The following is a 72,089-nucleotide window of genomic DNA, read 5'->3' as shown; positions in this document are numbered from 1 at the left end:
TCCCCTTCTATAGCCCAGGTTAATATAACTCTACTGTATTGTTAGTTTTTAAATTGGATAATGTCTTGAACATTGTGTATTTTCACTTTTTTTTAAATTTCCTGTTTCTGGAAAATCTCAATGATGCTGATCAACTATTTAAACCATCAAATCAGTGAAAGCTTTGATTCTCAAAGAAATGATAGTTTTCCTTCCTAGACCAAGACGGGAAGTTATTCTGCTTATTCAAATTAATTTGCCCATCCTGTCTAAGAAGGTCCAGTAGAAAACCTAGCACGGAACAGCATGTTGAGTTTAAACTCATTAAGGAACAGTTTAAGATTGCCAGTGAAATAAAACTCAATCATGAATTCTACCTTTTATGTAACAGTCGGAACTCCATGTGAAATACTTATGCACGTGTCTGCCTACCCATATGTGTACACAGCATTGGTAACACAGGATCGTCTTTGATATAATTTGGGGTTAATCTTTAAAACTTTCAGAAAAAAATAGATTTAATAATTAAACAATTAAATAAGTGTAAAATAATGTCTAATTTCCATTGTTAAACTGTAAGTTAAATATTTCCTTAATACTGTATTCTACCAAAAGGAGGTCAAATCATACAGGAAGGCCAAGTAAAAGATCTGAGCAAATGAGTAAAGTCTCTGAACAGTCTGAGTAAAAGAGCAGACTCTGTGAAAATCAAACAGAGTGAATGTCTGGGAGGCTCCTGCAAGAAGCAAATCACAATTTACTTTTTTTTCTTTAGGAATCTCCTTGCCTATCTGGTTCCAGGGCTTATGCTAGGTTGGAAGAAAAATCACCCCCAAAACAGAATGTATAATTCTATTTTAAACACCTATAGAAATTATATTCCTTCAAGTTAAAACTATATTTGTATGAACAGTAACTGCTCTATATATTTATGGATTCTTACACCCTTATTCAATTCTTTCCTAAAGGCATCTATTCTCAGGATTGTAATGATACAATCTGTATAATATTCCTGAGGTTCCCACACATACAAAATACATTCATTCCTTCCTCAAAAGCCATTCAAAAACAGATTAAGTGAAAATACATTCTTGAAGTGCTTTCTCAGATTTGAGCATCAATTATATGGGATTGCATAGTAAGATAACTATGCTTTTTTGATAAAACTCTCCTGAAAAACCTGCTTCACATATTTAGGTTCCGACTATTTGTATTTTTCTCATTTTTGTTCATTAAGTCATATTTTCTTTCCCCTAATTTCCCCTTCCCTGTAGTTCGGCCCTCCTCTCCCAGGTGAGCTCTTACTTGCACAAGTCTTCTTGTCCTCCTTCAAGAGGAATCCATCATGACACTTGCAGTAATAGGACGTTGCAGTGGTCACACATATATGCTCACAGCCATGGTTTCCAAGGGTACATGGGTCCACACCTGTAACGAGCATTTTTAGAGCGTTTTCCCCCCCCCAACTGATGTGTTAATGAAAAGCATTTTGAAGCAAGCTAAATTAATTTCATATGCTTAACTTGATTTTTAAATGACTTAAGATGTTTCTCAGTCAATTAAGAATCTAATCCCATTTAGATACTGTATATCCATGTATTAAAATGATTGATCAATGAAACTCAGAGTCCTGTTACTGTTGCTCTTAGTTATTTGATTAGGGAATGTGCATAATAAATCTGGCCTTATATTTAATTTTTATGTTTGGAACAAAACCTATAAACCAACAAGGAAATAAATGCATCATGTTGGGGGGTATTTTGGCATTGAAATAGCTTCTACTATAGATATGTCAGTCAGCATCAGTTTTTTTTAAAGCACTCTCAATGAGAAAATTCAGAAAGCATGCATATTTAATGTCTCCGCTATGCCAGATTACCATAAAAAATAAAACCTCTGGGTAATTGTAATAATACACATAAATATTGTAATACACTATTCATGTTAATAAACAGTATTATAAATAAGATGTGAAATAATAAATAACATTTTCCACTGCTAATAAACTCATCATGCAGACATGTATACTGTATGTGTTGGTACTACAAAGTAACATTGGATTCTATGAAAGAAATCAGATGCATTGAAAATTACATTTAAAAACCCACATTTTTATGAATGTAAAAAAACCCACAACAGCATCGTATTGTATCAGACATGAGAAAGCTGCCTCCAAAACTTTCATTTAAATTCTTTGTATTGTACATCTGTTTAAGTTAAAATGACACAATATGTCCTCTAAAAACAAAAATATTTAATTACGACCAGTGTTATGCCCAGGATGGCCAATTAAGAATAGAAATAGAATACAGGTAGTATCTATTTGACAAGTTCCATCTTAAAGGTGTACTCATTTAAAACTTTTCAATAATAATAAATAATATCCCATCCATTTTCTAGCTGCTTTGTCCAATACGGTGTTGCAGGGGAGCCAGAGCCTATCCTGGCAAGCAATGGGTGCAAGGCAGGATACACCCTGGGCAAGATGCCAGTCCATCACAGGGCACACACAGACACTTTCACCTAGGGCTAACTTTCCCAGATGCCAATTAACCTACCAGTATGTGTTTGGACTGTGAGGGGAAACCCACACAAACGGGAGAAGAACATAAACTCCACAAAGATGGCACCCCAGGAGCTGGACCCAGGCCCCAGTACTGCAAGGTAGGAATGCTAACCATGCCGACCAGTAATAATTGTTCCTCTGGTAAGATCACAGTAAACTAATCAAGTAGTTCTGATAGAAGCAGTTGCAGTAGTCTTACCACACAGGGTCTCCCGGAATTTCGATGTGAGTTTTTCTATCACACCATATGTCTCCACGTAGAAAACATGGTCATCCAGGGGAGCGCTTGCCATCTGCTGGAGAGACTGCATGTCGGCCCTGTCCACCCCAACAGCATAGATCTCGATCCCGGCGCCCCTGGCCTGGGCCGACACCTCCTCCACCTTGTCCTGGGGTCGCCCATCCGTCACGATGATGGCGACCTTGGGGATGTTCTGGGAACGCATCCTAGCTCCCGCTGGCTCCGTGAACACCTGGGTCATGGCCATCTTGATAGCCAGGCCCGACATGGTGCCCGTGGACAGGGGCTCAATGCGCGACACCGCCTGCTTCATGTCCACCTTGTTGAAGTGGGTCTTGAGGAGGAACTCGATGTTCACAGTGCTGGCGTAGTTGACGACGGCCACTCTGGTGGCGTCCTGGCCAATGTCCAACGTGTCGACCATATCTGACAAAAATATCTTGACCTTCTCGAATTCCCCTGGGCGCACGCTACGGGAGCTGTCTATTATGAAGACCAGGTCCAAAGGCCGGCTTTTGCACTGTGTCCCTGGTGTTCACATAACACACAAAAGAGAACAGCTTATGTGCATTTACTGTACCTTTTATTTTTTCCCCCTGATTAATTTCCTAAAAACAAAACTGTGCAATTCTCTTTTGAGGTCTCTGCTTAATTTTTAATAATGGTGAGCAACTCTCACAGAGAAAGTCACACCTTGTGGTTCAGAAAGCTGCTCAGTGCGTCTTATCCCAGAGATGCAGCTTTTAAAGGGATCTTTTCAATTAGCAAATAGTTCCAAGAACTCACTAATTGCTCCAATTTTCCTTTTTGTTTTCATTTGCTGGCACTCAGACCTCAGGGTTTCATTTTACCTGACACTCCTGTGGACAGCCTGCTAAATCCAGTTTAATAGTGTTAAAATACACTGTGTTGCCTTGAAAAACATTGTTCCTGAAAGCAGAGGCTGGAAGAGTTTAGTAAAACCCCTTTTCCCCCTTAAATTTAAATTTAATTTGTTAATAACGATATGCACATAAGATGAAGATGGACACCTTCAAGAAGGTGGGAAGTATCTAGACAAAGATGATGGCATCAACTGTTTCAGAAAGTCTGGAATTTACTCTTTGGCTATTTGATTTGCTTACATTTCTACAACACTGAAAACTAGTTTATCATTTCATTCTTGTATTATAAACTAGGACATTTTTTACGTTTACTGAAGTATGTGCTAATATAACAATATGCATAACACAGGTTAATAATACTTTAAGAATACATAAGACTGCAGGTCCACCTCTACACCTGTCTCAATTCTGACAAATGATCATGTCTGAAATTTAAAGGGAAATGAGATGAAGAAAATGGCACTTGAAAGGCAACTATCAATCTGAGCAGGGCTTATACAGTACCACATTATACCAGCATCGCATGTCTTCGTGCCGTTTCACGTGCACCAGCTGTAACTCTTGTTTTACACAAGTAAATGAACTGAAACGTATTCATTTACTGGTCAGTAAATTGCTACTTAAGAAAAATGTACTGTGATGAGTTACTGATCAATAAAAAAGGGCATTTATTACATCTATATAATAGTCGACATGCTCTTTCTCCCTTTACACAGTCAGTTCAAAAGCTGTAACATTGCCCTTGTTTCAAACTCAAGATGCATCATGTATGTACTTTACAATACTTTGAAAATCAGTCAATAGGTAATGATACACGTGGGTTCTTAATCAACCCGTCGTTATAGTGCATTATTGTATTAGTAGATCAAGAAAAGAACACTTCTCACTTTAAGATATGCATTTCCCCATTCTAAGGATTTAAAAACGGGTGCAGATTTTCAGGCTTTTGACCAGCGCTACCACCGTGAACATCACCTTACGTGACAGCCTGGCCTCTTACTGTATGTTCCAGAGTCACAGTATTAAACAAATGGATGGCATTACAATTACATTGCCTATCCACTCTCGTGCCTTGTCGTTCCAAAGATTGTCAGAGGTGTAGTTCTGCTCTTGCTGGGATTTAACTTGGCAGTTCACAGACACTTCTAGCTTCAGGGCTTATACAGCACCACTTCCCAACAGTGAACTCCACTATATCAGGAGGCCAGATCTGTTGTCATGGGAGAATTCAATATTACTTCAATTTCCTCAGGTAAACAGCTGAACAATGTTACGGACTTGTTTAGAAGAATCATTTCAAGTTAGCTTTTATAGTGAACACCTGCTCATTTCCTGCGCATGGGCATTGAGCACCAGTTTTCACCTCCACATAGGCATAATGCTGAGCATACAGAGGTCTTTCAACTTAATGGCATCTTAAATCCTGTCTTGTTTCACAATGATCTGGTGAACACAGACTATATGGTCACCCTCTATGATGCCTAGCAGCTTTTCTGGCCACACCTTTGCTTTTTTCCTGGAGTCTTCAACAGTCTTGCTGATGATTATCAGTCCCTTTAACTTTAAGAATGGGCACCAATTGTTTGAAATCTCCGAATGCATCAGATATAGCAAACACCTGGGACTGGTACTCTTCACACACCATGAACTGTGGGCACGGGGGGAAAACGGAGAAGACACAGAGGGACTGAAGGGAGAGGTTGTGGCTACATTAGAGACACAATGCAGTTTGCTTACAGAACACTGTAACACTTCAGGGCACACGAACGCACATGGTTTTTGACTCTCTCTCCATTTTGAAAGACGATAGAAGCTCCATTGAAAATATCTGGTTGCACCCACACGGTAAAGGATATGATGTACTTTCTCCACCTTGGGGAAAAAAAAAAAATCAGGTTTTCCCTCGGTGGCAAAATTTTAATTCTACCTGGGAGCCCTTTTTAAACCTTTTTAAAAGCTTGCAGCTTGACCCAGCCATATGAAAGACCTTGAAGACTGTGGCTTCCCTCTTCTGGCCTTTCACTACCTTCCCCCCTGCCTCTTTTCTTATCTCTTCCAAATCTCTGGTTTCCTTTTCTACTCATCTATTCCTGTTTGTATATTATTTGTGGACTTACACAGTTTGTTTAGGTACCAGGTCTTTCATGCCAGGATGAATGTCCACACTTGTACTGTACATGACTGCTTCTCACATTTCCTTGTACCATGTTGATATCGTGACTGAACTTTTTTATTTTAGAAACACTTATTAATTGGGTTTCATTTGTGTTCAGCTTGAATTTAAAAACAAGTTAAATTGCAGTATAATTTTGCAAACCTGTAGTGTTAAACAGTTCAAAATTTGGTATATCAATCAAGAAAATAAAGATTGAGGCAAGGCAGAAAAAAAAGGTTTATAACAAGATTTTTTACTTTGATTTAACTTATGCGGAAGGATTGTCATTTCACACATTCAAAGTGAGGAAGGATGTATCACAATATTCTTAAAATCATAACACTGTAAACATGACTTTCAGTAATAAATTGTTAAAAAATGGCAGACAAATGCCAAGTTAGGAAAAGGAAAATTAAAAAGTGAGGAAGGGAAAGTCTTCATTCAGTAGAAGAAAAAAAAAAGCATTCCAGACTTTATTTAGTAGTTTAGTCCTTTCCACAGATGCCTGGGATTAGTATGAACCCTATTCTGCTTTTTTCACTTGTACAGAAAACAAAGCAGCAGTGAAAAGAGGCTGTGAAAACACAGGGGGTAGACCGAGGCTCCGGCCACCAGCGGCTCATGCAAACAAAGCCCATGCGGCTCATAAAGCGCTTCGTTTGGGAGTGTTCTACCTGTGTCAGCACGGACGGAGCTGTGGCCATTGTGGGTACTGACCGGCTGCTCTGGTCGGGCGGTGGGCCTGGGGTAAGTGACCGGTGGCGCTATCCTCGGTGGCAGGTGATAGTAATAGCCATGAAACCTGTAATTACTGCCATGTACTTGGGTCACCAAGGGGAGAAGCAGTAGAGTATTGGTTAGTAGGCTGGTACCTGAATGGGAATAATCATTTGAGAAATTGTTCCCTTATTAGTAGAAGCATAAATGAGCTTTGCTGGATTAACACGGGTAATGTTTAAGCATTTTAAACCTGAAGCCCTTTTCTCCCTATACACAGCATGGGACTGATTTATCCTGTGGTCACATACACTTAACTTTGTGAAAACCGTGATACATTTGTGCTAAGCATCATTTTTTTTTATGTTGTACGTCCTGTTTTGTATATCAGTTTATCACTAGTCAAGTGCAGCTTTAGTACTACAGTATCTATATACACCTTTAATTGTATTAGATGCTTTAACCCAGGGTGAAAATGTTGAATGTTTTATTTTCCTGTCAAATTACTTAGCTAAACAAGTTTCTAAACATTTACCTCCTTGCATCCCTTTTGAATTCAATACAGTACATTTAGAAGACAATGAATCAAGGCTGGGTGTTGCATTCTCTGGAAATTGACCCTGTCCTAGCTTGTTTACCTCAGAATACAAGAAATGTTTATGTACGAACAAGAGTGCAAAGCAATATAAAAATATTTACTTTGTTTAAATATAGCAAGTAAAAATTAGAAGAACACCTGCACCTTTGTCAATCTCTAGATTAGCAACAACTTTGAAGCCCACCATATTTGTAATCAAGATTTGAGGTCAAACTGGAAGTAAATATTTATGTGCAACAAGAAGAGCCAAGTAAACAGCAAGTAACACCTAAATTTAATCACAATGAGTAATTGGGAACCCCTTATTTCCCCATTTCATTTCTATAAATTCTCATGTGACCACATTTTTAGATATTCATATTCAACACTTGCTTTATTTGGTAATGCAACCTTTTCTTTCAGGAATTGTTCACCCTTCCCATGAACACGAAACAAATGAAAATATGGTTGACTATTGAAAGACTCTGGTGAAGTTAATGTTCTAATCTGAGAATGTTCCATAGTTGGGAAAAATTTGTTAAATTGATGGGCAAGGCCAAATATCAGATTGTAGAGTGTACAGGAATTTTTGAACTCACAACATGTAAAAAAAAAAAAGAAGCTCACTGCACACAGCAGGTACAGTAGATAGACATTTGGCTACCATAATGCACTAGCAGCAGATCAAATAGACAAGTGAGAAATTGCTTTATCAGCTCAAGGAAGTGAGTTTCCAGATTGCCAGATTGCACAAAGGGCAGATTGCACAAACTTAGGTCTTAATTTTGCAAGGACTCAAAAATTAAAACACCTATTCTTACAAACAGCCATGGGATCCTTAATGACCAAATAGTCAGGATCTCAATTTACCGTTACTCTGAAGGACACCATCCCCTACAGCACAATGTGCAGGACCACTTTAACAGGAGCATTGCATAGGAAATCCTGGCTGAGGGGAAACAGCGCCACCTGCTGGTCCACAAACACCAATTCTCCTTAAATTTCCCAACCCATGACTCACCAGGCCACGTCCTGTGGTAATGTTTTTATGACAGTGATGCAATGCTTCCAAAGTGTCATGAAGCAGCTGCCATCCCATGCTCCTGGTGAAATTTGTTTGGGGGTACACCTAGGTATATTTAAACTAGTGGAGGTGCTTCAGACCAAGCAACTCTGCAAGCGCTGCAATACGAGTTATCACACTCCCACAGTGAGTGCGCTCCGTGAGACCATGAGCGCTTTTCTTGACAGGGAAACGTGGACGGCTGCAAAAAGACAAGTGTACTTCTCAAAGGTGAATTGTGTAAGCGTGTCATAGAAAATCAGTTTGCTTTATTGGACAGCGTCTTTGGCTGCAATGCAGGGCGGCACTTTCCGATCACGATTTAAACTTCAAATAGGCCAATAATTTAGTAGTTCAAGTAGGTACAGTAGCTGCGTCAGCGTGCGTAGGCTGCAAACGAACAGGTAACGGGTTTGTTCCATGCTGAAAAGAAAAAAAACAGCGTTTCGGCTGTGAAGCCTTCTTCAGGTAAGTGTTTAGTTTGGTTTAAAATGATCCAGATGGAAGCTTAAAGGAGATTAAGCATCTCCTACAAAAATAACTAGATTTTTAGAACAAAGCCGAATTTCATAGAAGCCTTTAGGTCATCCTATAAAGGGCTCAAAATTATTGGTAAAACAAACCGCAAACCCACACCTGGGAGCATACATTTTTACACGGTATAACTAAATAGAGCCAAGTAAATCAGGGGTGTATCAGATTTGCGCTGAACGCGTTTAGATTTAACCCAGCATTTTCTAAGTAATCGGAATAAAAGTGAAATTGTGAATTGATGGATTTCAAAAAGAGACAGCCAACGGGTGGTCTTATAAAAAATTAAATCCTTTGGCGTTTTACTTCGAATTCAAACAAATGGGACACTGGTATCGAAATGAATACAATAGTTTAATCCTTGTTTTGCTTTATTTTGGACAAATAAATGTATTTATTTGAACATTCGGTTTATGTTAGTTATACTGGCCATCTGTGCTTCTATATGTATAGAAAAATGTCTACAGATGAGTGTCTTATCATCATTTACTGAATGATTGAAAATAGAAGTATCCTGATTAAGTTTCACTCTTAAACTTGGAAGTAGTGGGTGAGAATAACTACTGTATTTTATGAAACAGCGGCTGCAGCGGACACATTTTTATAGCGCATTTGACAGCAAAGTGTTTCCTGAAATCTACCATAGAAGATTCTTACTCAGAATATGGGCCAACTAAAGGCTGTTAAAGAACTCTACAAGTCGCCGCGAAACGCAGATCATCAACCTACCTGCAATATTTACTGTATTCTGAGCTCCCTGGATGTTGTGGGGAAAAGGTTTTCTAACAACAGGTCTGTCCGCAAACCTCAAGGGGGAAATCCTCTGCGGTTCGTACCCGTAAAACCCGTAATTGGTCCCGTGCACCTGAAACGCCAGCACCGAGATGCAGCAGACAAGCCCGCTGAAGAAAGGTTTCATTGTTCGGGCTCCCCTCTTCTCGCTCCTCTTACAACTTCTTGCGCCTTCTTCACAACTGTCTGAAAGATTTCTGATGAGTGGGAACCAGAGGACACATTTAAAGACCACGGACCCGAACACGTGTAAGGTGTCCAGCCAATCCAAGTGAGAAGGAATTAAAAATCAAGTATCAACTCTACGCGTAGTAGGGAAACGATGCTTACATTTTAGTGTTTTTTTTTTAATTTATAAGAATTAAGCCTTTTAAAAAAATCATCATTTGCGTTTACACTGCATCTCTAATGTGTTTTCTAGGAAAAGCAAGGGTTATAGGATTTTATATATAAACTTGCAGGGATTCTGATTTTAATGTTAATGATGTCACGCTTCAGAAGGTTGTTTAAATTGAGCGTTTTCATACATTTTCTGTTAATCATTGAGGAGCTCAAAAGTGGTTCTACAGACTGAATCTTCTATCGGCTGAATTATTATTTTGCATTGAAGAAAATATTGAAGTAAAGAAACGGTTCCTGTAGGTCTTCTGGGTGCCTGGTGAATTTACTGTAGATAGGTCTGTAGATACTGTATGTTGACTCACAAGAATTTTAACTGTCATTTGTAACAATTAAAAAAATATCAAAATAGAACATTTTAAACCAATTAAGAATACATCAAATAAGTACAGTATTCCATTTTTGAAGAACCTGTCGGTATTATGGCCTTCCATGACTTTACATCCAAGTTTTATTGTACGACGTTTACGCAATGTTTTCCACCTTTGTACACTAGATGGCTCTCCAAACAACAATTTTTAAAACCTGATATTTCGCAATTACCTGAGCTTGTTCGAAAGTTGTTAAGTGTTCCATTGTCCAAATAGTTTCCCATAAGCAACAAAACCCTGGACGAATTGTCACGGGAAAAATTGTCTTTGGACACAATAAAAATAGTTTTGCATTTTTGGATTTCAGCTCAATTTAAAAAAGCATTGGAAATTACAATTAATTTAACAAGGGATCCCTCCGGCCCTTTTTCATAGTTTCTCTACAGATTTGTTCCCTGCCTTATTTTGGAATAAAGTGAGTGATTTGAACTGCAGAAGAAGTGAAAATTACAATTCGTTTTTTAAGGAACTTAGGTCTTTACAAGGCAGTAAAATAGTTTTTTTGGGGACAACATTTTCTTTGTGATACCAGTACCTAATAACAAAGCAACATTTTTGATTAATAAAGCTTAAGTTAGTTCAGATAAAGATAAAGAGTTTTAGACTCATGAGGCAATGTAAAAATTTTCCGCTTACAGCGAATAGTAAAAAAAAGTTTAAAGATAGGAAAAATCTTTTCCAGATTTGGGCAAATGACTGGAACAAATTAAATACCAAGCATGACCCTCTATGATAAAATAGTCTTAGAGCTTTGGTGGGAGTATTTGAAGATATCATGCAGGAATATATTGGGAAGTAAAATGAATTTTAATAACCCTAGTTTTGAGATTCTATTCCCTATACAGTGCCTTGCAATTAAAATTGGTTATATATACAACCTATTCCACACATTCAATTAGAAAAAATAAGTAGCCAATTAATATGAAAGAAAAATAAAAAAAATCATGATTGCATTAGTGTTGAAACCCTCCGAGTTATTATTTAGTTGAATGACCTCAGTCTGTGTGCAAATAATAGTGGTTCACATGATTTCAGAATAAATACACCTGGCTCTGTTAGGTCCCTCAGGCAGGCAGTGAATTTCAACCAAAGATTCAGCTATGAAGACTAAAAAGCTTTCAAAACAAATTAGGGGTGAAGTTGTATAAAGGCACCAATCTGGATAAAGGCATAGACATATTTCAGGAACCCTCAATTTCTCTTTGATCATAGTAAAGTCGAATATCAAGAACTGGAAGGCACCTAGACAACTGCATAGATCAGGATGGCCTCCTAACCAGCCAAAGACGTCACTGGTCAGGGATGGCACTGTGACGCCAACAGTGACTTTGAAAGAGCTACAGCGTTCAGTGGCTGAGATGGGAGAAAAAGTCCATGGGTCAAGAATATCCTGGTGACTCCACAAAGAGGATTGTATGGAACTGGGAAAAAAACAAAGCACCTAAGTAAAACTGCAAACATGTGGCAAAAGGTGTTGCGGTCAGACACCATAGAATTAGAACTTCATTAATTAGAATCAACCAGTCATCTCCATTCTTCTGTCAATCATGTTATTATGTTATAATTATGCTTCCCATCAATAGGAACATATTGTAGATGGAGCAAAGAACTAGCAAAGTTTAGAGGAAAATCAAAACTGTAAAAATAAACTGTTGCAGCTGTAAATGCTGCCAAAGGTACATCCATCAAATATTGAGTTCACAGCCTTAAATACTTATGCCAATTTGTTCCCTACATGTTTTGCTTATATTTACCTTAATTTACCTTAGGAGATCTTCAATTTGAGCATTCTGATTTTGACTAAAATATTTAAACTGAATAAAATGTATGTGCATCATTTATAATTTTACAAAATGGGACACCTTGGAAATTCACATATATACTTGCAATTAACTGTATAATACAGAAAAAGAAAAAAAGGTTTGATCATTATCTGCTTCAGAAGAGTTGCAATTTTCAGTTCAAGGAAATGTCTTCTGTTCCCCAGTTGTTTTCCACACAATTTTAAGATCATGCTTGGATGAAAGGCAATATAAGCATTGCCATCTGTATACCTCAAATAAACAGTTGGATTGCAAAAACAATTTGTTAGCTTTTGTCTTTCAAATAAACATTACCAAGCGCTGTGGCTTTAGATGCACAGTATGTTGATGGCAAAAAACAATTCAGAAATAGATGGATTTAGTTTGATTCATTCAATCGAAGCACCATTTACTGCGCTGTCCTTGACTGTGACACAGTGATTTCCCTGGTTGAACTTTCACAGCAAAATGATTTTCAAATGAGCAGTGAGGATTTGGGATTGATTTGCTGTGCTGTGTGTTCTGAGAGAGAGAGCAGATCCCATCCAAAAGCTCATGTGACAGGCAGTGGCTGCCTGCCTGCCTGAATGTGGGAGCTTTTACGGGAGCCAAGGATTATCCTGCCTCCCATCTGCCACTGGCTGTGGCACCCTGGCAACCCGGAATGGAAACAAGAGGGTGAAGGACCATGCCCGATTAATAGAAGTGCGAAACATTTCCCTGCAGTTTCCTCGACCCAAATCCCCTCCGCTCAGATTTCGGGCCGTTACGGACGTTTTCCTAAACAGGTCTCAGATTTCAGAACGATCACCAGTGCCAGACAGTAGACACAGAAAGAACCGCATGTACAGTACCATGTGCAGAACGTGACAGGGCAATGCCATTTGTGAGAGTGAGGAAAACAATGTTGAGTTTAAATTCAAATTTCAAATAACATTTTAAGGCTTTTAGTTTTTTATTTTTAAAAACAAGGATTTTGTGGAACACATTTAAACATACACACACCCATCGAATAATGTAATGCTGTCTCTTGGGGCAACGGTAACGGACAGCAGGACAGTGACTATGCGCCACCCAGAATGCTGGGGAGATGCAATTAGCATGTAAGGTAATGGAGGTGGGGTTCAGGGTACCAGCACCTGCGTGCATGAACTGTCAGTATCTATTATTTCAAAAATACTCTTCATGTCTGATCCTGTTCTTACTGTATGTGCATTACCTGTGTTTCACTGTATATCCTCACTTTTGTTTTGAGGGTTATCCCCTGTTCAGTATCTGTATCTTGCTTTGTCTGTGAATTGCCTTTAGATAGCACCAAGCAGATACAACTAACCTTCCAGAATACTTGAATCAAGTAACAAGCATTTAATGTATTGTGCAATACGCTTTACTAAAAAAAAATCATACGTTGAAATTGCTATGAAATTGATGTTATCAGATTGGGTGGTCTCCATTATAAAAAGGCCCAAGATCTCAAAACAGAGATGATATGCATTCACAGGGGGTAATGTACAGTAACTGGTCGTCTAAACTAAGGATAGAATACATCATGCAATGATACTGAAAATTAGTGGCAGTGATTAATTCCAATAAGAAATAGCTTAGATCTTCCAAAATACAGGGATATACAAATATACACCAGTAACACACATATTGCTAAAAGATGCAATAGTACTTATAAGAAAAGGGGATTTTTTATTTGGCAGATTTCATGTGCTGAAAAGTAAATTTTAATGCCACTAATCAGAATATATTTCTGAAAACTTTGAAAAGTTTTACTACTATACCAAACAGGCTAGATGGGCCGATTGGCCTCCTCTCATTTGTAACCTTTCTTATGTACTTCTGAAAAAGGTGAACAGCACAAGGTTACAACTCTCAGAAATCTTTTGCAATTGGCTTGAATTCAAATACCGGTGCAGTCTTGCTGTATGGAAAAAGAATACACCCTGTGAAAAGGTTTCAGTAGGAAAATGAAAGATGAAAGAAGAAAATTAGTATAAATTCTATCTGTACATCCTTTCTTTGTCAAATAAAGTTAAAAAAGAAAGGGTTTCAGTAACTGTGGAGGGAGGAGTCCGCTTGTGATATTTAGTGAACATGGCTTGCAAAATATTAAATGGCACCAAGGTAGCGGAGAGCAACAACTGTGTATATTTAGGTCAACTGACTTGATCACCCGCCCACCATCCTTTTTCAGAAAGGCTCTAATTCCCGGTGAGAGTCCTGGCAAAACAGAGCCAATCCCGAAAGCACAGGACACAAGGCAGGACTGCACCCTGGGCAGGACACTTGTCCACCACTGGACACACATTCAAGAACACAGGGATAACTTAGATATACTGTATAGGTTAAGCTGGACAGCATGTCTCTGGGAAGTACGAGGAAACCAGAGGACACAGAAAGGGCATCCCACTCTGGAATCGAACGCGAGAACCAGAACCCAGAGGCACAACCCCAACATTGCCGTTTCACACTGACTTGCTCATGTGAAAAACAAATACCCATAGTAGACAGAGATCTTCAGGACGTATGGAATATTAAGTATGCTACTGAAAGGCTAAAACCCCAGACAAAACATGTTGCTCAAAGTAACAGAAGGATGTGAAGCCTAGAACCTGAAGACAAAAAATATGTAAAAACTACAGATGCCCATAGAAAACGAGATTTCCCCTCTTCCAAACAAAAACAAAACTTTCCTTTTCAAAATATTGTACAGGAAGGGCTGCAAATCTCTTCGAAGCTGCCAAAGCTCTTTCTTCATCCTAACCAACTCCTATTATAAAAACAAGGCATTTTCCCTTATAGTATTAAAAACTGCCCGCAGTAAACAAAAACAATTGGAGAATTAACTATACCATGGAGATATAATAATGATTTACTAATCAAAGGAGCTCAAGAGAACACAAACACTCACTTGACAGAAAACTATTCAAACAATAAACCGCTTATGATTGGATAGTCATTGCTGGACCATTCCAAGACTGCCAGGTTCTGCTGCCTCTGGTCATTATCGAAGTCAGCAGGTCCTGTAAGTGTTTGCCAGAACCCCAGCTGACCAGTTATGTGAACCGACTCGCAATTCAAATGACAAAGATCAGGCTACGAATAGCAAACTATTTCAATTTGCTATTTATGGGATGTAAAGGACACCGTCCAACAATATAAAAAATAGGATGTGATCTACATTCAGAAATGGAGTTTACAGTATACTATACAAAACCAGCAATATAAATTTAAAGCTATACCAATATGTATAAAAGATGTATTCAATGGTTGACAAAAATAGAACGTTTAGGATGGGGAAACGTATATAAGAAGCAGACAATTCTTTCTCAGGCAATAAAAGAAATAAAACGAATTAAGAGGATGCGAGTATGAATATTTCACAAGCCTCAAGAGAGGTGATTCTGAAACTATATAATGCTCTGGTTTAGTTTTTTTCCCCAATTCTGGTCCTGTGGAGCCAGCAAGATCAATTTTCTAAAGTTCTGAAACAGTTTCAATTATTAAAGCAGGTGGTTTGTTCCATGAAGAAAATATACTGTAGTTATCTGAACACCCTTTCACTCTCAAGGACCAAAGGTTCTTTGGTTAAAATACCTGTTTTATTGACTAATAAGTGATAGGTGTTCCTATCCATTTTCTAACCACAACTTCCAATCTGGGGTCACGGGGTAGCTGGAGTTCATCCCAGAAAGCAATGGGATCACTTTCAAGCAACTCCAGATGGGATGCCAGTCCATCACAGGGCAGACACACAGAAACAAACACAACTAAATGTACCAGTATGTTTTTGGACTGTGGGAGGAAACTGGAGCCCTTAAGTAGGCAATTTAGTGTACCCTATAAGACTGACTGATTTGGATAAATAGGACCAGGGCTAGTTTGTGTCACTTGGTGTAGTTCTGAATACTGTACCACCATTACGACATAGAAGCTGCAAAATATATACCACTTTGGGATCCTCTGGGATAAAAAGTACTTTACAAATGAAAAAAGGTGCTATTGTTATTAAAAACAAGAGAAGTGGCTTGTACATATTAACTCAAAATATACCCACCATCTTCAATGCTAGAGTGAGAACAATAGTCAAGTCTAAAATAATTAAGGAGCTGGTGTTAGTTACAGTGCCTTGCGAAAGTATTCGGCCCCCTTGAACTTTTCAACCTTTTGCCACATTTCAGGCTTCAAACATAAAGATATAAATTTTTTATTTTATGTGAAGAATCACCAACAAGTGGGACACAATTGTGAAGTGGAACGAAATCTATTGGATTTTTGAAACTTTTTTAACTAATAAAAAAATGAAAAGTGGGGCGTGCAAAATTATTCGGCCCCCTTGCGTTAATACTTTCTAGAGCCACCTTTTGCTGCGATTACAGCTGCAAGTCGCTTGGGGTGTGTCTCTATCAGTTTTGCACATCGAGAGACTGAAATTCTTGCCCATTCTTCCTTGCAAAACAGCTCGAGCGTTTGTGAACAGCAGTTTTCAGCTCTTTCCACAGATTCTCGATTGGATTCAGGTCTGGACTTTGACTTGGCCATTCAAACACCTGGATACGTTTATTTGTGAACCATTCCTTTGTAGATTTTGCTGTATGTTTGGGATCATTGTCTTGTTGGAAGATAAATCTCCGTCCCAGTTTCAGGTCTTTTGCAGACTCCAACAGGTTTTCATCCAGAATGGTCCTGTATTTGGCTGCATCCATCTTCCCCTCAATTTTAACCATCTTCCCTGTCCCTGCTGAAGAAAAGCAGGCCCAAACCATGATGCTGCCACCACCATGTTTGACAGTGGGGATGGTGTGTTGAGGGTGATGAGCTGTGTTGCTTTTACGCCAAACATATCGTTTTGCATTGTGGCCAAAAAGTTCGATTTTGGTTTCATCTGACCAGAGCACCTTCTTCCACATGTTTGGGGTGTCTCCCAGCTGGCTTGTGGCAAACTTTAGACGAGACTTTCTATGGATATCTTTGAGAAATGGCTTTCTTCTTGCCACTCTTCCATAAAGGCCAGATTTGTGCAGTGTAAGACTGATTGTTGTCCTATGGACAGACTCTCCCACCTCAGCTGTAGTTCTCTGCAGTTCATCCAGAGTGATCATGGGCCTCTTGGCTGCATCTCTGATCAGTCTTCTCCTTGTTTGAGCTGAAAGTTTAGAGGGACAGCCAGGTCTTGGTAGATTTGCAGTGGTCTGATACTCCTTCCATTTCAAGATGATCGCTTGCACAGTGCTCCTTGGGATGTTTGAAGCTTGGGAAATCTTTTTGTATCCAAATCCGGCTTTAAACTTCTCCACAACAGTATTACGGACCTGCCTGGTGTGTTCCTTGGTCTTCATGATGCTCTCTGCGCTTTCAACAGAACCTTGAGACTATCACAGAGCAGGTGCATTTATACAGAGACTTGATTACACACAGGTGGATTCTATTTATCACCATCAGTCATTTAGGACAACATTGGATCATTCAGAGATCCTCGCTGAACTTCTGGAGTGAGTTTGCTGCACTGAAAGTAAAGGGGCCGAATAATTTTGCACGCCCCACTTTTCATTTTTTTATTAGTTAAAAAAGTTTCAAAAATCCAATAGATTTCGTTCCACTTCACAATTATGTCCCACTTGTTGGTGATTCTTCACATAAAATAAAAAAATTATATCTTTATGTTTGAAGCCTGAAATGTGGCAAAAGGTTGAAAAGTTCAAGGGGGCCGAATACTTTCGCAAGGCACTGTAACTGGGAAGGGTACCAATTAAAGTATTCTAAGTATGAGCGAACTAAATTATTACTGTGTAACTATTTGAAGACATTTGATTAAAAATACCTGGCATATTTTCACACAGAAACAAAGACTGAACAGATGAATTGGGGATGATTAAAAACTTTTCTAATCATTTATTGAAGCCATTTTTTCCCCACAAGGAGCAAAACATGTACAAAGGAAAAAGCATGCATCCATCATCTCTCCTCCAATTTTGCCAAAAGTTTTTCCCCGCTTTGCGTCAACACCTCCTTACCCCTTTCTGCTTTGAAACGTACAACAGAAAACAACAAAAGGCATCAAAAAATCCACATGGCACATTAACACACACAAAGGCTGAATACACATGGAGAAAGTGCAAAATAATAAAAGATCCTTTACCATACAACAATCTTAAATAAAGCCAGTCTTGTATCGATCCACAAAATGAAAATATGGCGTTACTAAAATGCTGAAAAGATTGTCTAATGAGATTTTCAAAACCTATAAATATTTAAGGAAGGATTTTTAAAAATATACTTCATGATCAAAATTCAGGCAATATTAGTGTTCGGTTAGCTTTACACTAAGACATCAAGAACAAATAGGAAAAGAAGATAAAAAGTTCCTAAACGTTATCGCAGCTTCCCTTCCCTGTCACACTGCTTTAATATATCAAACTCCTCCTCCCTCAGTTCCTACACTGCTGGAGTTTAAAGATTAGAGGATATCCCTGGATGTCCCTAGTCTCTAAAAAGGTATTGCAAGGTTAGAACAAGCTGGTTCAGACTGTGTACGCTCCGCTGCTGGCATTTCAGGCTGGCATGTAGGGAGGTGGGGGCTCCTTCTCGGGCATCTTCACTGCCATTTCATATGTGGGCAGAACGTACTGCAAAGACAGCCAGAAGCAGAACCATCCGTCACACAATGTTGAAACATAATACAGAAGCATTGTGTTAAAACCAGTCATATTGTGTTGCTCATTTGTAGTTTTGCTCTACTTTTCTAATTTCCACTGGTCATTATATCACTCTGCTCACAGGAGTAAGCAGGATTTTGTTTAGTTTCAGGCACCCATCTGCCTTCCTTTGCTGTGAAAACCTCAGTTATTTAGTTGAGAACTCACAAGAAATAAATATGTAAATGCATAAAGTGCAAGCATACTGGAAAAAGCTTACAGATTAGTTATGGGCTAGCAAGATGTAATACTAATCTCCATTAAAGTGCTTTGATTACTATGAATATTCATGAACTGCAGAGAATTTGGTTTCTCCAATACATTAACTTAATCAATTGTAGATCACTGTCCTTTTCAGCTTTCTAAGATAGTTAAGGCTAAATGTTAATTTTTAAAACAAATCTGTCAAATAGGACCTGCATTTATTCTGTATGGCAATCTGCTGATATACTACACCCTACATAGTTTAAATGTATTTTGGAAAACATAGCCTTAGGTGCCAGTTGAAAAAATGTTTTGAAAGCAGGAGGTTGGGTGGCAGCAACTGGTTTCACTGTACCTGAGGGGGAGCTTCAAATGCAGGGTAAACCGCAATCTCTGGCAAGTTCCTGTTGTTGATGTACTTGTAGCAGTTCCACACGCAGTTAATCAGGTATGCCTGGAAGACAAGAGCATTACACAGTGAACTAGAACTATATCAGTCTAGCAGTGTCGAACAGTGAACTACATGTGGGAATTCTAAAGATGTTTCTCAAATGTAGGCCAAGAACACTGTTTTGCTATAAATGCCTAAAATCTAGATACTCACTGAGCCTAATAGCTCATAAAGATGGAAAAGCTGGGAAAAAAATTGTAGACCTATGTCATACTGTTGTCACAGCATTATTTTTTCAGTCTATTGTGGACCTAATGCACAGCTTGTACTATAGATGAAAATGACAAAACAGTCTCTGAAATTCTGCAGAACTGCTCAGGAACAGCTCAACTTACACTCAGTTGTGGATGAAAATGTAGCAGCATTATTCAGGATATCAGCTGTTTTAACCTCCTATGGGAGTCACATTTTTAGAATGGAAGCATCTTTTAATCTGATGCTAGTATGTATAACCTAGCCTAATCTAACTTTTTGTTGAAAATAAATGTATTCTACCAATGCTTTCCTCTGGGGAAAGGAAAACCTACTGCTGCTATTACTAGAGGTACTGGACAAACCACTGTTTTGTCAAATAAGATGGCAGAAGTTAAGTCAGTACTTAAGGGGGTAAGGGGGTGCTATAGCCTAACATAACAGCTGAAGGTGCCTTTTTGGTATTCTAAGAGCAGCATACAGTTCTACCAATTTCATACTCAAGAGCGTAAAAATATCTACAACAGAATACTCCTTACAACACTTAAAGAACGAAAAAAAAATATTTATAAAGACACTGAAGTCAGGAGTGGCAGTAAATGCACAAAGATAAAAGAAAAAAAAAGCATTATGATATCAAGACTAGGACATCACTAGGCACACCCACAGAGTTTAAAGTCTTGGTACATGCATATTGCTAGTGTACCACAGACACAAACGACAACTCAACTAGAAGCCTCCAATTACTATAACATCAGTGAAACTGATTTTGAATGCCAACCAAACTAAAGAGACAGTCACCCATCATTTACCTTTAAGATGATGAGAAAGGCAAAGAAGATCAGGACGATGAGCAGAAGGCAGCTGGAGTCCAGGGACAGCAGGTTGTCTTTGTAGGGGAAGTCAGGCTGAATGAAAGACAGCAAGAATAAGCAGTTTATTTCAAAGGGACATTTGTGACATTTCAGTTGCAGACCAATGTCCACATAGTCTACAACACTGGGAGCATTGGGTCAACACAGACATACAGGTATTTATCACAATTCGGTTGGAAACCACAAATAATGGCACAAGTATAACACGGAATGATGGAGTTTACAGAACGATTGAGGCCCTTTTTGGACCTACACTTCAACAACTAAGGCAAAAACCTACCAGCTGGTCCAGGTAGTCTTTGATCCGGGGAAGGTATGTAAGGGAACTGATGGCCACAAGACAGCTCAGGGCAAAGTCAAACAACTGGTAGCAGAAGAAAGGAATTAACCATCCATCCCGATGCTGTGCAAAAGAAAAAAAATGCATGTTAAAGACTAGGGATAGCACCGCTTTTTAATTTGGATTTCAAAGATTATCCTAACTGTTGTACCCCATCAACCCAAAGGCATTTATCACATGGGAACAAAGCCAGGTCTGGAATACAGTGGGGTCTAATCGCATACAGCTGCAAGAAATAAAAAGCCTTCACAGTTCAATCAAAAATCCTTCCATCAGTAGGCCGAATCTTTAAAAGGCAGCTAAGATATGCAAAGTTGCGTACAGCAACACAAACTGCCTTAAGAGCCTTCACCAGCAGGAGCCTGTTTCTCTTCATCCAAACTGAGCTGGCTTTTAAGAAATTGAACAGTAGGACAGTTCTTCAGTCGGCACACAGTAAGTGTAATGTTAAATTAAAACCCAGGCATGTAGAGTGTTCACACTACCCCCATATATGCCCAGGAACATAAATGCAACACTGAGACCCAAAGCACAGGGTATTACACAACCCCTTTGACACATTCAGGGCCACAGACTTAGGCCACTGCACAGCTGACAATACCAATCAGCACCTTAGTAGCGATTTACACATTAGGAATTAATATTGTGATATTTTAGCATATGTGCAATATTACGCCCAATCTCCACAGACACACAGAGCTCATTAGTATATTTTTAGGACACGTAAAAAAAACTTAACCTTACAGTATCTCAATCAAGAAAAATAAACTCTTTAAATGATGACATAGGAGATAACAGCACACCATGTGGTTATGTGGTCAAACGCTTCCTCAGTGTACAGAAGCTGTAGATAACCGCAGCTGCATTTAAAGTCTATAATAACTAGCACTGTTAAAAACATGACAGGAGTTTGACCCCCCAAAAATGTTTGAGTGATGGCACAATGACATGTTAGTAAAGCAGAAGTACAAAATAGTAGTTAGGGTTTGGGAACAGGTATTCTGGAGTAAGGTACTTTGCTCTGATTACTCCAAACCCAGCTGTGCCAGATGTGCAAAATGGATTTTGTATTGAATATATTTAGCTTTTGATAAATGCATCACTTAAATTAATAACGATAATTAAGCAGCAATGGCAATAACCACACTTACTGTAAGTAAGTCATAAGATATCAAGTAAGGAAAGATAATTATCAGGCCAGCAAAGCATTTGCCTTATGTTTGTATGATTTATATATGCACAAGTTCTTTTTCAAGTACGGTGTCCAAACCAATGTGACGCATTTGGTGTAGTCTAGAACAGGTAGGGTCAATCACACTGCTTATCATGGACACAAAGGGGCAGTCTGAATTTAATCAGGCCTAGGCAGTATCATTTGCAGTGCAGAGAAGCAAGAAGGCAGTCAGACAGCATTACAGCAATGAGGTGATCTGGTCAACGTGTTGGGCTTTAATCTGAAAATCTTCTGTCCCCTGAAAATGAAATACTAATATACTATTTGTCATCAGTGGTTGCAGAATTCATTACACTACCATGTGTTTAAGAGCAAACTATTGATGCATGTTTAAAACATCTGATAATATGACTAATTATATCACAATATGATCCATTACACATAGTATATAGTTTTTAATTATGCTTTCAAAATAATTAAGGGCTTCCTTTTTGCCCTGTTGGTTGCCGAATATAAGGTTCATTTCAAATGCATGTCGATATCCAAGTCACTAATATACAGCTATTAACAGGCACAACAAAATATTTGTTTATGCAAAACTGAGAACCATGCAAAAAGAAATAGAGTTGGAGATTTATACACTACAATGAATCGACCTGAAATCAAAACAAACATAAAATCTGTGTTGAAAGGCAAGCTGCAGACACAGGAACTGAGGATATGACAATTTTCAGGTTAGACGGAAAGCGGCTTGCAGACAGATGTCTGTATCGGGACGCTTGGTACTTACAGTAACGGCCCCGTAGACCATCATGGCACTGATCGTGAACATCAGCAGGGAAATGGCAAACCCCACACAGGCATTCTCTAAACACACAGAGGGGAAATATTACATCCTGAAACTGGGAGAGGGGAAGATGCAGAACACTAGACGCAGTTATCCACTCTCAAAAAAAGCCCCTAACTTTTTACTAGCCGACTTCACGTATGGTAAATTTAAAGCTAAAAGCCTTATGCAGATAGCAAATTTAGCTTTCTTCTCAAATAACAGCTAGTTATTGCTCATGACAATACAGAACTTCTTTGTTCGCACAAAACTCTCCACACAACTGCTAAAAAACAATCAATGCAATTTTGACTGTCAATATTGACCGAATAACAGATATCCAAACACTGGCTCAACATGAATGTCCTAATGAAAATTAGGACAATGGATAATGAAAATAGGTCAAACTGATTGACAGCAAACCAACCTACAAACTCATGGTGCAAAATGCTTATGCATTTTTTAATTATAAGGATCTCTAAACACAGATATGGATTTGAGCACTTCAGTGGCTTTTTACTAAATGTTTACCATTGTTGCCGTCTCCTACGTTGACCCTAAGTCAGGCAACACTGCTTTGGAAATTGAACTTCCTTGCCTCCCTTTTTTGTGCTTAAGGCAGTGTTTCCTAATCCTGGTCCAGGATGACTCCTGTTTCTCCTGGTTTTCATTACAGCTGAACTTTGTTAGTTCAGCTCATCAAACCCTGAAAACACTTCAAGTCCTAAACCATAGCGGGTTTCAGCTCTCCTCTCACTTACTGTAGGTTTATTGTTTCCATGAAAGGCTGAATTGAAGCAATGGGCCTGCAGCACACAGAAAGTCTATTATGTGAGTGTTTAACAGGGTCATTCTAACCACTGTCTCTGTTATTGTTAATGGATAAATAAGAAGGAGAATTGTGAGAAAGTACTTTAAGTGGGGAACAACAACAATCTTAAAATATGTTGAAAGGGGAGCTACGTCAATGTGATTTAGCTGTAAAAATACATGTACAGGTTAATTCCACATGGAACACAGAAAAGATAAACAATGTTTCAGCTGTTGAACCTTTTTCAAGTGTGTGAAGAGCTCCATTTCAACATTTTAAAACACACTAAAACAGCGTTTAGCTCACAATATGTCTAGGAAATAACAGATAAAGCCGACGGCTTATGATAAGTCTCCAATTACAAAAAAAAGCTAAAAATCAATCGGTTGGTTCGATTAAAGGTTCATTAAGTTGAACTGATTAAGAGCTCAGTAGGAAAAACGCAAACCAGCTTAATCCCCAATTTAATCTGCATTTTGTATAAATAATTTATATACCGTATATTTTTGTGACGCACAGTTACCATAGGCACTAAAGGCTACATAATGTAGTTAAAGGTTACTACTTGCAAATGAAGATTATTTGACATGGAATCGCATGTAATCCCCATTTTCTCCATTACTCCGTTTTCAACTTTGTAGGTGCAGGACTTTGATCTTCTTAACATGTAAGCTAGGAATTGGGCAAAATACCTTTCCTGTGACTTTTAGTTCATGCTGTATCAGCCTTTCTACACCACCTCTAGCCATTTCGAATGATCTTTACAAGTTTAACACTCAGGGGACCTTGTAGTTTCCTGCTAAAGCAGTAAACATCAGAAAGGAAAAGGCAGATGCATAAAACCTTATTTAAATCTGTATCCAACATTGATTTGTATTTTCAAAAATTGTGTTCTGTTGGCCCCATCATGCCCAGTTTGACAGGGTCTTTGTCTAATTAAATTGCAAATGGAAAGAATTCTACAATAATTAGATTAGAAACCCTAGAAATACCTCTGAGAGGCACTGCTCACATCAGAAAGACGCATCTAAATCCAAAATCACTACTGCATTATTGAGGACTGCAGAAAAGCACTCTGGATGGAAAGTCGTTGTTAGTTAGCATTTGCCAGGCGTGTCTAGCCCGAGACAACTGCGGTTCAGACCTTAATGGCCCAATTAAGTCCATAATGAGCCAACTTGGATCACTAGCAACTTCCACATCTACAGGTGTTGGGGCTTTAAAGCATAAGTGCACAACTCCAGTGCTGCAGGCTTTCTAGCTCTCTTAAAAATGCTCAAAAACTTTGAAAATAATTAAACCAGTCCAGTATGAACCATTAAACCACTGCTAGTTTAATTGGACTGGTTTAATGCTTTTGAGCATTTTTAAAGATATGATCAATTTGATAAATTAAATCCTTAAGTGTAGAAGTGGAAAGAAAATCCACAGAGGTCCAGGACTGGAATCACTATTTTTAAAGCAAAAAAACACAGAAACAGTTCTGCTCCTGCTTATTTTCTCCCCAAAATTAGGTAATAGGTTTAAAGTTCTTTTTCCCCCCATTACAAATAAAAAGAAAAACCTGAATGAAAGGAAAAAAAAGAGATGTCTACTGCAAAATTATCAAGGGCTTTACTACTGGCTTCTAATAAAGTCTAGGCATTCGTCCACTTTCACAGTCCACCATGATCCTCATGTGTCAGGGCAGTGAGCACTTTTAGGCTTTGTCCATTCTGACCTTCATCCCCCTGGATTATATGACAAGAACAGACCATATGAATCTCTCGGGGTGTCTGCCTGTCTGTCTCGCTACTATGCTTATACTGTACATGGAACAACACAAAGTCAAAAAGGTTTTGTGTAGAACCCAAATCTTATGTCATGACAATAACAACCTCCACTGACGCCATGTTGTTAATCCTGTCTCCTGTTAATTCCAATCTTCTTCACCCACTAGATCACGAGCTTCCTGGCAGTGCACAGTACCTGGAAGCACTGTCAAATGGTAGTTTGCAAGCTAAGGATTTTAAGAATTTCATTCAGATTGCATCAAGTGTGTCAGTCCCTGGTAAGGCAAATGCACAGAAGCTGCAGCAATCTATCAGACATCTGTGCAGTGCACTACACTATAACTGCAAGTATTACAAGACTGAGGACTGGAACTCGTCTTTCACAATTTCTTTCAAGTAAAAGTTGAATGAGAGAACTGATCTCTAACAACTACTAACTACCAAACAGGTAACAAACAAAGTGAAGGCTAAATAGGCCAAAAACATTTCTTATGTCCTGGGTGAAGAGAAAATCGAGACTTGTCATGTACCGTATAAAACCAAATGCAGGGATCTTCCATACCTACACCTTGGTAAAAACTGAATCAATCAGTCCAATTGGACGGTTGGAGTAATCATTGAACAACCAAAACTTAAACAGAGCATTCTGCCTTTTAACAAATGTATTTTGCCACACTGCTTACTCACTTAACTGTCAAATCATATCAATGGAAAATAGCTTTAACTGCCTACATTTTTAGGCATTTTTTTGGACTATTCTATTTCACTTGTAAACTGGATCACAATTATGCACCTAAACCTAATAACAAGTACACTAGCATGAAATTAAAAAACACGATCCCCAACTGCTTTCAGACTCCTTCTAGTTGGTTTATTTGCATCTCTGGATTAGCAGAAACTCTCAAGGAGCCAGATTTAACTGGAAAATACCAGCAAAGAAAGACTTTTGTTTCCTAATACTCAGATGAATGTTGCCTCAATCCTTACTGGTAAACAGCAGTGCAATGTTTCTGTTATTTATAAATAAGGATATTGAAGCAAAATCAGCAAACATGGGCCTAGGAAATATATGAGAGATATTCAAGGTGAAATGCAAACCAAGTCAAACACGGAGAAAGCTTTTCTTAAGTGGTCACACATGTAGCATTAGTTATTCTAGCATCATTCAGATTATACAACAAAATGGTTCCAAAAATGCCCCTTTTTATTAGTAAGCCAATCTCTTGAGAACTTTGGATCTGGCCACACATACAGTAATTCATATTTTGACATTTCAGTGGAAACATACGGCGTTCTGTATTTTCTATTTCAATGACAAATTTGTTAGGGCTCATGATAAAATACTGAGCAGTTGGTTACCGTGTCTGTAATGGATCAGGTCAAATGGAGAGCAGATTAGTCTGACAGATTTCTCAGAGAGTGCTGGTGTAATGTTGAAGTGTTACTTTATTAACTGAAGATAAACAGCAATGTTAAAACATTACTTTAAATGATAATCAACAGATAACACCTCTGTGACCACTACCATGATTTATCGCAAAAGATCATGGGAATATGGAACACGACACCCAGCCATGTTCTTAAAACTGATATCCTGGCCTCTTTCAAGAAACAGCTGGATGAGCTTTTCCAATCCGGACAGTTTTATTCAAAACATTTTTTATTGCGAGTATGGAACAAGCTGCCCAACTGTGTTGTTGAAACTGGCTTAATTCAACAAATAGCTGGATGGGTTTGTTATATCAAACAGCTACAAACTACAAAACAAGCATCTGATCATCTGTGGCATTTCTTATGTTCTATGATTTTTGTGGAAACAGGTAAAAAGTCATGTGTTTAGTACTGTATGGCACAATATGCTTTAACATACTGTACAACTGTACAATGGCATTAACTTAACGCTATGAAGTACAGTTTGTTCCTGGAGCACTACAAAAATCCAAGGTATGCCAAAGCCTAGAGTACCAATGTACTTAATGGAGGACTTGGTTAACATCAGACAGCAGTCTGAAGTCAACAGAAATTGCCTCCACTGCCAAATGCAGTTTAACCACAAAATGTTAAGTCATCAAACTAAGCCCCCCACCCCCCACCTCGTTACCTTAATTACTTCTAGATATCATTCTGTTGCTACTGATCATACCAAAACAAGGGTTAAAAATATCTCAGAAAGAATACTGTGTGACTGCCACCAAAAAAAACTAAACATTCTACACGTCTATTCTTTTAGCATTCTCCATGCAGTAGTATCATGTCTCATTAGTCAACTGGGAAATCAAAACAAAAAAGGTTCTACTAACCAAAGAGAGATTTGCTTAAACTGCAGCTCTTTTCAGTAAGATTTCTTCAATGAAAATTCTAAGCCAATACCGCAGCTGTGTGCTTTGCAGTTCTGCAATTTTAAATCTCGTACTTTACCTGCCATCCTATCTGAGGCAAAGTAATGCTCAATGACTTCATACTGCAGGTCTACAGTGGGAACGTTGTCAGGATGAGTCACAGCAACCGTCAGTAAAATTCCCATCAACAGGTTTACCACCTGAAAAGAAACAGAAATTCATGAAGAGCGTGAAACATACAGTAGACACATACACAGCATAATGAGATGCTGAAACAACTCAGTCCTGACTGAATACTTCTTGTGTCATCAGAGAAATATTGCTCTGACTGGCTCTCGAATTTCACTGGACAAGGCTGAGTGCTAAATTCTCCTGTGCGTATAGAAAATACTGTAAAGGGGCTAGAATGGTTTTAAAACAAACATCTAATTCCATAATTCAAATACACAGGCTTGTGTCAAATACTAAAAAAAAAAACTAACCTTAGCTACAAAAATCTTTAATATGCATCCTAGATAAGGCTAAAAAATACATTTCAGTCTGATACTGAAACAAGATTAGTCCAAAAAACTCCAACCAGCTACCTAATGCATCTCTCTTATGGAAACAGTAAAACTATATACAAACTACTGTGTGTATTAAACAGTACTAACAACTCATCGTTTTTGGCAGTGGGTTAGGCATAAGATATGAATTTAGTCATTTTTAATGAATTAAGACTCTTCATTCAGAATGAAGTTGAAATTAATTGAAATTTCTTTTCAAGGAATCCATACAGTTTGCAATCTATTTATTGACTGGTTGTATGGGTCAAGGCAAAAACTACACAGGAAGTAGCATGTGTGAAATTTCATTATGCAATGCAGTCTGACTTAACTGAACATAAAAAAGCATAGGTGGAAAAGTAAGAAAATATAGTTGGAGGAGGGCCTACACACTATTATCAGCCAAGTGAAAATCACCACAAATAAATTTTAGACAGCATTATTAATAGAAGACTGAAAGATGGACCTCTCTATTGTCTTTTTTGCAAGATCTCTGGAGCCTTTTCACTGTCACTACTGCTCAAGTGTGATTTCAAGAGTGTCAGTTCTTTTGCAACTGAAGTTAAAATTCAGCTTCCTGAGGCATGAAACTTGGACTGCTCATTCACAGTGCAAGAAATCCAACTATCTGCTGTAGCATTATCATCATTTCTGGTTCAAACCACTCAGGAAAATACTGAGTCAGCAAATATGGAGCACAGCTGTATCTGCATCAGCTCTAGTTCACAATCTAACTTCACATATACTGTGCTGACTTGGCAACTTAGTCTAGAGTTGTATTCAGTACAAATTAGTATTGCACAAGCTTTTTAAAGTTCCTTTCACACATTTCACAGCATCCACTGAATGAGTACACCAGTTTGAAGTTACCGAATGAAGTACCCATGATTGTGACAAATGTTTAAATGCTTCATATAAGCTTTACATGAATGATATCATCAAGACTGAATGACGAGCTTGTTAGATGGTAATTCCAATACAAAATCAATGAGAACTCATGAGTCATAATTCCCGATTCCATAAATGCATCTGTAACAAAAACATTTTTAATGATGCTTGCTTTGGTGTCTAGTGCTGTACAGATCGATATGATCGGTTCATTTCCACTCATTCCCACAGTAACCAGACCATTCTTTTCCCTAGAAGAACATTCAGTGACTCTCCGCCTCTGCCTTTATCTCCCACGACTGTAAATGAGAGTTTGTTCTCTACAGATTGGTAAAATTAAGGAATTTTACTATCCTAACATTCTGGTTTTCTTAATGCATACCTTATCAAACAATTACAATTTCCTTGCTCATAATAACATCTGAATTAGTTTTTGGTCGAGAACAAATTCTCACTTACAATGAAGACCTGTAGATGCATTTATACAGCTGTGTATTATACTGGAGCACACCGAATGAAGTACCTTGATCAAGGTACAACAGCACTGTCTCACTTGCAATTAGATTTGGACTCCCCAGTCTGTAGACCATGATCACTTCTCCACATTGAGATCTATATCTTTAGCTACATTCCGAATTAAGAAAAGACAAGGCCAAACTTTGTGTCAAAGAAACAGGCAAAGTGTGAGTCAGAGAGGTAGTACATTCAGTGGTATACGTCAAAACATTGATTATACAAGAGGATGCAGCCTGAAAAACCACTGTAGCTGCAGTAAACAAAGATCTGTTTCCAAGCTGACAAAAAGCATGGAACTGTTGCATAACTGGGCTCATAACAGTATGCAAACGACCTTGACAGTAAAATAGCACAACTTTAGAGTAGGACATGCTAGAAGTGACAAGACCAGACTCCTGGCAAAGCAACTCCAGCCCAAAAAATACAGACGTACAGTACAAGGGCAATTCTAAAATATATATATATATTTCCCCAATGTCATGCTACATTTTTGTCTCATGTACTGATAAAATAAAACTTTGCAATAGTCTTTAATAAGAATTAATGTTGATTTACACTTAAAACACTACTGTTTGCAACTGATGATCACATCTGTAAATGCAGAAGTGTGTTTTTATAAGGTCTCCATTACATATTAATAAGAAATTAAGAAAAAGTTCATTTCAAATGTAACTCCAACAAACCAACAGTACACTGTTCTAAAACTTAAAGTTTCTGTTCATAATATTTTAGGTAAAACCATATTGATTAAAGGACAGGGGCTGCAACAGTCTTTTCAAACATAAAAGAAATGGGGAATGAATCAGTATTTTGATAATGTAGTCATACAAAATGTAGTAATACCTATGATATTGACATATCAAAATATCAAAGTAACAATGACATCACACATGAAGTATTTTAAAATGTTTGTATTGGAAGAATACAATTAAATTCTGCCGTGACTCAAATATTATGCTCTTGCGGAAAAAAAAAACTCAAACAACCCTTGTATTCTACTACTGTATTGGACTGCAAATCACACTGGTTATCCTATCAGAGATCCGGAGAGGCCCAACATTTCTAATGCTGCAGTAGCACTGTATCCTTTAAGAGTGTAGTGTACAGGCAGGTCTGCTTTACACTCCTTGTACTTTGAGAGCAGTTCGGACGGTTTTCAACGCTAAATTCAACCCGGGTTCTTAACTCTGATCCTGCAAATTCACCATTTAAATTGCCAATACTCCCTCAAGATACATTTGCTTGATTCATCGGTAGGTTTTAAATCTTAAAAAACTCTCCAGGACCAGAGTTTGAGACCCCCTAAACTTAAGAAGTTCTGATTCTCTTTGGTCTAATATACTGTATTGACAAAAAAAAAAGGTTATTCGTGGAAATAGCGGACCTGAATTCGAATCGCAGGTTGAATTTTAAGTAATTTTCAAGAACAGAGAGTTTCCATTACGGAAATTAAAATAACTTTGAAGTCGAGTGTTAAAGGCGTCTGAGTCGCCAAGATACGGAAGAGGCAGTTTCACTAGATCCGTTAATATTAGCAACGCCACGCAAAACCTCACTGATCTCTGACTCTCCCAACATATACACAGCTGAATCTAAGATAATGGTAAAATCGGGTTAATCGTCATGTAAATCGTCAACAGAAATCTCGGCATCTTCTCAAAATATTTTGTGGGTGGTTAATTCACGCCATCTTAGCGTCTTTAAAATAAATGTAAGCCATTTAAAAAAATCGCATTTCGATTTTTTAAGTGAACCAACATTTACTTTTACAATGTATGGGCGCAGTAATGTCACGGAGCCGAAGAGCAGACCATGTTTTGGGTTAAAAAAAATGCAGATTAGGGTAAAACGACAACATCCCCACCACCGATATATGAATTCACCGTCGTTTACTAAAACTGAACGTAGCCGGGAAAGTTCTGCCATTACAGAACCTCGAAAAAGGACAAATCGGTGAAACCAAAATGGTCCTGATCTAGTTCGGTAGCAGAGCATGAGTTTAATTTACAGAGACTGCAGGGGGAGAGACTGAACAAACACGGGTCTTGCGAATCGAGATGGATACAGCAGGCTACAAAAACAAGCATTTTATATCACTCGTTTATTTAAATAACACGCAGGAGAGACGTTATTATTCACACGTCCCGCATTACCCTGCAATACTATAATCATCGGTATTCACTGTATTTCGCTCATGCGCTATCTCGGGGAAGGGAAAATGGCAAGGAAAAAGCCACACAGATGATCATCAGAGGCAGCAGCAGAAAAGCCAGTATCAGCTTTCACCTACCATGTACCACGTCCCCAGGATAATGGTTCCGGTTCTGACATGGCAGCAGCCGCAGCACCGCGTACTGTAAAACCTGTCCCGACTCGGTTTGAAATTCACATTATCCTCCATTTTCGGGAGAAACATTGCGGAAAAGCCTTATCAGGAGGTAAAACCCACACTGCCTGTCTCAACCCCAGCGGCTGAAATAAAAGCCTCCGCACGCAGGCGATGACGTATGAAAACCAAAACAAACCCCGGTACGTCCTTAGATTTGATAGCCAGCAAGAGTGGCCAATGGCTACTAAGGGTGCCCCAGCAGGCCAGGCCAGGCTGGCTCACTGGAGACTGACGGCCATGGAGACGAGCGTGGGCTGACAAAGGCTGAGCCTGAGCTGGTCTGTTCGGCCGGACTTCGGCGACACGGCGTCTTGCGCCACCGATTGTCAGCCGGTAGTGTGACGTAGCCCTTAGCCAGGACCGACCGGGAGCTTTCTCGCCACTACTTCATCACCGTGTCATCAAGTTTTCCTTTTCCACAAACCACTTTGTCATCCCTGTCATTTTTTTTACGCCTTTTGCCTTGCTTGAATTTCACTGTCACGTGGGGTTGGCTTGTTCTGTATTAAACGAGCCTCGAACTATCGACACGTATGCAATTATATTATTAGTTACATTATTTGAAATGGGGTTTATATGTATGTTTTTGAATGCAGGGAGCATGTAGTCACTAGAAAACACGTGATTCTAGGCACTTTCAGCATTTGGCCTAAATCAGTTAGTCCTCAGTCATCAGTTAGTTCTGCAGTGCCTTTGCTAACTGCTACCATTAACTGGTCTTCTTGCTGGTTTACAAGTTTTTCTGCTCTAAGTCCATGGTTTTGAAAAATAATTAAATTACATAACTTTCAACAATATTAGAATGACAAATATTATGCAGTCTCTCTACAAACTGAGGCCCCAACTAGCTCTGTTGGTAGAGCGTGAGACTCAAAATCTCAGGGGAGTGGGTTCATGTCCCATGTTGGGCGCCAGGTCCTCCTTGTTGGGGGTTGGGCTAACAACCCCGTCCTGTAAAAAAACTGTCACGGTAACACCAACAGGATGTTGCTGCCCCTACATGCTCGAAGACATAACGGGCAAACATCCACCCATCTCTACAAATTGTCAGTTTGAATTTGCCCCTTTACCTTTAACTCAACAGCTCTTGTATTCAATTGATGATGAGCAAACAGAAGGGAATAGCACTGTATCAAGCACCTCGCAATGTGTTTAGTGCCGATTCAATTTCTGGGGTGATGCCTGCATGGCATGGAGTCTGTATGTTCTCCCAGTGTTCACATTTCCTGTAGGTGCCATTTTCCTTCCACAGTCTAAAGACATACTGGTCGGTTAATTGGCTTCTGTAAAACTGACCTGGGTCTTGTGATGGACTGGTTTACCTTTCCTGCAACCATTGCTCTCCAGGATAGGCTCCGGCTCCCCCTCTACCAGGAATGCACAATACAGTATACTTCTAGGAGAGGAGAACTATGGTAACAAGCTATGTCAGATTCCCAAGTTACCACATTCAAATATACAAAAGGAAACAATTGCTTTCAGTACAAATTTTATTTGAACACGATGAGTCTTGACATACAGTATTTACAGAGTGCCAACACCAGATTATAAATTACACACAAAAGAAAACATGCAGCACCGGATACCATGCACATAAAATATTTAAGAAAATATCACCTCTTTGTTGTTCATGCTAGATTCTTGTCTAAGATTTTTAAGAAGGAACTAAACCCTTTACATTACTATACCTTGGACAACAGTGACTCACAAGCACCATGTTTGATCCCACAAGTAGAAACCTATTTCACTGAACCCTTGAGGCAATAGGAAAGGGTTTAGATTGACAGGGATGGCACTACTTCAAACAGAGAGGTACTGTAATAACCCTAATATGCATTATACATCTTAAGATACGTTAAAAAGCCTTTGATCATGCTTTGTGTTGAGCAACGGGATAATTGCATTGTGCTACATGGATTAAGCAACATTTTGATTTATAATGAAGACTTGAATGTATAGAGAATCATTAAGAAAACACCAACATGGTTTTGACTAGACTATTTTCTCAGGGTGACGGCAAGTCTAACTGAAAATATATACATGTTCTTGTAAAATGCTCTTTTTTCTACATTTAGAGCTGGAGGGTTTCCCAGCACATTTACCTGATTTTGTTTAACCTAATGTAACTTGTAGAACCATAGAAAGTAATGGATGTGTGCGGGTAAAATAATGCATTGGTACTACAAATTAATGTCAGGTGCCATTACCAATATAACATTACAAAGTGAAAGAAAGTGGTCCATGCTGTTGTGCTTTAGTATAGACGTTATTAGAAAAAACGGACGCACGAACCTTTAATGCCACTGAGGAAATTAAGCCTCAACTGAGACTTTTTACAGATTTCAGCTTTTCCCACCTTTCCCCCAGATACACTCTCTCACCTGTGAATCCATTCCCACTCATTCTGTCCTCTGTTCTCCAGTGCTTTATATCTCAGCTCCCGTCCTCTCTCTCCCATTCACCCGGAGAAGAAGCAGGAACTAAAACATTGTTGTCTTTCTAATTTATAGGGCGGTATTAACTTTTACTTCTTCCTTGGTAGCCACAGCTCCTCACTCTAAACTAACTGTGGAAACTTTTGAGTCTTGCTCAACAGGAGCATAATTGCTTTCTTTAATGTGATAGTAATCCCTAATATCTTTCCACACAGTTACCACTCCCTGTGCATGTGACCTTATTACAGGATAGAGCCTGGCACTGATGAAACATGACTGTATGTCAGAATTAAGCCCCTGTAAGCAGCAATCAACACACCAGCACTAACAACACCAGACCAAGTCAAACTGCACTTGCATGCTTTAAGACTCTAAATCCCTTCTACAATTACATGTCAATTTCAGCAAATAATTATCTAGCCAACTTACACACTGTGCAAGTCTTTTTAAGGCATCCCAAGGAAGTATGTAGATGCATAATACAAAACACTATCTCAATATTATAAGGGGAGAAGTGTCGTAATGCATTTCATTTTTTCCTTCCAAATTTTCAAACAAAACGGTTGGTGAGCCTGTCACATCATATACTTATAAGATTTGTTTAGCAAACCAACCAAGATGCTTAATTTATCATTTGTATAAGCTACACAAGAGTGGCTCAAGAATAAGAGGGTGAATCTCTGAAAAGACTTCAGAACTGCTGTCCATTAGTGATCCCCAAACAACTTGAGAAAGATTCAGCAGATCTGCCAAGAAAAATGGGCATAACTTGCATCAAGTCAAGAGAGACCTTCCCAAAATGACTTGCAGCAGTAATGCTTGTGTCTTTTGGTTTTGCTGATAATGAATGCACCTTAGGTTACCCTTAAAAGTCTTCAGTCTGAGCAGCCAGGTTTTGAATAAAATATACATCCATCCATTTTCTAACCACTTCATCCAACACAGGGTTGTGGGGGAGACTTGGCAATGAGCACAAGGCAGGATACACGCTGGATGGGAAGCACATCCATCACAAGATACACATTCAATAAAATATTACATTTAAAAATGTGAATGCATCACTTTGTTATTTCACAAAAACATTAGGGGCACCACAGGAAGGATCTGAATAGTTTTTAAAGATACCATTTCTCTCTCTTCTGTTAAAAAGAACAGTGACAGATCTGTCTCTCAACATCATTGCAAAATGGCATAAACACATACCTCAGATAGTCAAGTGTAGGACTGAAATATAATTTAAATGGATTGTGGGATTAGAGATTAGCATCACCTGTAATTTTGCTTGGAGAAAAACAAGCATTGGTGAGATGTTTTCAATCATAATTTGCAGACTTTCAGTGTTTTAACTAGGAAACAGAACCGGCCACAGGCAAACGGGTGATACAGGAAACACTAAAAACGATCAATATACTTCTTTTCATTAGGAAAATAGCAGGGGTCAAGAACTGAAAGCCTTTAAATTATCACCGATTTTCTCAGTACTCTAAATACAAATATGCTTTAAACCAGTCCCAAAACTTTACAAGATGGGATTATGTTTCCTGCAATTTATTTCCATTGGCAAACATGATACAATTCCATTTTATGACGTTCTTTTAAATAATGGAAAATAAAGTATTTACAAAATTATAATTTCTGACTATTAAAAATATTTGCAAATCATCCTACAAAAAGATTATTAAAAAGACTTTTCAGATTTCTGTAATTGTTTTTTGCTTTTTATATAAAAGCCAGGCTATTGAAAAGGAAAATGGACACACAAGCTTTCAGGAGGGGAACATTAAGAAAGGCTGCCTTATTTAAAAGGCAGTTATTGTAATGCAACCCTGTCATTATGGTGTTGATCACTTGCAAATTGTACAGTAAGTAAAGGCACACTTTTAAGAAACATTTAAGTCCAACATTAAGTCCAACAACACATGCAGAACAACTGAACTCTTACACAACAGCTACAGATCCAGTACTGTATTAAATTAATACATATTTAAATAACATTAATAAATATGTTAATAGCAGTTTGCTCACATATGTTTTTACACCAATTTAAAGAGTTTGTTACAGAGACTGAAGTATTTTTTTTTACAAACTGGAAATGGTTGCATCGTTTTGTGGTTAACTCACCTATACAGAATTTATATTTACAAATGGGTTCTTTTCAAATTACAAAATTATCTAATTTAGTCACCCCAGGTAAAATATCCGACTAGTGATTACTGACAATTCAAGTGCAGAGAAGACACATCCTTCCCTGTAGTAAAATGGGATAAAATGTGAAAAATGTAATTTATTTATGATAGGACTTTGAAATCACTTATGCAGATATAGTAATGTATGACATTGTAATTTGATTGCTGACCTCTGACGTAACCACCGGCATTGTTTTGTTCAACTATTTGGCATTACCTGCAGCCAGAAATCTGAAGTTCTACCGTCTGTATTTGCAGACAATACACCAGGTAATATTTATGGAAAATATATGAAAAAAGTTTCAAACACCAGGGAGGGCCACTGTATCTTATTGAAGCCTCAGTTCATGAACAGGCTTGAAATTATACTGTAGAAGACAGACAGAAGTGGTGTATCAATTGGCGATTTAAAAACATCCCCTCTTTTACATTTAGATATCACTGAAAAAAAGATATGTTGTAGGATGGGGGGTAGCTGTCAAAAGCTCCTTAATTGCAGGATCCAGCAACCAGCCTTCACATTCACCATCAATACACAAGTGCCATTTCTTTTTCAAAAAAAATGTCAATAGTCAGAAAATAGTCCACTGACAGTCAGAAACAATCAGGCTTTGCTGTGGATTTTGAAGGTGCATATCTTTACTGAATCGTTTCAGCAATTAGGTCCCCCAGCAGTGTGCTAGCAGGCTCTTTTACGTACATAGGCATTATATTTTAAGCAGAGATTAACTTCAAACATCAGAGTCTCAAAGTCCATTATGTGTGTAGTCACCATTCAAGATGACTTTACATAAAAAGTGACTATTTCATTGGATCAGAAAAGAAGAACACAATCAGGATTTAATCTCCCACATTATAATCAGAAATCTTGATTCACATCCAAGAATTACTTTACATCTCTCATCCTTATTTAAAAATGAAAATGCCCAATGTGGGTTGATACTTTTCAACATACTGTATAGCCTATGATGCAGAACAAAATGAAAAAAAGACAGTGGAGCTCATCTCGCCATTAAGAAGTTTTTCTTACCAGGTTCTGCTCTTGTTTGAGGTGATTATCTGACTGTTTTAAACATCTGTGAAAGTGAACTATTCTGAAATCCCTCTGACCTGTCAGTGGCCTGCCATCGTCATGCGCTGCTCAAAATGGATTTGATTTGATTTACAAGAGATTATATTCTGAAACCTAGCACAAACTAAGAGCACCAAGAGAGAACATATTCAAGTTTCTGAGCTTGTGATGCATTGCTTTCAATGTCTAAATTATGCTTTTTGGGGTTGTGTAAATCTAGATATTATTTAACCGTTAATACCCAAATTGGTCATAACCAGCATGAAATCGATGCACTCTTCAGTCCTCCGTTAGCCTAAGATATCTGAGACATGCCAGTAGGCATAATATTGGTTTTCTCCACCGCAGTTCCAGGAATGATTCAGTGAAGTCTACACATTGATTAAGGAACAACCTTAGGCCCTGCGGTACGCGGTATGTATCACTACTGAATGCAACGCAAGAGCAGCCATTGCTATCTGAACCATTGCTGTCTGGACATCCCCAGTCTCAACATGGGGCTGTTGAACCCTGTACTTAGAGGTTACATATTGATTTCTTACAGCAGAAATTTATTTTAAAAGTGTATCCAATACAAAAATGTTCATTACTAGAACTGGGTTTTGGGAGGTAGTCAGGTACTTTTTACCCCTACATTTGCCTTAATTTATAATGATATCATTATTTTAAATAAATGTATGTAAATCAAATTAAATAGTTCAGGAAATAAGCACTTTTTAAATAAAACTTACCTACAAATACAAACTTTATTCTCTAATTAATGTTACCAATGATAGAACTTCACTTAAAAACTGAATATACTGTACATATAGCTTAAATTAAAATATATTTTTAACTTTTTATTGAAATTGAATACCATTTTACACCATGTAATATCTGACATACCGCAGACTGTGATCTGCTCTTTAACTCTCAGATGATGAAGATTAAGTCCTGTGTGATGTACATAATTTAGCTTCATGCTCTTCCCTTTTGTTTGCGCTGTTATGTTATATTGATAACAACATTTTAAACGGTGTATGAAGAAAAAATAAGTTCAAAACAGAACAATTTAAATCAGTATGGGGTATTGCAAGAACATGTAAAAAATGCGAGATTATGATCAAATTTAAGATCCCACATGTCACTTCACACACCCATCCACATTCAGAAGCACCCAATCTGAGGACCAATCCAATTGTCATTGGTTACCGGTCTCCAGTCCAGCTTTAACTTTCACACACACAGTTCAGGCTTGTGGCACACAGGATGTAAACCGCAGCACAGCACAGTACCGGACATAGCAGAGTAGGACAGCTCTAATCGAACCTGATGGTTAGAAAATAAAACCCACCTCCCACCAGATGAATGGAGCTTTAGAGCTAGTTTTATCTGTGCACCTGAGATCGTCAGCCTGATCACCTCACTCGCTCTCACTCCAGTCTCTCTCTCTGGCAATCTGCACATGGGACAGGGCTGTGCTCAGCACCTCCTAAAGCAGAGCCTTTGCAGCTAATGTAGCGATCGCATACTCTGGGTTTGCTCCCCTCAGCTGGCAAGGACTGAACCGTCAGGTTTCTTTCCTCATTTTCTTCTTCTTCTTCCTGTCCTTCTTCGTATCAGGGTCTAAAAGAGACAGTCGATCATTAGACACGAGGTGGCTGCTCTCTGTAATCCTAACCTGCATCACTAATTAAGTCTGAAATGACTCATCTGCATGTGATTTTGTCTGTATTATAAAACACAGCAACATGGTACACTTAATTAACTGAAAAAGTATTTGCGGTGTGAATGTAGCAGCTTAGACTGGATGCGAACACTCTTGCATATAGTTCAAGTAGGTACAGTAACTGCGTCAGCATGCGCAGGCTCCAAAGGAACAAGTAAAGGTTTATGCTCACACCAGAAGACGGCTCCACAGCCTAAACGTTCTGTTTCCTTTCTTCTCTTTTCAGCATGGAATAAACCTGTTACCTGTTCCTTTGCACTCTTACATATACCTTATGAAGAGGAGCAGATTACTTTATTTCATAATAATGAAACAAATAAGGCGTTACAAAAATAGTGAAATACCAAAAATAGACTGAGAAGGTAATCATTAATTAAAATAGTTCAGGTGGGTAGCTGCGTCAGCATGTGTAGCTGCAAAGGAACAAGTAATACATTTATTGCATGCTGAAAAGAGAAGAAAGAAAGGCTCCACAGCCAAAACATTTTCTTTCTTCTCTTTTCAGCATGGAATAAACCTATTACTTGTTCCATTAATTAAAATATTAAAATACCCCCAAATTGTAAAGATATGCCAAAAATATACCAGAGCAGTTGGTATGATAACAGACACTTCAGACCTTTGATCTTTGGCACAGCTTTGATGAAAAGACTACATTAGATTAAACAAATGTTTATTAATAATAACTTCACAAAATAAACAACAAAACAAACAAGTTACTCTATTTACAAACAAGGTATCTTAGAGGCCTATGTCCTGACCAACCAGAAAAAGACCCGTGACTGCTACCAAGTATTCATGAATACGATGCTTACACAGGCCAACAAGACAGATAAACCTGCCTTCTAAACTAAACAGAATGCAACCTAGAGTTAAATCTCTCTATCAATGCAAATGCTACAAAGTGAATGGGATCCTATCCCTATTCTAAAAAATGCATCCACTAACCAGGAGAGACTGTTGTTAACCTATTGATTATTTATAAAGAAAATGATTGTCCTAAAACAAGACAATGGCAAGCTCTCTTAATAAAGTTCAAATACTTGACTAGAACCTGGTCCTTAAGATTGATCTGACAAAGGCCACTTGCCTCTAGTATTTCCCTTTTCTGTCTTCCGTCTTCTCTCACTTTTGCTCTTTCTATATCCTTTTATTCCCTTTTCCTGGACTGTTGATGACCCTTAATGATTTTCCAAGAACTTAATTAACCAAGGTAAACCAGACGATTCATTTGATCAGTGTGTCTCAGACACCCTACAACTTCCTTTCTTGCTTTGAAGCCCCAGAGAACTGCAAATGAAAGTCTTTGGGTAAATTAGTGCTTCATCTTGAACAGGCAGAAACACCATGGAGCATTTCTGACAAAACTGCTACAAGAAGACCAGAATGAAAATTGTTAATGTTGACCATTGTCTCTAGATTCTTGAGACACCTCTAGAGCCACCTCCAATAACTGTAACAATAAAAATAACATAAGACAGTTTACAAATGGGAGGACAATCAGCTCTTTTGTAGTTAATAGTTAATTGATCCAAGTATCATTTATAGACTTTTTTTAATACAAACCCAGCTATGAACTTCAAAAACATTGCTGGATAGCTGGTTTCACAATCCCACAAGGCTTTGGGTGAAGACGTTTTTCCTTTTCTCAATTTAAATATACTTTCGTATACGGTAGTTATCAATTCTATCCTCTGGTTCGTATTTCACTATTCTATTCAGTTTGCAGAATGCCACTGTTGTTTTTGTCAATATTTTTGAGCATTTTTAATTCTTGGATGAATAAAGGGGGAAAGATGGCCCATATGGGGATATGCATTTCCCATTTGCTACAGCTGGCATAACACTTGGGTATATTAGTGCCTATTTCAAGAACCAAAATGAACAGGAGAATGTAAATTATGTACTATACTATTGTGTTGTGAAATGATGGTCAAATGTAATTAATACACTTTAAATACATTTTAATTAAAAACACATCAAACAATAAATACTGAAGCTCGGTGAGGACTGCTCATTATGACTTGATTCCTGAGTTGAAAAGTGGCTCAAAGTGAAGTTGGCAGAGTTCTTGTGAGGAAGGGCTGGGGCTAAATCAACACCTTGGTGGGAATGGGCAGGCTTGCAGCAGGGACAGGGAGAGATGCACTGTTCCTCAGCGGGCATGTTTGAAGAGCATGTAGCTCCCATTCCTTCTGAGTGGTAGAGGAGGCATCAAAAAAAAGCCAAGCCTCATAAAACTATTTGAGAATCCAAATTGAGTAAAACATTAAAAAATAATTATTGAGAACAAAAATAAAGTTTAAAAAGTGGCGTCTGGGGTGAATCAAATATTCTCTATTACAATCTCCTAGCTCTGGATTTCTTTCTCACATAACTAAGGAAAAATCTCATAGTACTAAGGGAGTACTTCTGTCTATCCAAGGAAATAGCCTTTGAAAAAACAGCAGTGTGACATTCTTAAACATCCAGAACATTTTAAGCAACCCTTGCCTTGGGACACCAAGGTGTGGTCCAAATTGAATGAGATTCCTAAGAAAGAGGTGCAAGAGAGGAAAAAAATGAAATGAGAAATAATCAACAACAACACTTGACAATGATAATGCAGCAATGGTAATTCCTCCAAGTCATTATTAAGATGCTACTGTTAACATACTGCAAATCATTAAAGTCATTTAAAACTACATTTTTGTAAGATTCGGAAGCAGATTTTCATTCTCTGTTTAGGTTGTGTATTTTCACCAAGAAAAGAGACTGTGAAAATATGGATAAATATATAGAAAAGCAACTTTACTCTATTTTCCAAAACAATAAAGAAACAACCCAAATTTCTAAATATGCTGTAAAACGGTTCTTTTGAAAGATGCTTCTTACAAATGAGTGATTATAAAGCTGGCATGTTTCAGGCCAAGTTAAGAAACATCTCCTTCTGGTTTCCGTTTTTAATTGGCAGCACTCCAGATGTGATTTCATATATTGCAGCTCACTCTCCCTGCCATTTTACTTCCCTATCCCTTCCCACCCTGACTCGGCAGAACCAGAGCTTCTCTCAGGATCCTCGGACCAATTAACGAGCTATTAAACGGGTCTGATGGGGGGAGTGGCCTCTGCTCATTTGTCACTGTCCCTATATTCTAGAGCTCCGCCCCGGCTGGAAGACCCAGAGGACCGCTGCTCACCGTCAGCTGATGGCGTGCCACTCGGGCTCTTCACCTCCGTACCATCTGCAGGCCGCTGGGGCCCCTGTGCCGATGTGCTTCCTTCCTCCATCCCTCTCCTCCCCGGTCCCTGGCCCTGCTGAAATACAGCACCAACAAAATGAGTGGTCCCATTATTGTTAACTACCAGCTTTGGACAGGAAATACTAACAGGCATCACCCACCAGTAATATAGTAATACAGAAATAGCTTCTCATACACAGTGTATCACCTCTATGTGAAAGACGACTTCCATTTTTGACAGGAAACACTTGTAAGGAGCTGAGCCTAGAAAAACTGAAAACACTAAGCACTTAATAAGTGCTCAATAAGCCTCAATAAATTAGCCTTTGAAAGTAAGGACATGGGGCAAAAATAAAAAATCTGCTCTAATTGAATTGTTCTCAAAGGAGTCACTTATTTTATATTCGTGTGTGTTGTTTCAGTGTCATTTATTTTACTTTACTTCAAATAAGCACCCAGATTAATCTCCACGCTGGATGCAGACACCCACAGGTCTAAGCCAGAGCAGTTTAAATCAAGCAGGGACAGCATTCAATTATTTAATAATTCAGAAGGAGACCTGACGTCAAAGGATTCCGAGAAAGCCCTGAAATTCAAGAACCTTATATTCCAAATCCTGAGGAACCTTATACTCCAATTCCTTATGCACTGAAGTCAGAGACTACTTTTTTTATTAAAACCACACAAACTAGTAAATGTTATAGTACGTAAATGTTGAAAGCTGTTCTTCAGCCAATTTACCTAGAAAATGAAAAACAGAACAGACTGTTGCCTTTCGTTTGGTCAGCAGTCCTTTACAAGTGTTGCTCTTTTAAGAAAATATGGATGAATTTAATGAAAATAAAATAGTAAAATTTTTATTTATCATGCTAATTTTATTTTTTAAAAATTCAGTTCCTTGCACTCCAGGCACGCTAGTATCAAATCGAGTACAAAAGTACAGTGCAGTCTTAACTGAGGCAATGTAACAACACTCTTGAGGTTCACCACAGCTCAGCACCTACCTGTCTGTTCATGATAGGCTGTATCTCTGGCTCCACCAGTGGAGGGGTCTCTCCACACCAGTTGCCCCACTCTTCAGTGGGGGCATTCCAGTCTGAAGTCTGGTCAGCATCAAAAGGATCTTCTGATAAGATAAGAAGAAGAAAGCAACAGTTACTTTTGTGAAATAGTGTAGCTTTCATGGTGAGTGTGTGTTGGATGAGATACTGTACCTTATTGAGCAATAATCCTTTCAAAATAAGTTTCAAAAGGACACCTCTAAAGATGAAGAAAACAAAAAACTCTTTGTAGCATTGCCTTTCTTAGCTCTGTTAATTTATTCCTGAGACATTTGTCTAAATGAAGTATACCGGAAAAGCACTTCAAAGTGCATGCTGAGCTATTTATTTAGCTCAGATAAAATTCAGAGCAATCTATTCAGACTACCACAACCAACAGTTCTGCCCCATTTATTACCACTTTTCCTTTTGTGTTAAACATAAAAACTCACGTTTCAAAGAATACTAAAGATCGCACATTCTAAGAGGCAATCCTGACAGCTTTACATCATTACTGGGTCAAGTGTGGATAAACACAAAATTAAATTTATACTTAGATAAGTGTTTAAAATACCGTACTTTGCAAGTTTACACCCCTAAAGGACATCTGGTAATAAAAAAGGTTAAAAAACAAAATCCTGTTTATAAAAAAAAATCTATTTTTGAAGCCTTAGTACAAAATGCCTGACTTTCTCAACAGACTTGTATCATGGTGTAATGAAATTACATTTTTTAGATTTCTGAGAACTCTTGCTTTAAGTAGGGAAAAATTAATATAACGAACAGCAAAACACGAATGAGAGTGGAAACTAACTGGAAGTGCATTTAACACTGAGAACAGGATTCACTTCTTTACACAGAGTTTTGTGAGAGTATGGGACAGGGCTACCAATCATGTTGTTGAAGCAGGCCAGCATTAATAAGGGTAGGTAATTCAGCTGACCTGCCGATGGAGGGCATCAGGGCCACTATTGTGTGTGAACAGGCTCAGATGTTGTGCATTATTAATTAATTTGATAACAGGTGAAGGGCTGAGTCATATTCTTAAATGGATTTAATGTAGAATAATTAGGTAGATAAAGGGACTCATGGTGATAGTTGGTATTGGGTTAGTTTAGAGGTAGTCGATATTCGTGAACACAAATTTTTGGCTAAATACTCTTTGTACAGTATTTTGCTTTGCATTGCGATTTTTCCCATGAGCTCAGGCCTCACAAGCCCCCTGCTGACTAAGTGGTAGGTCTGTCACAGTGACACCATGGCTTCTTTCAAGAAATGCCTGGATGAGGTCCTTGGATCAACTTGCTACTAACCATTATAAGGGTTTGATGGTCCCTTCTCGTTGGTAAGCTTTATGTTCTGAAAACAAGATTATGTGCAGATGTGTGCAGTCAAAAGAGCAAACAAGCCACTTAACTAAGGAAGAATACTATAAAAGAAATAGGCAGTCAAATTTCACATTTTAACTGCATATTTGAGAGGCACATTATTCTTGTTCTCAGGCCTTGATGCCCACTGTTTAGGTCCCCAGCATGAGTGAGTGTGGCAATCTGTGGTGCTCTGTCCTCCTGCTCTGCCTTCTCCAACACTCCCGTCTGCACAAAAGCCTAAAGATCCGCGCATCATGGGAGAGACAGGGAGCATAGTTAATAAATGAAGAGCAGGGGTCAGAAAACCCACAGAAAAAGAAAAAAGGAACACCTCCAGCTTTCTTTCACTAAAAATGTCACACCCAAAGAGAGAAGCATTTGCAATACAAACCATAACGCTTATATGCTCTCTGTGACTAGGAGCTCATGTGAACGCTGGACAAAACTATATAGACACAAGCCTGTCACAACTCCAGCCAGGACAAGGTACACACAGGGTGCACTGCTAAACATCCTCAGGCTTCAGGTCTCTCGAGAACACCACATCACACATTTTGAGTCCCCAACACAATGTGAAGACGTTTTAATTCTAGGTGATTCCACATGGATGGCAATATAGCACTTCAGGGGAATGCAATAACAGTTCAATGCTTACTGAAACACAGCTCAATACTGCAGGAAAACTAGCAAAATACAGACTACCTTAGTCAAGTGATAAACAGGAACTTCAAAAGAAAGACATTTTAATTGACTGTTTAAAAAAAAGCAGTAGGCTGATTATAATACTATTTACATGTGGCATTTAGTGAGAAATGTAAATATCCCATGGTATTGGCAGTTCATCATAACAGTTGCTGAATTTCTTAAAGCAAGTTGTGTGAACTCAAGAATTCACAGAGTGCTAGTACAAACTATGGTAATATTTTCCTGTTTTTCTATTATTTAACAGTTAGGTATAAATGAGGCAATTTACATATTTTGTACATATAAATATGAAATATTGTAGATATCAGACAGATACATGATTGCACATGTATAATATTAGTTCACAACATATCATTTGACAGGGGCCTCTGTATTCAAAGTGAGCATTCTACTCTTAGCTGACACCTGGTGTAGCTGACAAGTACTGCACACTCTCCTGAGCCACGCAGTCCCTGAATGTCCACAAAAACTCTTGTTTTCTTGTTCCATCCAAGCCTTCACTTACTAGTGTATTGATCAAGTGGAGCACAACAAATGAGCTGGCATGAAAAGCAGATTACCCTCCCAAAACACAGTTTGAGTTCCCCCTCTTAGAAGAGAGGACAGACTGAAAAGCCCTAGGTCTATACTTGTCAGGCTCATGGCTTAGCTTCAGAAGGCAGAGCTCACACACACACATTCATACAGTGTTCTTTTGCAGGATTGTTTTATTCACAACAAGCTGAAATAATGTTGCATGAACTCCTCAGCGGAAGGGCCCGTGTTAGCCTGAAACAGCACAGGGAATGAACAGCGACTCCATTCCTGCAGAGCTCTTACCTAGTCCTAGCCAAGCTGCGTCCACCCCCAGAGAGGACATGTGAGCTTGGCGCGGGCTGTGAGACGGGCTACCCTGTGGCGTGGCACCATCTGGGTTATCTGGAATTTGAGAAATGCATAAATAGAAAGACAAACAGAAAGAAGGGAATGATTTTGTATACTATATAACTTTATTACTAATATAACTTTATTTTTCTAAAAATTAATTTCTATAAAATAGCATTAACAGCCAGATAGCCATAATCAGGAGATCAGCCATCCATTTTAACCTCCTTCTTACTTTCACTACATTCACAACTTTTCTTATCCAAGTCAAGAAGCAGAAATCACTCACCAAATTCTGAAGGGAAGTCAGAAACAGTCCCAAAGGTCACAGGCTTTGTTTTCATGGCCTTCATACTCCAAGTTCCTAAACAAAACACGAAGCCCCCAGGTCTAGGCATGAAAAGTATTTGTAAAAATGCATTTCCTTTGTTTGATTTTTTTTTCCTGTGTAGGAAAAAAGGCCAAGAGCCTGACAGAACAGAAGACACTGACATGGAGCTAAATGCAGAGAGCACGCGCTCTTCTTTGATCAGCGCCGATAGTTATACAAGCACTCCGGGTGTTCCAACAGTATTTTCACGTACGCTGTGTTTTGCTCCAGATTCCTGTGTGACTTGAACACAACAAAAAGCCTGAGCTCCTACCATCGCTCCTCTGCAGTGGTATGTGAAACTCACCTACATGGGAGAAAATATCCTCTTCCAGTTTTCCTGGTGGCACCCATTCCACTGGTCTCCGGTTTGCCTTGCCCACGGCCTGTGGCAGAGACTCCTGCCATGGGCCAGCTGACAGTTTGGCCTCCGGAGCTCCCCGTCCTGCAGGGCTTTCCCCCTGAAGAGGAGCTCGCCAACCAGTCTCCTTGTCAGCTCTTTCACTCCAGAGGCTGGATCCTTCGTCCACAGGGGGGTGCGGAGAGCTCCTGCTCACAGTCTCTACCGAGGAAGAGAACCAGTCGACTACTAGGAATGCAGGGCGGGTTTCAGATTGACAAACACAATGAATAACATTTGTCAAGCCCCACTGGTCATATAAAATGTAATTTGTCATTATGGACACAAACGTCAAAGCCTGGTTAGAGCAAAGGCCACTCAAAGACAATGGGAGATACGGACAGAGCTGATGCAGTGCTTGGTAATATTAGAACTTGTGCAAGAGTGCAGCCTAAGGATAAGCAGACACACTCGTCAACAGCCCAGTGGAGGTATCCAGTGCAGTTGAAAGGCTGACAGTGCATCAAGTGCTATTTACCCTTCTGTTTCATCCGCTCCCTCCTGAGCTGTCTCTTCTCTCGACTGCTGATTTTTGTCACCCAAATACCTGGGACACAACGAAATTTATTGATTAACTGCATGCATTCACATCACAGTTTCCACTCCCAGAGTGCTTTTATATATAAATAGGAGCATACCCACTTCACCTGGGTGGTATGTGGAACCCATTCTGCATCAGCAACCCCCATACACAGAGCAGGTGGACAAGAGAGATCAATTGTTTCACCTTTGAGGGTTTGTGATACTGTAGGTACATGGTTTAATTTATCAGTCTTAAGGGACGACAAATTATAAATGGGACCAACCTGCTTTGCAACACACCACCATGATATGTGTTTGGGTGAAATAATTAAAGCAATTATAAAAATAAACAAAATGTGAATTACTGTATAGCAGGGTCACTGTATGCTTAAGAACATATGATGAAAGAAGCTATATACTGCATGTGGAATCTTTACAATATCCACACTTCCTCTTTTTGTTCCACTTGTAGATAACCATAGTCAGCTATAATTAAAACTATACACACAGCAAAGCTATAAGATAAAACAATGGATTTGATGGGTTGTTAATATACAATTACATTCCAGTCATTTCACTATGTAATTAGTAGTAAAGTAAATACTTGAGTTCTTCTGGTCAGAACTTATTCTATTTACAGTAGTGTTCATTTACTGTCCATGACTCCCTACTGGCTAACACACTAATTGTTTGCAGAGTGACCCCTAGAGATACTGGTATCCTCTTGTGCTGATGGGTAGTCTGGAGTAAAGTATCTTACTGAGGCATAAAGCCACAATGTCCATTATGTGTCAAGAGCCCTAACAAGTCTACTCCATTCCCCACTTAATTAGTAACAAATCACATTGTATTACATCTGCTTACCTGTAGCAAAAATGTAATAGTCATGACTCAAAATGCAGAAGCATACTTTATGTCTTATTTCTTCAAGAAAATGGGACGCAGGTCATTAAATATTCAGTAAGCTGCAGACATCCTTTGTACATGTGAAGATGTTAAAAGTTAGCTAAAACTGCCCTCTTTACCGGAGTGCTTGCAATTACTTACTCCTTAACATAGTCCTACCTCCTTCTCTGGTTTTAACCCTAGCCTTAAATGTAGTCCTAACACCAACCCAAACTTTAATCTTCAAACTAAACCTATGTCTGTCTCTTAACCCTGTCATTAACCTTGAAAACATATTTACCATTAAAACTAATACTTAACCCTGATACTTATTTGATTAATAATTTTAAGACCAATGGTCAGGGTTAAGTTTAGTTAAGATCAAGTTTAAGGTCAAAGTTAATATAAACGTTTGACGACTAAGTGCTGGTTTACCTGCTCTGTGCATTTTTACACTGGTTAACCTGTTCTGGATTTTGGAAAATAAGTCATAGATATCTACAGAGCATCAAAAGAAGCATATTAAACTATTTATGCATGCATGCTTTTATAAAAAAAATAAAGTATACGAATTCTGAGTGTTTCCCAAATCCCCAAACGTAAGCCCTTTTGAACATTTGCAGCATGAGCAGGAATGACATGTGGCATTAGGAGCTCAGAGACAAGTGAACAAACCAGTCATGTCCAGACTCTACAAGAGAGCATCTGCATCCTGGTGCAAAGCACGAGTCTCAGTGCAACTTGTAATGCTCCCAACAGCAGCCACACGTGCCTGTGATTTTTACAACAGCCAGCAGTGTGGAGTCTTGGTCAAGGTTCTGGATTTGTACCTTGAAAGATACAGGTTCAAATCCCAGGTGAGACCCTGCTGTTGTACACTTGTTGAGCAAAGGAACGTTTTCATTCAAATTGTTACAGCAAAATACCCAGATGTAATAGATGAGTGCAAATGTAAGTTACTTCGGATGAATATCAGTATCAGCCAACTAAAAGCAATTAAAAATAATCCACTTCTTGAAACATAACTTTATGCTGTTCAATAAAATGTAGTTGCACCTGTTACAAAAAAAAGGTCAGTGTTCTAAGACAAACTGTGAATTTAATACGATTATAAGCAGTATGTTTGTTTTCATGTCCATGTCCAGGTTTTACCTGCAGTGGTGGTTAGCGGTATCCAATCAATTCACTCACCTGTTTCCTCTTCTTCACTCTTCTCTTTGCCAGGAAAGATATCCTTTGTAAGCCTCTCTTCCACAATGTCAATCTTTCTCTTCTTCTTCTTAGGCTAAAAAAAGATGATGATTAGAGACCTCATCTTCATACGTTTTCCAAAATCAAGTAGTTAATTACAGACATTTGAAATCAATGCCATTTAAACTGAGGTGTAGTCTCAGATCTCATTCCTACTTTTTCCTTCTCAGCAGAAGAAGGTAGTGTATCTATAGGACATTGATTTTTGAGGAAAATCTTTGGAGGAAATCGTTATAAATCAGCAAACAAAAGAAAGGGTGTTTCAGGCCATCATAGAGATATCTAAATCATCACAGAAATTCTGATGCTTTAAAAAGAGACATAAACCAAATCGGCACAACAAACAAAACATTATCATACTTAATTTTTTAATACAGTTTTATACCCGTAAACTTTTTATATTATACGTTTTATCTGACATATTGTCATTACTTCCAGCAACTAACAAGGTCAGCAAAATCAAAAGAATTGAATCTTTTTTCCCCATGCAGCTCATGTATTTAATTATTAAAAGTTAACTTGAAAGTTCCATTTGCTAAAGCTTCCAAGTAAGTGAGAGAGCAGTGAAGTTGATGGATACCCTCTGAACCTACCAGGCACCCTAATTAGCATGCAATGTAAAGCTGTTGAATCTGTTTGGACAAAGCTGGTTTTATTTCTAAAATAATATTTCATTTTAACATCCTGGTTGGCGAGAAATTGTTCAGTTGGAGCTGGACCCTCAGTCCCAACAAATGCTAACTTCAACCAACAGGCAAACACTTGCCAAATAAGCCTTTGAAATAACACTAGACAAAAAAATAGTTTCAGTTGCTATGTGAGAGAGAACTGTGTGGTGGTAGCTATGAATGTGGCTTTGGTGTGAATGTTTTCTTGCCTCTTAAACAAACATTATCATTTGTGGAGATTGCAAACTTCAAGTGCTATTTATTTTTAAAAAGCTATAGGTCTGTATATTTTACACTGAGTAATAGGTTTATTCCATGCTGAAAAAAAGAAGAAAGAGAACACAACGTTTCGGCCGTGGAGCCTTCTTCAGGTGTCAAAGAAGAAGGCTCCACGCTGGCACCTGAAGAAGGCTCCACGGCCGAAACGTTGTGTTCTCTTTCTTCTTTTTTTCAGCATGGAATAAACCTCACCTGAAGAAGGCTCCACGGCCGAAACGTTGTGTTCTCTTTCTTCTTTTTTTCAGCATGGAATAAACCTATTACTTGTTCCTTTGCAGCCTACGCATGCTGACGCAGCTACCCACCTGAACTACTATTTTACACTGAGCTGTAGAACTCCCCTGAAACAAAATCCTGTGTTTTCTCTAATTAAAATGAAGCTTTGACATGCTCTAGTTACTATTTAATCAATCTTAATGCATTGGACTCACTATACAATGAATTTAATCTGTTATTACCAAATTTTAGTTATTTGTTAAAAAAGCAAGAATCTGCTTTTCCTTCATGGTTGATTTCTGCTGTGTTTCATGCCTTTACATCTGAATTGCATAACAGTATTGCACATGCTACCTTATCTTGTACTCTGCAAGATACAGTACTTATTGCCTACATCAAATTTAAGGAAGTGTCTTCCTTAAAAACTTTTCCCCCCTTCCTTTGATGTAGCTAGTAAGGCAAAACAACAATCAGTTGGCAAATAATGTCAGCAACAAAACAATACAGAACATAGAAAATAGAAAACATCACAAAGGACACCTTTAACAGGAGAAAAAAAATAAAATTTCTCTTTGAAGTCTGATACTATAGTAGTTGGACAATCTTCAACTGGCAACTGCAACAACAGTGCTTAAACGTTTATGATGGAAAACAATGAGTTGCAATATGAATATTTTCATAGTCCCTTTTTTGTGTATGGTTTTGAATAACAACTTAACTCCTACTTGTAACCTGCACATATAATGTGTATTAACCAAAGGTGCAAAAGAGAAAACCAAGAGCTGTGCACTTGCAAAGTCTTGTGGTCATGCAGAGTATTTTCCTTCCTGCAGCTAACACAGGGCAGTACCTAAAGCTACCTAAGTCATAGCACTGCCATACCAATCAGTACCCATGAAAAATTCCTCAAATGAAGTGAGTGTTAATCAATGTGAAGACTTTTGCACATCAAAGACACGCATGTCTTTGAAACCTGCCACAAAACAGGTAAAGCAGCAAACATATTTTGGCAACAATGGTACCCCACTCAGGATTTGAATTCTGAACTGTACGGCTATAGGTACAGAGCCTAAAACAGTACTCCACAATATTGGCTAACCCTTAGTGCTGCTATGCCTTTGTCATCTGAAATATGATTGCTATATTCTTGGAATAAAAAAAAAACACAAAAAAAGATTATGTTGACAGAGTGGAAACTACAATGTAGCACACAATTTTGAATAAATGCAAAAAAAAGCTTTTGCGACTCAATATTTTAATCTGATTTTCATAAAATTTTAATTTATGTAAATTAAAAGCTGAATAATTAAAAAAAAGCAATTCATATTTTATTATGCTGGGGGAGGGGGGTATCCTTGAAAGTACAAAGAAGCTCACTAAAACAAAAACCTGTCCATGTCACTATTGCCTGGATTATCATTAACCTTCGACATTTCCTTACACTGTCACAAAAGTATGAATATGTGAAGGACTGTTAAGGACATACCTAGATAACATATATTTAAACATTTCTAGAAAAATAAAATAAATATTGGGTTATGATCCAGGAGTGGGTGTCGTGTGCAGCTCTAATCTTGATTGCACTTTTCAAGGCCTTACTCAGAAAGCCTGAGACAATGGGAATGGCATGAGGCATTTGCCTAGTGCAGGGGGGCTGAGAAGTACAGTAGATAAACACAGATGATCAAAGAGGCTTTACGATGGCAAATCATTAAACCCACAATAAAGGATAAGTATTCAACAGCTGTAGTGAAGAGCATAAACACAGAAGCAAATAAATAAAGAGGAGAAAAGGGGAGAGAGGAAGAAAGAAAAAGAGAAGCTTTAAAGAGAAGGAACATCACCATTGTCCTCCTCTTCTTCAAAGCTTGTGGCATGTGAGAGGCTCTTGTTCTGATCAGTCCTGGAGACCGGATTCAAGTAAACTGAACATCATGTGTGACAGTCTGTGGGCTTAATTATTTTAGGAAATTCTGATTTCCCTTATTGTGGATTCCTCAGAATAAAAACGTGCATTTTCAGAAGAGAGATTGATTCCCATTACCTTTGGGCATCCATATTGCAGGAAGGGAGATATTGTTTTGTTTAGGGCCCTTTCCATAGAACGCAGCTGTTAGTTTTTTTTTTGGCCCATTTAAATATTGCATAGTGTTTTTAGTTACAGTGTTGGAATACTGGATTTTTGAAGTCTGTAGGACACAGGCCTCCGGAAAGCAGATATTTGTACAGTACAAACATGTATATGTGAAGAATTCGGTGTTGCTCATTTTTATTTCATGTACATATCTGGCTTTGATTTATTATTCTCTTACACAAATCATGCTAAGGAACAAAAAGAACTTGTGTTTAAATTTTAATTTCCTGACCATGTTATTTTCCAACAACTGGTGTCAGAGCAGATTTCTCTAACAGCCACCTGTGAGGTCCATGTAGGTAAATAGATCAAAGAAGTAGATTCAATAAATTAATATCAGGTCAGTAAAGTATCCTTATAAGAAGTAAAGCAATCCCTTGTAGATGTACAACAAGTGTCAGGGATGACTGGAAGACAGGGCGAGATGAGTACCCTCATATACTGTAGCTGATTAGCTGTCTGAAATGAGAAGCTCTCAGCAAGAGCTAGCAAATTAAATGGATAAGAATCAACAAAACATAGAAAATGAAAAGAAAAACACTTGGCGCGACCTAGCAACTGAAATGAAAAGCATTCGACAGAAGCTAGAAGTAAAGTCAGATATTCCAGTGAGCACAGGTAGTGAAAGCAAAGTGGTGTGTGAAAATACAATAGAACAACTAGAAAGTTGATAAGAGTTGATAACACAATAAAAGCACAATGTTCAGGTGGCAGAGTTAGGAAACTCTGCAATAAATTTTCATATGCACATATGTTCCAGTTATCCATTCATCTTCTAACTGCTTCATCCGGTTCAGGATTGGAGGAGAGCTGGAGCCTATCCCAGCAAGCAATGGGATGGAAAGCCAGTCCATCGCAGAACACACACTTACACAGTGTCAATTTTCCCAGAAGCCAGGTTATCTACTAGCATGTGTTTGGAAGGAAACCAGAGCTGGAGGAAACCCTTGTGAGCACAGGAAGAACATACAGTCCAAGCAGATAGCACCCGCAGGACCAGAACTGAGCCCAGGGCCCCAGCACCACAAGGCAGCAATGCTGACCACTGTGCCACCATGCCTGACATGTTCCAGTTACGTGACACCAAATTATGTTTTTTTAATAGTTCCACTACTTGACTAGTTCCAGTACTTTTCACTCTTAAAAAGCTTGACATATACAGCAGGAGGAGACCCACCTCATCCAGCACTCAAGGGCAGCACCCATCTGGGTGATGTGCAGCAGCTATTATGTGCCAGCAGCCCCACTACACAGAAGATTAGGTGGAGAGGTGAGAAACTACTACAGCAGTGAAAGGAAGATGGAACGTTCACAATAAATTTAGTGAGAACACATTCCTAACACTATATTAATCAAGGTTAACAAGACCATGTAGTCAAGACCTCAGTTTAATATCTTATTCTTTATTCACAAGATGCTCAGTCTCCCCATTAGGGCAGTAGCTTGTAAACTCTGGTCCAGTGGGAAGAGTGTCAACTGCTAGCCTACCTACAAAACCATGTTTCTGCTGCAAGTATTTCTTAAAGGTGTGCCATTCCAGTACTAACCAGACCCAGCCTTGTTTAACTAGTGAAATCTCACTGCTGAAGATTAGGCTACAAGGTGAGAAAACATATTGTTTTGCATTAGAATTACAGAAAACTAAAAAAAGGAAGATATACCGAATTAAGACATTTAGTGTTCAAGTTTTAAATATTAGCACGATCTGAAAACTGCTAACTTGCTTTTTAGCAACATACTGAATTTTAGATTAGATTTCTTACCTCATAAATAGCATTACTGTATAAAAACAATGTTAGCCAATATCATCAATGAGGAAGGGAATGTAAACCAACAAGGCTAGACATGAGCTTGCAAGAATTTGTGCTCTATAAACACATGTTTATAGAGCACTTTACTGACATAAAGAGCCACACCTGACGAAGACTCCACAGCCAAAACATTGTGTTACTTTTCTTTTCATCAGGGAATAAACTTTTACCTGTTCCTTTGCAGTCTATGCATGCTGACACAGCTACCTACTTAAACTATAGTTAAGATGTTTCTTATTACTAGGTTACTCACACTGTATTTCTGTTTTCATGGAACATGAGTTATAAGGGGTTTATAAATACATTTCTAGCCTCCTTACTAAGTGTTACCTTCTTTTGCTAGTAACAGGTTTTGTGATTTTATGCGTAGACAGCAAGGAAACGTACTCAACAAATTTCAATTTATCTCTTAGATCTATAATTTTATTGTCACTGGTTTGAATCTGTCACACAATGCAGCAGGGCTGAAAGTGATCAATGACAAAAGCTGAAGCCTTTTTCTCTGTGACTTTAATTACTGTACCTTCAGCTGCTTCTTGTCTAAAGCAGTTGGTGCCTGTGTGCCATCATTGCCAGAAGCTCTGCTTTCAGGGGAAACTGGTGGCTGTCCATTTGCTGGTTCCTAGAGATTATAAAAGATACTCTTAAATGTCTTAGAGAGAGACAGTACAGAAAACACACGGTGGATCGTCCTCAGAACAAACAGGCTTATAAAGATAGATAGCAGAAACCACACAGTTTCAGCAAGTTGTACTGTATGCAGGCCTGGTGGCCCACATTTGGTTAAAATTGGAGCACCCTGGCCAAACAAATGCATGAATGCAGACAAACTGTACACAGGAATCCAGACAGAAATACTGTTTCGCAGATCATTTGCCATCCAGCAGCTGCAATGCTGTATAATCACATAGGTCTCAAGTCTCAGGTAAATGGTATTGAATTGAAAAATTACTTAAAAAATTAATGAAAAAACAACAATTTTTAAATTGTTGCAAAGACTCATGATTCCATTAATTAACCAATGTGTTTTGTATATGAATAAATGAATGCATTTGCAATTTTCGATAGAAAAGCTCAGATATTAGGTTTTGAACCCTTGAGAGTTACTGTATGTTAGAAATTCATGTAGAAAAAACACACAGTATTTCCTTGCTACCGATTAACTGGGTCACAGACAAATCCTGTGTCCCTTACAAAAGTTGCTGAGAAACATCATTTCTAAAGAATAATACGGGGAATGGAAGCCACTTCACTTTCAAAGTAGAAAAAAACATTTCCTCGATGAGCACAAAATAACGAACAGCACCTCAATACCAAAAAGAACACAAAGATGGCTTGATGCAGATAGAAAATAGCAAAAAGCAAAGCTCTTCCTCAGGCAGCACCATGGGTAGCCTACAGCTTTTATTTAATCCTATATAATCAAACTAGTTGACGTAGTCAAATAATGTCTTGTTGAGGATAATATCTTATTACAATAATAAGATAGCAAAGTTAGCTTACACACTAGTACAGCAATCAGTAATCTAGCCGTTAGATAGCTAGGTGGAAGGCTAAATTTAGCGTGCCTCATTGTGTCACCTGTGGGAGGTTATCACCTGGCTTAAGCTTTTTCTTCTGAGAAACCTGTAAAAACTATGCATACTTGGTAAACTGCACTGTAACCCTGATGTGTATGTGTTGAGATCAAGTATGGATAACACAGTTGGTTGTAAAAATGCTCATCACTCTCACCATCTACCTATTCTGCTACTGTATGTTTCTTTTCTTCTTTTTAATTTAGATAAACATTTTTTAGTATACTATATGAGCTGCTGGTCTTCATCTGAAATTAGAAATGTAGCTAAATTGTAAAATTTCCAGCCTGGTAGTTTGAGGAGCAATGTGGTCTCCACTCTGCTTGGATGTGCATATTGTCTTTCTGTCTTTGTACAGCATAGGTTGTCTATTTGAGTCACACCTCTAGAGCCACAAAATGAAGAATAATAAAATCACCAACCTGCACATTCATACACCAACTCACAAGATTACTAATAACAGATACAATAATAAATGATAAAACATACACCTACATTTGAACCATTCAACTTCATTTGTTTAATGTGAGTACCCCATTATTTTGTCTTCTTTTCATAATGACAAAGTAATTGCCTCTGAAAATGAATGTACACTCTTGCTATACACTACCAATGTGAAAGCAAGATTATCTGACATTGTGATGTCATACTACTTGGAGCGCCGTCTGAGAACCATTAAAGCAAAAGGGTTAAGCCTTAATGTCCCTTGACAACAACAGCAGGAGATTTATATTGGGGGAAAAAGGGCTTTAGTTGCATATTTTATTGAAATACTCAGTACATTACACTCCAGGTGTCCTGTAAACTTAAATCCAGTTTAATTCACATGTCATTTGGTGGCATGGCTGATGCATTCAGAGTCTCAGATCCATTTCACAATTCTGACATTATTATTATTAAAATCTTCCATATAATATGCTGGCATTTAGGTACAATACAATGGTTCCCATACACAATAGCTTTAAAAAATAAAGTCATGTTAATTACAATGTAACCCTGTCTGGAACAGTGGCTACAAAGAAAAACAGCAGGTTAAAAAGTGCACCTCGCATTCACAGGCACTGCTCGACAGAAAGATACTGCTGACCCAACACCTTTTATTCAAGTTTCTGTTGGCAGACAACATAAAACCATCAACGGATGCAAAGAAAGTCTAATCCATAATATACGTGAAAATGATAAACATCCAAGGAACTCTAAAATAGTCTGACAGCGCTTTTCATAAACTTTAAAACAATATCAAAATCACCCTTCTGTCCTTATCAGTAATGACTGGTGGGGTGTTGGAAGGTCAAATGGACAGTAATTCTGAGTTTATATTTATGTGTTTAGAGATTAATCGCAGATCCACTGTAATCCTTTTTCAGAAGAGAGATACTGTGTGAGGGTGTTGATTTTTCACACTGGTGGGCATAACTCTAAAAGCTTACAGCTGACCTACTGATTGAGATCTACTGACTATTCAAATCAAATCCCAAGTCAACATTTTACTTCTGGACAATGTGGGACATAAATAAAAAGGCAAACAGAACATTAGGATATGTACTGTAGTTAAAAGCATAGAATTTAACAGAGAACTGTTATGCTAACATTGTAGGCTTATAACACAATATTAAAGCCTCATTAAAAATACTATGAACCATTTTCGCCACCATATTACAAAAAAGATCAATGCAGAGATGAGCAGCCAGATACATTTTTTATTGTTAAACAGAGAAGACTACTGATCTAAATATTTACCATTCTCAAAAGCACTGACAGTGTCCACCCAGTAATCTGGTTCAGTATCATCAGTGTAACATCTGGGAGGAGTCAGAATTGGAAAAGGCATTAGTGTGTTTAAATCTTATAACAGGATGCACACCTTTACACAAAGGATTGTTGGAGCATGAAACAAGGTACCCAAACATGTTGAACCCAACCTCTAGTTTCTTTAAAGAAATGGAGCAATTAGCAATTAACTACTTAACGGGCTCATCATGCCAAAAGGCCTCCTCTCATATGTAACTAATTTAATGCATTATTATGCATTGTTACTGTACGTTCACTCCAAACCACGTGACCAGAGACAAAAGGATATAATGAAAGGGAAGCACAGATAATGAGAATCTCTTCCTTTCGAAGCAGCTCGAAATTATTTAACTAAACTGTGAAAACTAATTCACAGTGATTCTTGACAAATAACTGCATAAAGTCTAGCAGCAAATTAAAGGTTTGGGCTGAATGGCTCATCCAATTACTAAAGGCATTGGATAAAGTGTGTGTCTATATGGGAAAAGGTGTCTCTGTATTATTATCATTACATTAAAATGAATATGGGACAGGAGACCTCCGAGGAAAAACGTACATTGCTGATGTAAGTGGTGTTTGTAGACCAGTAGGTGGTGCTCTTGCCTCTGGACCAAAGTTTCACAGTATGCCAATGTCCCAAAATGGTGACCAGACATGGCTTACAGAGGTGCTAAACTGGGTTTCTGATCACTTAAGATCAAGCATGGATGTCAACCCCAGTGTCCAGGCAAAATTCTTTCCCTGAAGCTCGCTCAATTAAACTTGTGAAGCGAAGTTTAATTTCTCCATCTGATCTGCTGTGACCTGGGAATATGAATGCACAATGGCTGCCACATGGCATCCACAGGGGTGCTGCACTCCAGCAGAAGATGAAATAGAACCCCACTATTATCTAAAGCACTTTGGATCCTTTAGGATGTAAAATACTATATAAATTCAAGGAACTACACCGACTCTTAAAGCAAATTATATGACACAACAATCCACTGAGAAAGTCATTTTTCACCGTTAAACATGCACTTTTGTAAAAATAGGCCAAATAAAATATCTAATTTAAGTATGTGGGTGATCAGAGTGGACGTTTTCATTACTACAAGCTGACCCTGTTCCGTCTAGCTGTACTGTTGCATGTGTGAGACACTTTTGCACAAGAGTAACAAAGGGTGCACTTTGTTTAAGCTCTCATTCTAATCTCTTGAACACACACCAACATGTGCATTTAACGAAATCTCTCCATCAATTTATTTGCGAAACATGTCCCTGCGTTCGCCTGACATAACACAAAATAATTTGTCTGCATTCCCCTCCTAGACAGCTCGTCAAGTCCTCAACGCCAGTTCAGACAATGAAGCTCTTCAAACCTGCAGGACTTACCGTTTTCACCTCCGCTCACATCCGAAGAAGCAGACTTCTAAACACTTATTTACCAGCAAGCAAAAGCACTCAATTGCATGAAAAAAATATCACCATAAACCTAAAAAAACACGAATAATAAGAACAATAACAGTAGTAAATGTAAGGATAGGAACTTCCAACATACCTTATCTTTCTCTCTTCTTTTTTTCTTCGCGAGGTCCTCATGAGGTCTGTTCTTCTTGGTGTTCAGGCCAGAGACAGGTTTTCTGTGCAAGACCAGGTCTAAAGGGAAGCCCGTGCTGTAGTCTCCGGGTGAGGTGGTCAAAGGTCCACGCTGGCCTCTTTTTCTCAGGAAAACAATAACAAAGAAAACCACACCCCCCAGCAGCAAAGACACCAGCGTTAAAAAATGGGAACGGGTGAGCTGTTGACTGAAGTCCGAAAACCCCGACCCCTGAAAAAACTCCTTCCCAGCATCGAAAACCGAGCCCGGGATAAAATTGAGCATCATTCGCAATGTTCAAGATGTCAATGACTCTCCTTTGTATTCCGAAGAACAAAGCAGAGAAGAACCTAATAACGAAGTCACAAATGAAATCGTGGTCGCCAACACTACCTGAACGTCTTCAACGTAAAAATGCCAAATGATTTAAAACACGTTTCGTATCAATCAAAATTAAACGTAGGAAATAAAAAGATCTACTTCCAATTTAGAACAAAATACGGAAGATTCCAAGTTTTCCCCCTCTTTACCGAGGCAAGTGCTACATTGTAAACTTCATTTATCCTCTAACAACAAATGTTTTTTTTACGCAGATTAAAAGCTAATGCGTTAAACGGATTCGAAAGTCGATATAAAAAAGCAAAACTGCGTAAGTGATTTTTAAGAATAGCAGTATTGAGAGATTGACGGTGGCCATCAAAGTCCATAATAAACCGTTAGCAGCTGATCCTGTGTTTGATGTACTCTTGGTTCTCTTCAGCGATTGGTGGTTTTAATTATATTTGCAACGTGAAATGTACCCCACACTACAGTTCCTGTTGGCTGGCCAGTGGTATTTTTTTACACCTAACAAGAAGCACATAATGGAACAAAGAAAGTGATATCTGTACTAATTTTAGAGATACAAACAGTAGTTATCGAAGGTCGAGGGGAGTGAATGTTGCCGACACAATACTGGGTATTGTACAGTAACCACTGATTGAATCAATGTTTAATTCTGTACTTATGTTCTGTGACAACATTATATATGCTCTGAGGTACATATCATTGCTAGTACTGTAAATACTGTAAAATGATGTAGTATCGCAGCATTGATCCATAACCGTTAACGATGTAATCCCGTTAAATAACTAATTTAATAAATTATTAAATATAAAGGCAGAAGTGCAATACAGATGGAAACATATTCAGCATGATTATCCAAAGTTATATTGGAGTGCTCAGCAGGTCTTTGCTCTCTAAGGACCAAATTTCGATTCCGAAGGCACGCAGAAATTGTTGCTAGAATCCAGAAATTAAAAATCGCCTAGTATTACGCTCTGAAGAGCAGAAATAAAAGGTTGCATCTTCCATCTACTATGATTCTATATCTACTATGATATATATTTAATGATTGAGTATAAAGATAAGATAGAGATTAAAAGTATTGCTTAAAACTATAACTAACTGAAAATATTATTATGTTGTAGTTCCTAGTGAAATGGTTTTAAATGAACAGAAAGCAGAAGACTCCCCTCACTGGATAGGACACCAGTCCACCACAGAGCCTGGCCCCAGCAATATTGGTCCCCCAGTGCCAGACCAACTGGAGTAAAGTACCTCACCAGTTATAAGTCAATATACTTACCCACTACAATACTGGCATAGCAGTAGAGCCCAATAATTGTGTAAAATAGCATTAGTCAAAGACTGTAAAACTCATTTCTGGTCCTAGGCTACATATAGGTATGGCCAGTATTGCCTGTTGCTAGAAGAAAATACAGAAAGAGCTCTCATAATCACATTTGCAGAGAGGATAGGGAAAGGTTTTGTGCTTGGATTGTGCTTGAATTAATGTTCTGTGCATATTTCCTATTGTGTGGTCAGTCTTGTTTTCCATGTTCTGTCCTATAATCTGTATTAAATAGCCATGAGTCAAAAACTGTTTTTTTTTTGTGGTAGGAGTCTGGGTCCCACTCAGCTTTTCTAAAATCAGACACAAAGCCAACATTATTCTGTGTCTATATTGAACATTATGTTCCTGTCCAAAAGTGCTTTAGTTTTCCTTTCAAGCAGATTTTTAAAAGTTAAATAACAAATCAGGCTTTTCATTAAACTTGATCTATTTACCTGACAGTCCGCTACAAAAAGACATACTGTATGTACATGTGCTTGTTTACAAGAAAAGGACACTAGGTGGCACAAAAGGACCGTGTTAAATAATAACTTTGACCCATAAGAGAGGGAATCTTATAACGTATTTTCAAGAATTAAAAATTGTTTTAGTTGCATAGGAAAATATAGTTTTTGTTTCACTCCTACAGCATGTTTACAACATTATGGGTAGTGTCATATCTTGGTAGCTGATTTGGACATAGTCAAACCAGTGCTAGGCTGATATTTCAAATCATTTTAGAAGAAACAAAAAATAGTGAAATTAAAATAAGATCACTTTATTAGCCATATACAGCGCCACCGCTCCGCCCGTTAGTCATATATAGTGTATATTACTACTTCCATTAAGTTAATTTTCACAACAAAAAATTAAATATCATTACATATGGTGACAAATCAGAAATAATTCGGTACATTTTATTCATATTTTTAAATTATGTACTATGCCATGAAAACACTACAATGCCATAGATTCTCAGATATTTTAACATTTCTTTCCAGTAAGGGCATTCTGAGTTCATTTTTGTTTCTAAGATTTTTTAATGTATATTCTTTTTTAAATATTTTAATATTTTGGGATTGATATGTTCAAAAATGAGATTTTAAGTGACAGGAATTCAATGGGGAATATGAAACAATAGATGTGACCAAGCAATAAAAAGTGCTATTACAGCCCTCACACTATTAGCATTTTTTGCCTCTCTTACAGGATCCATATTATTCTGACCAATTGCTTTTCATTTAGTGGATAACAAATATCAATCTTTTTTAATACAGTGAAAGATCATATAATTTAGCCAATTGCTATCCTGAGCTGAATGCACAGCATCATCATGAGTACGGATGAAAATACAATACTACCCACTAGCGCAGCAGATTTCCAAGTTGAATCAATTGAATCAATGAGCTAGTCAATTAAATATATCAATAAATCAACCAATAAATTAATAATTAGAAATTTCCAGTCCTCCAGAGCTGGAATTCAGCATGTTTTCTAGGTCTCTTTAAATAATCAACAGCTGAAAACTTTGTTAAATTGCCCTATTTAGGGTAATGATTAGCTCAAATTCATCCCTTTAAGAACAGAGGTGAAATGGAAATACTCTGTACAGCACTTCCCCAGGAGAAAGCTGTTTCAAAAAACAAAAATGACAGCAGAATTTTTGTGTGTGGGAAGATGCCAAGAGTAAATTGGATGTAGAGCTCCATGCTTTTGCTCTGCATATTGTTCAAAATGTATGCACAAAAGATCTTTTCAGTGTTTTCTTGTACTCCTTTTTATCGAATAAGGCTGCCATTGAAGAACATTTGTCTACATCTTTCTCTAAACACTTTCTTTTCTTCTTTTTCCCCACAGATCTCTGTTCTCACGGTAACAGTTCCCCAGTTTTATGACAGATAAGAAATGGGGGTTATGGACATCAGAGGAAAGTCAGTGCTTTTGACTTCATCATTCTTCAGTGATTTTGAAGAATGACAGAGGCATGAAAGCTTTGATGTTTTGAAGTAACTCAAAAGTTTCATTCTTTGGAAGCTGTTTTTTTTTTTAATCTTACTACCCAGACACTGCCAGAGCAACCCAGTGGTACAAGGGAGGTTAATCCACACTTTTACACACGTCAAACTCAGCAGTCTTTTGCTTAACATTGGCTTTGGAGGTATTTAATGAATTTATAGCATGTTTCTGTATCTGACTGAGGAATAAAGCAGTAGGTTAATGCTCTACTTTGTATTCTGATATTGTTAAAAATGGAAACTGCTCTGATATGTAGCTAGCAATATCAATTAAAAAGACCATTTTGAGTAATTGAAACTTGTCAGCCTTTTCTTAGTTCGTGACCTTGTTGTGGTGGAGGGGCTCGAGTACCCCAGGGAGCTTTGGAGCAGATTTCCAAGTTAAGTCAATGGTTCAATGAGCTAGTCAATGAACACATCAATAAATCAACCAATAAATTGATAATTCAAAATTTCCAGTCCTCCAGAGCTGGAATCCAGCATGGCGATTGTTGGGATACTCATGAGTCCTTGGCTGGGTGCTCCACAACTGGAATTTGTCCCACTGGATGAGAGGGTCACCTCAATGTGACTTCAGCTTGTACTACAAGTTGTAGTGAGGAAAACACCAACTGTTGTTTGTGCTTATGCACATAACAACTGTTCTGGTATTTGGCCTTCTTAGAGATGGTGGATGCAGTACTCGATAAAGTACCAACTCTCTAGTCCTGCCAGGAGATTTCAACACTCACGTGGGGAATAATGGAGAGATCTGGAGGGGCATGATTGGGAGAAATAATTGAATTCTTCTTGTTTTTATTGCTTTTGCATTTGTCCCATCTCACTATAAAGGTCGTTATAATGATGACGTTACATAAAACGTTTAGTGTAAAACCGTTTATTAAAGAAAGTTAAAAGTAACACAAATGCTGTTTAATAGGAACTAGAAACAGGATTTAATCAAACATGTGAACAATAGTTAAGCACCTGTTAAACCCCAGAAAGAAAATGTGTAAACCTATTACTTGTTCCTTTGCAGCCTACGCATGCTGACGCAGCTACCCAGTTCTTAAACAGGCTTTCAAAATATCGGAGCTGGCAGTCCGGCCAGTTAAATGGTTGTATCGACCTTGTTACCACATTAGCCAAAAGGCTCCTAAACTGAATAGTGTGATAAGGCGGACCCTGCTCCTGCACATACAAGACAAATTAATAATGGCACTTAGAGTAACGGCATCGTAGTGTAGTGACTAGCATTGCATCTCAATACAGGGGCCCTGGGCTCAATTCCTGGGGTGCTCTCTGAATGAAGTTTGTATGTTCTACCCTGGTTTGCATGGGTTTCCTCCGGGTGCTCCAGTTTCCTCCCACAGTCCAAAGACATATTAGTGGGTTAATTGACTTCCAGATAATTTGGCCCTGCTGTGAGTATGTTTGTGTCTATGGGTTGCATTCCACCGTGCGCCCGATGCTTGCCAGGAAAGACTCTAGCTCCCTCACAACTCTGTATTGGATAAAGCAGCTAGAAAATGGATGAATGTATGTTAATTTAGAAATCTCCCATAGTTCTAATGGTAAGTAATGCAGAACTATTCAAGGAGTTCTGTGAAGAATGCCATATCAGGGTGAAATGCCCACCCTCACAAGTAGGGTTTCTTGGTAGAATCATCTGTTTATATAAAATTCTGGTCACCACTTTACAAAAGTGAAAATTGCTGCCATGGAAACAGTTCGGATAATTGGCCAGAATAGTCCCGCGGTCTAACAGGCACGTTGTACACAGGCATGTTGAAGGAATGGAATCGGTTCTGTTTTGAACATGTTACCTTGATATACGAATTCCAGGAAGGAACTCCCACGCTGAGCCCAATGGATAATTCACAAATGCCTCGCCACACAAGAGATTACTCCTCTGTCCAAGCTGATTTCATAGCAGTGGCCTCTTGCTGTTGAGTCAACTCTGGATTCATATACTATAGTTATGTCTCTTTGGCTGCAGGAGAAATACCCCAGTGGTTTTTGGTAGTTGTACAGTATGTGCCTATTATTGACATGCTATTTTGATCTGCTGTGGGATGTTGCCCTGTAATGTATTGTCCTTTTAAAAGGAAAATTATCTTGCCGCCGTTATAATGTTATAAAGTCTCTCTGGGACAGTCAAGCTTAAACACCAATTATAATGCAGGGAGCGTAACAAAATAAAATAATTAAAACTTATAAAATTAAAATTAGAAATAAGGCTCTCACACTGATTTACTTATCAAGCAAATGAATGAAAGATAACAGCATTTCTCCCTGTCATCAGGGAAATAAATTATGTCACATGGCTACTTTGTTCCTGGCACAGTATGGTTTAAGGGCAGAAACACATGGCATCATAGAAGACAGGACCATTTATTTATTTAACAGACAAAAAAAACGACACACAAATCTTATTTTCAAATCTGTCAGGAATATTCATTAATTTTTACCACTAAAGTAGAAAGCACCTTATGTTTCAAATTGTTTGTACACCACAAGCTTTCCTCACTTCTAAGGAGCTAATGAAAAGAGGATGTCTAAAGGAAGACATGGATGAGTATCACCCCAGACTGTCAGAGGGTAAGGATTATATACTGTATGTGAAGGTTGCAGTATGGAACTGTTTCAGCATGTGAGCTGCTGCTTCATCTTCAGTGTACTGGAGTTCGATGATTGAAGTTTGGGACAGAAGTTGTTGGAGTAATTTTCCATCCTACGGTATATGTGTATCAGCTGTACTCCAGGGCTGAGCTTTGCTCTCAACAAATTGACCATGGCATTCAGAAATATCACACTTCAGAGAGCTCTGTAACTGATCCAATAATGAGGATTGATTCATACATTATTAAACAGGAGAAGGAAGCTAAGATGAGAAATGAGTTGGGAGAATTCTTCTATAATAATCTTCTCTACAATGGACATCTGAGAGACCCTATTGTAATTTCCACAATCGATGTTGTCCACTTTCATGGAGATTGACACAGTTATATCATCCTTGACATCATCTGGATGAACTCATCATTCTAGAACTCTGATAAGCTAGGATGTGTAGTGTTATCAGCCGCTGTTCTTTATTTATGTGCTGGCAACCATCACCTGAACTCATTTCTAATTGGGTGTTGGGGAATGGATTTAAATATAGTTTTCTGGATCATAAAGTATACAGTAGTTTAGCTGGCTGAGTAGATCTTTAAAATCCCCCATCCAGCAGTTGATGACTGCTTCATTTCTTTAATCAGGTCTCCCCCTTCCATTAAAAAGACTGGTCCTTGGTACGCTTGTATACAATCCAGATGGTATCCATAAGAAACCAATATAATGTCTGCAAGATGTTGAATTCCCTGTACCTACTCTTCATGTCATAAGTTCTTCTTTGAAACTCTGCCACTGCTTGTTGCTGTGTCAGATTATTGCAGTTTGGGTCACTCTGCCACACACACAGGAAGTTTTGTACTGTTAATCAATAAGGTCATGAAAGGCTTGCTCTTTTCTGTCTAAGAAATCGTATAAAATCAAAAAGTCCCTTGCAGGCATTGGCAATATCGGTCTTAATGTCTTCCCGGGTAGAACACTTTTTTTCCATTCTCCGTTGAGGCCTGAGAGATTTTCCCTAATGTATTCTTGAAAACACTTTTTTTGGATGGATTCCTCACTGCTGTGGATGTTGCTTTCTATGGATAATTCTTCTTGTACAGGCATTGTCTGGGAGCCAGTTTGATAGACGTGGCCGAATATATGGAAAGATCGGACCAGCAGTCAAAAGCTCCTGCCAATTCTCCAGTGAAATGGAAATCAATAAACCAACCCATTGTGATCCACTCTTGTGATTCTGGGCACAGATGAGGAACAATTAACCTGTGTGTGTTGCCAGTATGTTTTGAATCTTTATGGTGAAACAGGGTATTGGTAATACCAATACCATTGGCAACATGGTCATAGCCCATGCTATGAGAATATGGTAAGGAGAGGAATGCCATCAGTGGTGCTTTGCCCCATTTTCTTCCTTGTCAATAGACTGGCATCTCTACCAATTCTCACATTTTTTAACCAGTGAGAAATTATTCCTGTAGAAGCTGCTATCTAGTCATGAGGGAGGTGGCAACTATGTTTAGTGCATTTTTGTAGCCTCTTTCCCTGAAAGAGTGAGCAGAGCAGATGCTGAAAAGGGTTGCTCAATCACAGTTACATCTGCTGAAATGCACTTCTGCCTCAATCCTTGTCCTTTTATATCAGTCACCTCTCTGTGCTAGTTCATGGCTTGGAGCTTCCAGACATCACTGTCCTACTGTCACATTTGTAGACCCCTCCTCTTAAGGACGCTCCAGACCTTCCTTGTTTTCTACTCATCACCCGCTCCTGCTCCCTGTCCTACCCCCTTTCGGTTCTCCTTAAAAGCCAGGCGCTCACTTTATTTGGGGATCTGCATTTGATCTCTGTATCGTGCGAGTCCGGGACCCGGAAGCGCCTGGTCCTGTTAAGGTTTTATTCTCTGTTCCTGTTCCTGTCTCCCACCGGTTTCCGATCCGGTTCCTGTTTTTAAAACTTGTTTGTCTTTGATGGACCGCCCTGTTTTGGACTTTTGCTTTCATTTGGATTCCCCTTTGGATTTTCTCCCGGATTGTTTGCCTTGGCCACACCTCCCCTGAACACCAGCCCACCAAGGACACGCCCCCTGTTTTCATCCCCGTATCCTGCATGATCTTTTCCCCGTGTTTCTTCACTTTTCCCTGGATCGTGTTGTCTGCATAGGGTCTGAATTAACTGTTTTGTTACACCTACTTCCGTCACCATTCGCTGGTCACTGAAGGACCTGCAGAATGTGCTTTGGATGGAGGGTGCCTGTGCATGAAACTTGCATGCCAGCCTCCACCCATGTTGAAAGAACACCATCTTGATCCAAGGACACGGAGACCAAGACGACTGGAGGCCTCAGGTCTCATTCTGCAGCTTTGGCATTCTCACCTAAAATATACAAAACCACATAACTAACACGGGTTTTGTAGGTCATAGCCTTTAAATAACTTGATGTTGTAAATATGTTTTGTCTTTTGTGACTGGATAGTTTTATACTTTTAAAAAGGATTCTAATGACACATTGGAATGCATTGAATCATATTCTAAAGTTCTGATGTGAACTTCTATCCTTTCCTTATTCTCTTCAGAACAGAATTAATTACTATATTTGGTACAACAAAAATCCAAAATGTTTGACATTAATACTTGAAGTAAAAGATCTTGTTTGGCTTTTAGAGATTTCAGAATGGTACAGGTATATGCATGTGCAGTGTCTGGCAGTTACATTCGTAATGCTCTTGGTATGGAAAACAAAGGAGCTTGTTAGTTCACATAGTTCAGACCACTTGTAATTTTCACATTATTTCAGTAGGTTGCACCTGAACTGTGTGAATAAAGCCATCTCAAGCAAAACTCTACATAATGGATTCCTACTGTTACAACTACCATCTACTGTGAGCTGTTCTAGCAGAGAAGGATAGCTTTTCTTTTGCAGGGTTCTTCTCTGAATTGGTTCACTGATTCTCCATAGAGCTCTATATGATGTTATTGGAAATGTAATAATTAATAAGAAATGATCACACCACAAATGTTGTCACAGTTCTGAACCATCAAATTAACCCACAACCTGGCTAATAAGAATATTTGGCCATCAGGAAGCATAGATGGCAACACCAAACAGCAGCAGAAATTTTTAAAATTTTGTACTTTTAATGTTTTCTTTAATATAAAATATGGTTACTGGTGGTTACTGCTGCTGCCTCTCAGCTCCTGAGCTCTGGATTTGATTCCAGAATGTGCTGTCTGTGTGGAATTTGTACATTTCTCCCATTTCTGCATTGCTTTCCTCCAGGTACTTATTTACCTTACTTCCACAGTCCAAAGGTATGCTGTTGATGTTGCCAGACATCTCTGAATTCTCCCCTGTGTGCCTTGTATAGGACTGCTGTCCTTTTTTAGCACATGGTCCTGCCTTGTCCACCCTCTGCCTGAAGCTAGGTTCCACTTCACTAAGACCTCCACCAATGATAAAGTAGTTGGTAAAACTGAGTGGATAAAATAAGTAGTAATATATATATATACTGTATAATCATTCAGGCTTGTAAATAGTTGTGATTTGTGATTTTTTTAAATTTTCATTGTGGGTTTATGGCGCTTTGGGTGTGTGGGATTGTGAGTATACTGTAGGTATAGGACTATTTGACAAAATGGCTGCCAGAAGCCAATATAGGAAATGGTGGAATGAGTGCAGGGACTGAGTAGGAAAGCCTGTAGTTAATAGGAGGTGAGGTTTCAAGTATATAAAGAGCACCTGGAGATATTCAAAAGGTGAGTTTAGCCTCTTCATATTAAGACAATCTGACATATGGTGTCTGCGTTCTTCAATTAACCTAGTTTTTGTTTGGTGGGAATCTGTTGTTGTGAGTTATTTCACTTTTGGGAGGCTTCTCTCAAGAAGGCCTAACTCACAGAATTACAGTGAGAGATAGCACTAAACAATATCAAAAAGCAATTGCAGTGCTGCCAGTAAAACAGTGTGTTCTTCAGTCTAATGCTGACAGTTTTCCAGGGAAATCCCCATGAATCCTTACAATGGATTTTCTTTGAAACAGAAAGAAATTGCTGACTAATAATGTTTGATTCCACTGGGATCCCACACTCCTGTTCCTCCATTTACCCATACAGGAAACCATGAAAACAAAACATGACTGAAGTGGCCACATCAAGTCTTTGTTATGGTAAAACACAAATGTTACCATATTTTTCTAATCCCCATCTTAGCCTTGTGTCAATGCTACACTGCCATCTCACTGTCCTTCCAAAAACCTGTCTAAATCATGCAGTTTGAACTGGCTTCATAAAAAACTGAGGTGAACAGGTTCTCTCTGCTCCCCTTTCCTTACACATGCAGACCTAAAGGGCAAGACTTGAGAATGAAGTGGCAGCACAATATTGTAAAAAAGGTTTCATTATTACAATGTTTTTCAATTGCAATGTTTTATACTTTTATACTGGGTAAATCTGTAACAAGAAGGTTAGGCATTTCCTTTCTGATAGTGTGTTTTAAAATGATGTGATAAAACCAGCACATGCACCTCATTATTTACTGATGGGGGTGAGTGAACTCTCTGTCACTGGCCTTGCTGAGAGGTGTTTTTAGTTGAATGTAGTTCATATTTTCTTCAGGATGTATCTGACAACTTGAACCATAAGTGTTTACATTGTAGTCTCCTTAGTGCATGTGATGTACCTATGTAATTAATTATATCAAAGACCTGTTTAACTTGCATGGTGTGTGCATGCTCAAGATGACACAGCTTAATATTATTAATATTTGGATTCATAAACAAATGAGGTATTAGGCAAATCTAAATTTAAATATAAAAATTGGGAATTTGTCCAAATAAGAAATGATAATAAATATGAAATTTACTTACCAGCATTTTTGTGAACGAATTACAGCTTTTTATTTTATGGTACTGCATAACAAAAAACTCCTTGTTTCTTTAAGGTTCATAAAGGGCACCCCTTTTATATTGTCCTCCTACAGCCTGCCTTTAAGTATTATTTTATGACAGAGAGAGTGAGTACCTTCTCAGTCATCAACTTTATCCTTTTGCAGAGTTTTAAAGGCACAGTGCTTTTCCAAAACATCTCTTAAAGCTGGGTTTATTATCATGACACCTTTGTCTTTTTTATTGGCATAAATGAGGTAGGCCCTAATTTTCCACCACACTGAAAGTCTGTACAAGTTAATCGTAAACTGGGAGGTTTGTTTAAATAGCTCATAAGATATGAGCCAGACACAGACCTTAATTAAGAAAAGCAAAGAAAATCCCATAACAACCTTACCCTCTGTCATCCCTTTGTTTATTGTCAGTTGTGTCTATTCAGTTGTAAGGCACAACTGTTTATTTAAAAAGGGCTCTTTTCAAACATAACTCTCCTATTACCTTCCCAGAGTAAATAAAAAAAATCTAGGAAGAAAAGACATCCTCCCACCTTTTCTATAACATAGAAAACTAATGTTTAGCTTTTCTGGCAGCAGGCCAGTGTTTTTGTCCCTACAATGGTCATTATTTTCCTTACCATCCTAGGTCAAACAGAACAGAAATTTACCGTGGGATTATGTGTTGTTGATAACACAGACTAGACTAGGAGACACAATGTTTTCTTTGCTCCAAGTACAGTCTAAACGCTTAGATTTCTTCAACTGTTTCAT

At 38.4% G+C, this 72,089-nt stretch overlaps 3 protein-coding genes and 1 non-coding gene across 11 annotated transcripts in view; 1 reads left to right on the top strand and 3 right to left on the bottom strand.

Annotated features, from left to right (window-relative positions):
* Positions 1–9,699, bottom strand: part of LOC102686047 (matrilin-3) — a 14,664-nt gene extending 4,965 nt beyond the window's left edge. The window contains exons 1-4 of one of the 2 annotated variants that reach the window (XM_015356632.2): positions 9,443–9,699; positions 6,500–6,646; positions 2,745–3,314; positions 1,285–1,407 (exon numbers count right to left, since the gene is read on the bottom strand). In XM_015356632.2, the coding sequence (XP_015212118.1) occupies positions 1,285–1,407; positions 2,745–3,314; positions 6,500–6,646; positions 9,443–9,632 (1,030 nt within the window). In that variant the 5' untranslated portion in view covers positions 9,633–9,699. The remainder of the gene's footprint in view (positions 1–1,284; positions 1,408–2,744; positions 3,315–6,499; positions 6,647–9,442) is intronic. The other variant, XM_015356639.2, reaches the window with a different exon arrangement.
* An 8,261-nt stretch (positions 9,700–17,960) lies between these two features.
* laptm4a (lysosomal protein transmembrane 4 alpha) lies at positions 17,961–32,446 on the bottom strand. Its single transcript, XM_006626348.3, has 7 exons — positions 32,002–32,446; positions 27,842–27,962; positions 22,805–22,881; positions 20,781–20,903; positions 20,438–20,533; positions 19,338–19,436; positions 17,961–18,709 (listed from the first exon to the last, which is right to left on the bottom strand). Exons 1-7 carry the CDS (start codon positions 32,125–32,127, stop codon positions 18,635–18,637), a joined length of 717 nt encoding a protein of 238 aa, XP_006626411.1. The 5' UTR covers positions 32,128–32,446; the 3' UTR covers positions 17,961–18,634.
* Positions 32,447–32,937: 491 nt separating this feature from the next.
* Positions 32,938–33,011, top strand: trnal-caa (transfer RNA leucine (anticodon CAA)). Its single transcript has one exon. It is a non-coding gene; the product is annotated as a tRNA-Leu (tRNA).
* A 561-nt stretch (positions 33,012–33,572) lies between these two features.
* Positions 33,573–60,886, bottom strand: LOC107078589 (protein LYRIC-like). Of its 7 annotated transcripts, XM_015357219.2 has the most exons (11): positions 60,146–60,236; positions 58,555–58,616; positions 55,761–55,859; positions 50,070–50,163; positions 47,950–48,018; positions 47,379–47,633; positions 46,991–47,065; positions 46,657–46,755; positions 43,727–43,848; positions 42,681–42,798; positions 33,573–42,033 (listed from the first exon to the last, which is right to left on the bottom strand). In XM_015357219.2, the coding sequence occupies exons 2-11, from the start codon at positions 58,603–58,605 to the stop codon at positions 41,918–41,920; spliced, it is 1,098 nt and encodes a 365-aa protein (XP_015212705.2). In that variant the 5' UTR covers positions 58,606–58,616; positions 60,146–60,236; the 3' UTR covers positions 33,573–41,917. The 7 variants fall into 7 exon arrangements, with proteins under 7 accessions (XP_015212705.2, XP_015212676.2, XP_015212688.2 ...); XM_015357190.2 differs by lacking the exon at positions 58,555–58,616 and having other exon boundaries at positions 60,146–60,886; XM_015357202.2 differs by lacking the exon at positions 58,555–58,616 and having other exon boundaries at positions 33,573–39,398; positions 60,146–60,886.
* Positions 60,887–72,089: the final 11,203 nt, after the last annotated feature.

Source organism: Lepisosteus oculatus, chromosome 2 (assembly GCF_040954835.1).
Source record: "Lepisosteus oculatus isolate fLepOcu1 chromosome 2, fLepOcu1.hap2, whole genome shotgun sequence".
NCBI classification, from domain to species: domain Eukaryota; kingdom Metazoa; phylum Chordata; class Actinopteri; order Semionotiformes; family Lepisosteidae; genus Lepisosteus; species Lepisosteus oculatus.
This window is presented reverse-complemented; position numbering and strand designations above follow the sequence as displayed.

What these genes read in the sequence shown, in the direction of transcription:
- LOC107078589 (XM_015357190.2), bottom strand. Translation starts at nt 60,472, where the DNA reads ATGATGCTCAATTTTATCCCGGGCTCGGTTTTCGATGCTGGGAAGGAG. An exon ending in TAGACAAGAAGCAGCTGAAG is followed by an intron (nt 50,164 to 55,760) that starts GTACAGTAATTA and finishes ATCTTTTTTTAG; the next exon opens with CCTAAGAAGAAGAAGAGAAA. An exon ending in GGAGCGGATGAAACAGAAGG is followed by an intron (nt 47,634 to 47,949) that starts GTAAATAGCACT and finishes CTTCCTCGGTAG; the next exon opens with AGACTGTGAGCAGGAGCTCT.
- laptm4a (XM_006626348.3), bottom strand. Translation starts at nt 32,127, where the DNA reads ATGTTTCTCCCGAAAATGGAGGATAATGTGAATTTCAAACCGAGTCGG. An exon ending in AAGACTACCTGGACCAGCTG is followed by an intron (nt 20,534 to 20,780) that starts GTAGGTTTTTGC and finishes TCTTTCATTCAG; the next exon opens with CCTGACTTCCCCTACAAAGA. An exon ending in CATTTGAAGCTCCCCCTCAG is followed by an intron (nt 18,710 to 19,337) that starts GTACAGTGAAAC and finishes CTGTCTTTGCAG; the next exon opens with TACGTTCTGCCCACATATGA.